We start from the raw sequence: 72,089 nt of genomic DNA, 5'->3' as shown, positions 1-72,089 counted from the left end.
AAAATGTATATGCCTAATAAGCCTGTAAAATATGGCATTAAAATAATGTACCTGACTGATGCACGAACAAATTACTTATACAATGCCTATATATATGGAGGCAAGGACACTGACGGAACTGGGTTATCTGAGGAAGAAAAGAAGATGAATAAACCAACTCAATCTGTTCTTCGGCTTGCTAAACCTATTTATGGAACTAACCGTAATATCACAGCTGATAATTGGTTTAGTTCTATAGAATTAGTAAAGCAGTTAGAAGTAAAGAAGTTAACGTATGTGGGAACCCTTAAGAAAAATAAACGGGAAATCCCTCCGGAATTCCAGCCACACCGATGTATGCAAGTAAATTCAGCTACTTACGGATTTACGGAAAGTTTATCCCTAATTTCCCATGTGTCAAAAAAATCGAGGGCTGTTTTACTTATTTCTTCGATGCACTATTCAATAGGCATGGATCAGATTACTGAAAAACCAGAAATTATAGCTCATTATAATCGTATGAAAGGAGGTGTCGATACTTTAGATGCCAAGTGTGCCAAATATTCTGTAAAACGTCGTTCTCGCCGATGGCCACTTACTATTTTTTACCGCATCATTGATATAGCTGCTGTTAATTCACATGTTGTGTACCAATCACTACAAGAAAATAATATGGAAAGGCTAAACTACACAAAGGAGTTGGCGAAACAATTAGTTTTACCTCATCTACAAAGAAGACTCGAAAATCCCAGAATCCCGAGAGAATTATTATGTGGTATTGAACGAATACTAGGACAAAAACTTACTTGTTACTTATGCCCAAGTGCATTAAAGCGAAAGACTTTTTATGTGTGCTTTTCTTGTGGAAAACCAGTGTGCTTACAGTGTACAAAGAAAAATTGCGGACCTTGCGCACAAAATGACTAGTTTTTTATTGTAATTTTTGGTTATTGTCAGAATTTTGTATTTTAGTTTCTCATCAAATTTAAATCATTAGTCTGTTTCTTTTAACAGTATTCACCATTTGTTAGTCACAAGTAATTAATTTTTCTTGTAATTTAGTTTATAAACGATTTTATAGTAACGTCCACCATTTTTTTAAATATTATGCATGCATTCATAATATTCATGAAAAAGTAAAGTTTATTTTACTTGTAGCAGTATATTATGCTACAACAATGTGAAAAATCATTCCATAGTTAATATAAAAAACAAATACGGTGATATAAGATAAATTCATATTAAAAACAAAGGAGAATAGGCAACGGTATGACATACCGCATGTCAGAGTCTACGTCCTGAAACATCCACGTCAGTAGTTAAGGGTTAAAAATGGAATTTGTTGTTACTGAGAATAACGATGAATTATCTCAATCTACTTCACAACCACCTTCATCTTATTCCGCTCCAGCACGTAAACAACAAGAATTAATCTATCTATACAAACTACAAGCAATAGTCTTCAATTCTTTCAATAATGTCAAAATAAAAGAATACTTGTTAGCGATGGGCACTCTAGTTAGTCCAAAACATATTCTTTTTATATCAAGAATCACCAACAATCGTATCTCTATTTATTTATTAAGCAAACAAATCGTAGATCAATTTTTTTCAAACAATGAAGTCAGTAGACTAACTACTTCAAGTGAAAAACTCTTAATCTCATCCAAATCTCAATCATCCAATGTATCTCCCACTTTCCTCCATAGAATAAACGAGAAAAACTTTTATCATTAGGGCTAAAACTAACTTTCTCAATGCCATTTTTGTGAATAGGAACCACCAATATGGAATACAAAGATGTACTACACAATCCCAATTCTCAACTCCATTGTTATAACATATGATGACATTAACAATCGAATTTTTTTAACGCTAGACAATATAGGTTTCCATTGCAAACTACACGGCAACATTTCCAGTAGTTGCTCAGTACACTGTAAATAACTCACATACAGTTGTCTCAACTACTACATTTTTAGACAGAAATGTATCTACTACAGTATATTTAGCAGTAACGACTACAATGACACCTTCAACAACGAGTGCCTGTTTAAATATATCAAATACCTCAACGTCATCTTCAAAAACATAATCTTCAACCCACTTAATGACGCACGATATATCGACTTTAGTTAATGCAATATCAATACTATCTAAAAGAAATATATTTGGCATCAAAAGAATTTAGCGTATCCAACGAGAAAAATTCCTATCCCTATCCCTATTGAGACATCAGCTAATGACAATGTAGTTTCAAAGTCAATCCAGAATTAAAAAAGAACAAAAACAAAAACACCAACAGTGTATTTAGAAACCCTAGAAATTAAAGAATTATTTGACTAGAAAAAACAAATATTATCCTTCGAAGAAACAGCTGATTTATTTGAAAACATTCAAGAAGCTAAAAATGATCAGTGTTACATATAAATATACCTCAGACACTCAAGAATTTATACAACTTGTATACAAAGTCCATTCATGTAAATCCAAGCGTCCACTAAAATTAAAATGTAGAAAGTTAAAAGAGAAACTGACGAAACAACACAGAAAACTCAAATACGAGGATGAAGAACTCCACACGGATACGTCGAGTGAGTTATCCCAGGAGCTTAATTTTTTTTTAAAATCAAAATAGACACTTAATTTATTACAACAAAATATATTCAGTGATCGTTTTAAAAACTTACGTAGTAAAAAAATTTACTGAAAATAGGAATGTGAGACCACCATTCTAGGAAAGAGTTAGGCAAACTCAACACAAAATGGCCTTACAAATTTCGATTACCTATTCCAACTTTATAAGAATTCTTTTTCCTTGGACAATAAGCATTCCTTAATCCCATACCATTAAATAACACGAAGTCAGCATCATAATGGGGGATTTCAATGCAAAACTTGGGACCGAACGGAAAACGTCTCTAATCGGACCTTTTGGGTTAGGACAAAGAAACGAAAGAGGTGACAGACTAGAAATATTCGCAGAAGATAACAAGCTAGTGGTTCTAAACACATTTTATAAACTACCACCGAGGAGATTGTATACATGGAAGGCACCAGCAGATAAACCCCATAACGTAATTAGAAACCAGATAGATTATATATTGGTAAATAGAAGATTCAGAAACAGTTTTAAATCTGTCAAAACATATCCAGGAGCGGACATTGAATCTGACCACATACCTTTAGTGGGAGTCATGGATGTGAGACTGAAGACAATAAAGAAAAAGTCTAGACCTAACTACGACATGACAGCCCTGCAACATCCGGAAGTTAAAAGCAAGTGGGGGAATATATTAACAACCAAGTTAAATAACTAAAAGAAGAAAATAACATCCAACGAGAAATCAATCAATTCGAAGAAATAATTAAGAAAACTAAACAAGATCTGCTAAAACCAAACAAAGAAACAAAGAAGAAATCTTGGATGACTCCAGAAATCCTTCACTTAATGGAACGCAGAAGGTTAATTAAAGGAAATAAAGATGAATATAAAAAAATGCAGGCTTACATCAGAAGAAAAATAAGAGAGGCTAAAGAAAAAGAAGCTGTAGAGAAATGTAAAGAAATAGAAAGACTACAAGCGAAGCATGACAATTTTAATGTACACAAAAAGGTAAAAGAAATAAAGGGTACTTTTAAAAAGCGAACACAAATGAAACTCATAGACACCAATGAAAAATTAATTAAATCATGAATGTGTTGCTTGTGTGAGTCCATTTCAAAAGGTAAAAGAAATAATAAATTAGACTTACTAACAATCAATTTAATTTAACTATCAGACGACCGGTTTCGCTTTCTACAATATGCAAAGTATCTTCAGGTCGCGATACAAAGTTAATTAAATGCTGAAAATAATAAACCCATATTAGGGTGTTGTCTAATAAAGGTAAAACAAAAAAAGGTAATATAAATTATATAAATTACAGTAATTATGCCAATATTACATGTCTGTGGTTTTTAAAAATGAATAAAATGTTTAAGCAGACAAGGTAAGACCCACAAATTGGTGAAATAGTCTATTAAACTGTAATGAATTAATAAATAAACAAATAAATAAAACAAAAAGAGAAATCAAACGACTTCTACTTAGCGAAACCGAATTCAAATCTTAACCACTGTGTTTCCTAAAATTTGCGAAACAAACAGCTGGATGAATTAATCGGCATACAACAAAAATCTAATACCGTCATTCTGTTTTGTTATTTACTTCGTTGGAAGTACGAGAAACTGAATTCACTACGAATTTTGACTAGGGTGAACGGCTTGTGGAATGCAATTTTAGATTCCCTTGCCGATTAATTCATCCAGCTGTTTGTTTCGCAAATTTTAGGAAACACAGTGGTTAAGATTTGAATTCGGTTTCGCTAAGTAGAAGTCGTTTGATTTCTCTTTTTGTTTTTAGATGGCGTAGTTACGTCTGTATATAGTTATTTTAATAACTATTGTCTAGGACGGGAAAGATTTTTGTTTTGGTTCAGAGCAGTGGCTATACCGTTCTGAAGAGACTTAAGGAGGTCGAAATACGTATCAACGGTTGTTGCTGCACTTTATCAAAACAAAAATCTAATACCGTCATTCTGTTTTGTTATTTACTTCGTTGGAAGTACGAGAAACTGAATTCACTACGAATTTTGACTAGGGTGAACGGCTTGTGGAATGCAATTTTAGATTCCCTTGCCGATTAATTCATCCAGCTGTTTGTTTCGCAAATTTTAGGAAACACAGTGGTTAAGATTTGAATTCGGTTTCGCTAAGTAGAAGTCGTTTGATTTCTCTTTTTGTTTTTAGATGGCGTAGTTAGGTCTGTATATAGTTATTTTAATAACTATTGTCTAGGACGGGAAAGATTTTTGTTTTGGTTCAGAGCAGTGGCTATACCGTTCTGAAGAGACTTAAGGAGGTCGAAATACGTATCAACGGTTGTTGCTGCACTTTATCAAAACAAAAATCTAATACCGTCATTCTGAAATAAATAAAACATTACTTACATGCCGGTACTCTATTAATTGATGGTTGAAAGAACATGGTTCAAACTGTTGAGCCTACTCCCTACTCCTTAATAAAAAATACATCAACAAACTTTTGAAAATTTTTTAACTTCTATCACGTATACACATCTGAATCTAAAACATCTACTGGAGTTAGGGCACCTTTCGTTACTTCAAATATTACACTTGAGTATAAATTACCATCCTTAAGCTGCATACATACCGACGAGTTATATACCATCTACCAAGCTCTCACTCATATTGGCTCCGGTAATATATTCAAAGCCCTTATAATTACCGATTCCCTCAGTTCCATTAATTCCAATAACCAGCTTTATACATCACATACATAATTACTAGACAATTAGAAACAAAACACACGCACTTGTAAGAAAAATAAAAAAATCGGTTGCCTGTAAAGTCGGTTTTACTGGCGAAGATTTTACGTGACAACGTCTTTTTCTCGTTAGAATATTTATTGATATGAATATTATTAAATTGCACAATAGGAACAAGGAATTGAATGACATTAATAATTTACTTAACACTATCAACATTTGTCAATAGTATGACATAACCTATAAACTCAGTTTCTCAACTTTTGTGTCAATCTAACAATTAATCAATCAATCATAGTTTACGATAATGAAATATTAGTGTACAATTATTTACCTTTATTGTTGTAGTTGTTGTAAATGACGAATCTAAGCACTCAGTGATGCCACTCCTCACGATTTATCGTGAGATCTCACGAATTGAAGACAAATCTCACGATCTCACGATTAAGGTCTTACATCTTACGATTTTTAAATTTTTTTCAAATTTCAAGTGTTTCTAATAAAATGCATGGGAGGAAATCAGCTTTTTTTAGATTGTCACCTTGAAATATCCATAAATTGACTGTATTTTTGTATCAAAGTGGGCTACTCCAATTAACTCAATTAATATACACAAAATAATATAAACAAAGCTTAAAAGGTTCTTTATGCTTTGAAAGTGGTTTATAAACAACTGAATGTATATTTTACCGCCTTTAATAAATATGAAGTATAGACTAAATTTTGTGTAAAGAACAAACATTCAACAGACCTAATAGTAAAAACATATTGATTTAAGTGTGAATTTGAGATAATGTGCTGACAAAATGTTAAATCCTAAGAAAACAAAATTATGTTTTTATGTATATTCATTATACTTAATACTCTTGGGTAAAATACCTCATATCATATATGTCTTTAGACACAGTTAATAATTTTCATTGAAGTTTAAACTATAAAGAATGTTTACAATCCAACTTTAGCGATTCAACGCGCCTAATTCTCTAGTGCCGCCCGCAGCGGACCGATCATGTTTGAGTGGGAGAGAGACGCAAGGCATTCGCCGGTCCGGCGGGCCTCTCTCTCGTTCGGTGACTCACTGTAACAGACGTGAGCGGGCGTTACACTTTTTCTTAAATGTCTCCGAGCCACAACCTAATTTAAGACGTTGTCACGTCAAAAATGATCACTGGCAACGCTTTTTGAAAGAAATGGAATATGATTTTTACGGTCTGCAATAGGAAATATGGCGCTTCATAAGAGGTAAAAGAACGAAGGTAAAGAAACTAATAGAACTAAAACACATACAAAAGGATACGTGGATTGACTATCCAAAAAAATCTATATACAGAGAAAGAACAAATGACGCTAGAACCGGAAACACCAAAAATTATCACAAATGAACGAACTTAATATAAATGTAAAGGAAGTTCGAAAAATACTTAAAAACCTGAACAACAGAAAAGTAGCAGGTAAATACCGCAAGAATGGAGAACGAGCGAACTAATTTTGCTATTCAAAAAAGGAGATAGAAAACAGCCAGAAAACTACAGAGTTATAAATACTACGCTAAAACTTGCAACTAAAATTTTACAAGTGCTAATAAATTAGAAGATAAGTTTAGCAGATGAACAACAAGGTTTTCGTAGAGGAAGATCGTGTACAGATGCAATATTAGTTATAAAGCAAATTACTGAGAAATCACTGGAGTATAATTACTTATACCTACTCTAGTGTAATCCATCTTCTCTATAATAGAGAAGTTCCCCTAAATATTATAAAAACTATCGATAACTTCTTCCAAAACAACAAAATGGAGTTAAAATGGGTAGACAACTTACAGAACCATGTAGCGTTTTAAATTTGTTAATATTTAATATCTATATAATAGTAAAAATTCTGTTTTAAGTTTTGTATTCAGTTGTTTCAAAATATAGATGTGTTTGTCTCTGTTACATTGTTAGGTAGAAGATTATTCCGGTTAAAACTAGAAAACGAGGACGTTTAAAATAATCAATTTAATACGTGTTATGTGTTATTTCTACAAATTTAAAATAGTTGTTTTGATTCAAGGCTAAATCCCCGGTTTGTTAAGAAATTGTGATGCGAAAACAGGTTAGATTTGAAAAGGGTGGCGTAGGTAGCCGGCCGATATACAGAAAAGATCGGCCGAGCGGGAATTGAAGGCAGGTTTGAAGAGTTGCTCGAACGGGACGGTGATGGTTATAAGTGATCCGGCATTAATTCGCCGAAAATAGTGGAATTTTCACTCTATGTAATATGTCGAATTTGGAAGAGTGGCCACTGTTTCTAATTTATGAAGATTCCCGTGTTTTTAAGAAATCACATATTTCCAAGTTTTGCGTAAAATGCCTCTTCACCTCACTTCGTTGTTCCTGAAGCAGTTTTGTATTTGATCGTGTCCAGAGAGTTCAACCTCAAGTTTTATTTGTCCCAAGAAGCCGCCCCAGAGTACTCCTCACAATTTGGAGATGGATTTATTCGTGTGGCAGGGAGTTTAAATTGCAGTTTTCAACCTCAGGAACTTGTTTTTGTGTTATTGTGAAATCCAGGTAACATATTTTTGTGTAAATTTAAAGTAAGACAGACATTTTTTTGCTAAAAGTAATGATTGCTTTCATTAAAATTTAAAAGGATTTTATAATAATTAATAAGTTGTAAATTTTATGGTTTAACTTAGCTGTCATTGTATTTTTTTTTTATTTAATGTTACTTTTATTATTATTTTCGATATTTATTTGTTTTGTTTGTTTAAAAAAAAGGTTAATCTTTGTGCGGTAACATTTGTAAGTTTTTGTAGTATCTCCAACCCCTAGAGATTATAAACGGGTACATGTAAGTTTTTTTATTCTGTATTTTGCAACTATTTATATAGTATATTTTTGGTGCAATCTGTATTTTTGATAACTGTTTGTTAGAGACACAAATAAATGTTTAATTTATTGCTCCAACCATTTTGTTTATTTTAGTTTACAAAAATCTCCTAACCTTTTTTTGAGTGTTTACTTTTTAGGAAGGAAGAGCCCTTTTCTTCTCTCCTCCAGCAAGTTTAGGATCCTTCAAAGCGGCGTCCTTATTGTAAATTGCTAGAAGCCCTTTCTTGTTGTTTTATTTGCCCACTTGCCCAGGAGATTTGTGTAAGTATTCTTTTATTTCATATTCTGGTAGTTATCCCAATCTGTCACCCTTTTTGTTCACTTATCCACGAGCCTAGCTCTCCAGCCAACCCCTGAGTGCCGTTCGCACATATAACGATTGTTTTGCTTGTCCTGTCTTCGCCCCATAGTTTCAGACCCCAATTTTCTACCCCCATAATCTTATCTTATGGTAGGCAAATATATATCGTTACAACCATAGAACCTATAGAAATAGACAGCGGAATAAGACAAGGAGATTCATTGAGCCCCATGCTCTTCAATTTGATCATGGATGAAATCATCAAAACCGTTAACAAAGGAAGAGGATACAGAATGGGAAACAAAGAAATCAAAATACTTTGTTACGCAGACGACGCAATATTGATAGCCCAAGATTAAGATAGTCTGCAAAAAATGGTCCACAGATTTAATATAAGAGCAAAAGAATTGAATATGACTATCTTATCTCAGAAAACTAAAATAATAGTAGTCAGCAAAGAACCAACCAGATTTAAAATAGAAATTGATGGCATCAGTATTAAACAACTAATGGAAATAAAATACCTGGGAATTACGCTATGTAGCTGGAGACCTGGACAAAGAAGTAAGAGATACATTTAAAAAAAGTAAATAGAATGGCAGGATGCCTTAATAATAAAATATGACGAAAAAGACACATTGATACTGAGATGAAGTCAATCATTTATAAAGCCAGTGTAAGACCAATAATGACATACGCCTTAGAAACAAGACCCGACAAAGCCATAACGCAAAGACTACTGGAATCGGCAGAGATGAGAGTACTGGAAAGCATTACAGGAAATACGCTGAGAGATAGAAATAGAAAAAAAGAATGGAATAACTACGTAAGCAGAATGGAGGAGACCCGTGTCATCAAAATAGCAAGATACGTCACCAATCGACAGAAGAAGTATCGGACGACCGCGCAAAAGATGGAGTGACAACTGTTCATAGAGGTATTATTCCACCAATGAATAAGCAGAATTGCTTATAAAGAGGAAGAAGAAGAAGATACAACACATCCAATTGCTCTCCTAATTAAAAAAGAACTAGCATCAATACAAAACAGAAACCATACTGTACAATTTCTATGGGTTCCTTCACACATTGGACTTAAAGGGAAGGGCATATAGTCGGCCACACTTATTCTACTTTATGTGACAATTGTGATGTTCCTCTCAGTGTTAAGCATGTTCTTGTAGAAATTCCAAGATAGAGACAGACCAACCATATTATCGGATCAACAATATTATTCCTATATTTATATTTACTATTTAAATGGGAATAAGCCACAATTAAAGTTTAAAGCACGTTTATTGACGTTTCAATTTCCACTTCGGAAATCGTTCTCAAAATACAAACATTAGTAAATTTACTAACATTAGTAAATTTACTAATGTTTGTATTTTGAGAACGATTTCCAAAGTGGAAATTGAAATGTCAATAAACGTACTTCAACCTTTAATTGTGGCTTATTCCCATTTAAATAGTAGTTACTAATTTATTTATTTTTTTTTGTATAATAAAAGCACACCCTGAGATTGTTTTTTATGTATGATTGTATGATTTGGGACACTTAGATAATTAATTGAATAGTTAATTAAAGTAATGAAATAAACAAAAAGTTAATATAAAGATAAGAAAAAGCAGATCATAGTAATATATATAAATAACATATAAATAATAAAAATTACTTTATTTTATTTTAAACATATTATTTAACTTTGAAAAATACAGAAACTACTGTACCATTTTTTTATAATAATTCTTGTTTTAAAATTACTATTTTTAAACATTTTATTTATATTTTCATAATTTTATATAAATATAATTTTATATAAATAAAATAAGTAAAACATTTTAAAACTCCCATATGTATACAGTTACAGCATGAGGGGCTGGCCGTAAGTATACAAAATGTCAAAACTGACCATAATGTGTTATTTTGATTTTTAAAATGTTTCATAATTTTTAAAAAATTTGAAAATACAGACACATAGTATAAAGCTAAATGAAGTCTTAAAAATTGGCTTTCAAAGAAAGCTGTCAGTATTTTTACTCGATGGCTCCCAACTTTTAGAGGGTAGATATTTCTAGACGGTTGTTATTCTATTACCAGCAACATAATTAAATACAACTACCGGTTTTACTGAAAGAAGATCCGAGCTGTAAATATTTTAGACATGCATATCAGCTACAATTATGTAAAAGTGCATTTTTTTTTAATTCAGATATGACTATTTTAGATAATTATACTGACACCCTGTTGAACCTTTTACCACTGCTCCGTTAGAATATCAATTCCCTTGAAATTCGTTGTAATAAACCTATGAATGTAGTAGATTGTGTTTCGTTCCTACCTAATCACGTTCATTAAATTTTATTTGCGCAAGGGAACCATTTTAAGATGCCGACACCTGCTACCCAGAGAGAATCTTTCAGACAAATGCTTATTTCACTCTGCTTGCTGCAAACGGCTCCTCAGGAGCGATTTAATCAAAAACTAGTTTTACTTTTAAAACGTTACTCGGTGGATCGCTTCGTTCACCTTTTGCATGTTCATAACAGAAAGGAAAGTAGAGTATTAAGGGATAATATGCAGTAGATATCCGTCTGCAATTTTTAGTAGGATATGTTGAAGCTACCGTGTTATCTCTTAATTTCTTTCGGTAATAATTAAACTGCAGGCATGTTTAATAAGTCTGTCTTACTAGTATTTAGAACTTCTGTACCGATGACCTCCTTATAAGCTTTAAATCACAATTATTATTTAATGATTTTATTCGTATAAGAAATCAAGAAAATCACAACAAAGAAAAGCTTCAATATTTTATCGAAAGGGCTGTCCGATGATAATGGAAATCTACAACTAGACCCCGACAAAATAGTTAGAATCTGGGAAACTTATGTGGAACAACTGTTTAATGATGACCGTCCTAGTGGGTATACACTGAGAAATGATGATACTGGCCCTTCTATTCTAAAATCAGAAGTAAAGAATGCTATAAAAGGTCTAAAAAATAACAAAAGACCAGGCAACGATAATGTATACGGGGAAGTATTGAAAATGCTGTGCGAATCAGAGTCAATTTCTAGACTCACTCGTCAGACTCTTTAACAATATTTATAACAGCGGGGAGTTTCCTGAAGACTGGCTAGAGTCAACTTTTGTTGCCATACCGAAAAAACCAAAAGCAAAGTCTTGTGATTAACATTGGATGATAAGTCTAATTAACCACATTTCGAAGGCATACACCAAGGTTATTTACAACAGAATAAGCAAAAAATGCGAGAATAACATTGGAGATTCGCAGTTTGGGTTTCGGAATTCTCTTAGGACAAGAGAAGCACTTTTTAGTCTACAGGTACTCATCCAGCGCTGCACAGATATGAACAAAGACGTGTACATATGCTTTATAGACTACGAAAAAGCATTCGATAACGTAAAGCACGAAAAGATAATTGAAGTTCTCCATAAGATCGGAATCGACTACAGAGACATTCGAACAATAGCGAGTCTCTATTGGGGTCAAACAGCTAAAGTGAAAGTAGGATCTACATTGACCAATAAAATTGAGATCAAGAAAGGGGTACGACAGGGATGTATCTTGTCTCCTATTCTCTTTAATATATACTCAGAAGAAGTATTTAAGACAGCGCTGGAAGAAAGCACAGAAGGCATAAAGATGAATGAAGAAATAATTAATAACATAAGGTATGCTGATGACACTGTGATTCTAGCAAGTAGCATGAAGGAACTGAGTTGCCTAATGAGTAAGATACAAAAAACAATTGCACAATATGGACTCAGACTAAATATCACAAAAACCAAATGGATGTTAGTAAGCAAAACCCAAAAACCACCACAGCAACTGATATTAGACAATGAAAGAATTGAACACGTAGATTCGTATATCTACTTGGGAACAACAGTTAACTCAAATTGGGATTAAGCGAAGGAAATACGTATAAGAGTAGAAAAGGCAAGAGCATCGTTCACTAGCATGAAGCAAATTTTCACCTCTAAAAGCCTCACCCTACCTCTCAAAATTCGACTTCTGAACTGTTATGTATTCCCGGTTTTGTTATATGGAATGGAGGCGTGGACAATGACCGCAACATTGATGAAAAAAGTAGAGGCATTCGAAATGTGGGCTTACCGACGTATATTACGTATATCCTGGACTGAGCACGTGACCAACAAAGAGGTACTACGCCGGATAGGTAAAGAGAGAGAGAGGTAGGAATAAGTATAAAGAAAAGAAAGTTGGAATACTTGGGTCACGTTATGAGACATAATAAATATAGAGTACTACAACTGATCGTTCAAGGGAAAATAGACAGCAGAAGGGGTCCAGGGAGAAGAAGACACTCGTGGCTCCAAAACTTGCTGCAATGGTTCGGATTGTCATCTGCTGAACTATTCAGATCTGCCGTAAACAAAGTCAGAATAGCCATGTTGATTGCCAACGTTCGGAACGGACAAGGCACATGAAGAAGAAGAAGAAATCAAGAGTGGAGATATTATAACGGGCTAATTGACAAAAATTTAAAATCGATTTTTTCTCTAGTTTTGTGGGATATGTAGCTAGGCCGTTAGCCTGTACAATAAGCCTAGTAATAAGTGTCTTGAATATCTGCTTAAAGTATTACTAAAGAATGCGCGTGCGCTAAGTGAAGCGGTGTTGTTCCGATATAGTGGGCTATGTGTGTGCACTCACTAAGTCGAGGTTTGTGCGTCTGGAATAAATCAGTGTTGTTTTGGCAGTTAAAATCACGTGTGGATTGTATTGGATGCTATTGTTTCCTAATTAAACAAAAGTTACCAATTTTACGTTATACAGTTGAAGATGAATACAACGAAACCAAATGAGAGACAAAAAGGTGAAGGTTCCTGCTAAGGTGAACGAAAAATGCTGTGAACTGCAGGAGAGGCCTACACAACAAAACGAAACAAACTTGTAGAGGCTAAAAAGCCTCCACCTGATAATGTAAGCTATATTACAGATTTCTATTTTATTAGAGCATGTATCTTTTACTTAGTTTTCTCAATAACATAACGTAAGACTTAAGGCTCTTTTAATTTTGATGTAGATTCTAGACCACGTTAAAAAAATATTGTTATAGGATTTTTTTACATTGTTATACCTACCTATTATGTTAAAAATTAGGCAGCTAATTACAAACATTTTTCAGGTTCTTTGCAAATTTAATTATAACTGCAAAAAGTTAGAGCATGAACAGAAGTTAAAACTTTTTGGTGACTTTTACAAAATAGCTGATTTAAAAATTCAAAATACTTACCTGATGGGACTCATCACTCTTCATCCAATAAACCGTCACCATAAAAATGTGGATGCAAACGCAAGTCATAAGCAAACGTCTATAGCATTCAGTGTTCCAAATGGACAAGGAAGTGTTTTAAGAGTATGTAAAAAGACTTTTCAAGGCCTGTTTGGTATTACCAAACGACGCATTGACACACTTGTTAAATATCTGAAGACGGGAGAACTGAGCTACACTGAAATAAGAGGCAATAAAGGTAAAGTAAAAAAATACACCGATGAAGATGATCAACGGATTGTCGACCTTGTGAATTGCTTGTCAAGAGACGAAAGTCACTATTCAAGGGCTAAGACTAATAAAGAATATTTAACTAGTGATTTAAACACTAGCAGATTGCACCGGTCTTTAAAAAAAAACATCCAGACAATAACGTAGGCCGAAAATATTTTGATAAGATACTTAAACTCAAATTTCCTAAACTCTCTTTTCGCAAGCCTCGCAGTTACACATGCGATATTTGTGATCTGCTTTATAATTCGATGAAGATCAATCCAACAAACCTAAATGAAAAACATCGCATATAGTTACACCATCGTAAAGCTGAGAAGGCAAGAACAGAAATGGATATTGATCGCAAGAAGTCGCAAATGCCCAATAGTGATGTTTGTACGTTTAGTATGGACCTTCAACAAGTTTTTAGTCTTCCTGCTCTAACACACAGTAAAATGTACTACTCAAGGCAACTGAGTGTTTACAACTTTTGTATCCACATCGGAGACAACAAGGGCGTTTCTACTTTTTTGTAGCATAAAGGACAAACAGGTAGGGGTGGAAATGAAATTGCAACTGCAATATTGAAAGCAGTGCGTTGCTGCAAAATAACACCAAAACGTAAATTGATAGTCTGGAGTGATAATTGTGGCGCACAAAATAAAAACCGGATGTTGCTTTACTTATGGTTTTATCTGATCGCAGAAGGGTTTATTGACAAAATAGAACAAAAATACGTTGTTTCAGGCCACTTGTTTTTAAGTTCCGATCGCGATTTCACACAAATAGAGCAAAAGAAGAGAAAGTCCCGTTGCAAGGTGCCTTTAGATTTAGTCAAATTAATAGTTTCTGCACGGCTTGGTCACCCCTACGTAGCAACATTATTAGAGACTAACGATTTTTATGATTTCGATGCTGCATCTGGAAGAACTCTTAATACGCAACGTGTCAAAATCTCTCAACTTAGTTGCATTAGGATAGTGAAAAATAAACCTGGAAAAGTACTTACTCGTAAAACTTTCAGTGATTTGGAGGAATGGCAAGAAGTGAGCGTTTTTAAGAAAGGCATTACTATGGAAAATGTTGCATCGTCCTTAATTACCCTTGGAATGTAATTGTAATGAAATGTAATGTAAGGTTGATGGTGGACAAGAAGAAGGGCCTTGGCGAAATGATGGGATACTTAAGTGAAGGAAGTAAAGACTTTTTCAAGAATTATTACTTTAATACTCAAACACTTTATTTTGCTTTAATTTGTTAATCAGGTCTATTGAATAAAAATGATATTTCCTAATTGATTATGACTTCTTTACTCTAAGAATTCTTACTTCTTTACTTCTTTATTCTATTAACTTAACCTTTGGCTCAATGTTTACACATAATGTAATACACTAGTGAGTGTATTACACTCGTATAACGAGTGTAAACATGTAATATGTTATATTTTTTTAAACTAAAGAAATTATTTTTATCAGTGTGTACGTAACTAAACAATTCAAAAAACCATAGACTTGTGTAAAAATGTTTGTACTTTGCAATAAAATACAAGATTATAACATTTTTCTTTTTCCACTGTGTTTACTGAAAAAAACTCATTTTTTGTAAAATAATGGTTTTGTTGCTTAGCCCGTTACGTATTTCCACTCTTCAAATACAGTTGAGTCCATCGTTCTTTACCCGTGCTTCATTAATAACTGGTGAGATAAAACACATACTTTTTATCTAGCTTCATTATCTTCCACGCATGAAACTAAAGACAAAGTAGCTACTGCCTGTTATTATGTAAAGGCATATGTTATTTTTATAAACGCTCTAGACTCACTACACCGAAAAGAGATAGGTACAAAAAAGACGCAATTTGTAACGTTTCTGGCTTTTTTAGTTGTGGCTGTCAGTTTGTTAGATTTTTGCTGTTTTTTTTTTGTTCTGTTTTGTTCTGCTTAGTAAGTAAATCAACTTTCTCTTGAAAATTACGAGCAGGACTTTACATGTAAATATTCCTATGTCAATTCCATCAGCTTAAACTGCCTACTGCTTTAACTAGCAGTACCCTATTAGTAGACTTGCTATAGCTTTGACTGTTTTACTGTCTTTGCTTATTAGGAATGCTGTAAATTTTGGCAAATGTTCTGCTGTGAGTTATTTCACCAGTCTTTGTTCTGGCGAATTAATTTAGCATTCCAAAGACTTATTTACCCTTTTTGCTTTGGATTTACCCTGGATCGGAAATTTGGTATTTCTTTCCTTGTATCGGAAAGTTAGCTCTCCCAATACGAAGTAGAGTGACATTTGCAGTTTCTTAAGCTCTACTCGAGATTTACAATTCATTTATGAGGTTCACAAAACCCTATTTTTATCCTAAGCTCATGGCTACTTATCATTAGTCTATTAAAGATCCTTTTGGACTCAAGACGTTTCTCATTTTTATTTCATACCAAGACAGTGCATGAATGCGACTTGGGTGTATCTTCCCCTCCAAAGTCTTAGGAAATGCACGCTCCCTAGACCTTAGGGTTAGAATTACCTTTTTCAGCCACCTAATACTTATGCCATCCACACAGTTAAATTCTAGGAAAGCCGACCTCTGGGTACTGGGACTGCCTTAAGCTTATCCCTATATATCTTGACTTCTAGGAATCCTGTTATTACTGCCGCATTCTTAAAAGATGCGGCACATTAGTTGCATCCTTGGTTCTTAGCCTTTTCACTTTGCGTTGGTTTTCGGGTGGTTTGCTATTGTCCTTTTTAAATCTAAGGTCGTAGCTGAGTTCGTTTTTGTTTTGTGTTGTAGATTGGTCTAGATTATAGCTGTTTTTTCTTGTATATAGTTTTGGTCTTGTTTTCCCATCTTACTGATTTTGGCTTTAGAGATGCCAGATACATTTGCAGTAATAATCTTTTCATCCGTCATGAGATCAGCGTCTTCGACCGCCGTTACTTTGACGAACTTTGCAATTCCTTGCTATTCAGATAAGGATCTTTTTTTAGAACTTCCTGACCTTTCGATATTCGGAGTTTGCTGCCCTTTCGGCCTCGGGAACGCTTTGGCCGTGAGTTATTTCTTCTTCTTTAGTTTTTTCACTATGTTGGTCAAACAGTTAGCTAGCAAAACAGAATCGACCTCTCGGAGAGCCCCGCCTGCAAGGTAACGCCTAAATACGGTTGGGTACAACTTGTTACCCCAAAAAAATCGTTGGCAATACTATCATTCTAACGCCTTATAGCTGTATCCTTATCACGGTGTCTTACGCCTTGGCTTGGGGATTGTTCATAGACTAATTTCAGTTAGACTTGCTGGGTTCAGTTTTTACACTGCTACCTTGATAAGGATACAATCAAAGATTACTTTAAATTATAATATAATATTATAATTACAAGAAAACTTGTCTACTGATTAGACAAGGAACACATCCATCGGCTCCTATTTGCTGTAATCATTTCTAATGTTTTTCATTTTGTTCTTCTAACTTTTTTTACGTCATTTAAGTCAAGATCTATGTAGGTCATATATGTCTGGCGTTATCAGCGGTAACTACCGTAAATGTTTTTTATAATCTTTTAATTGCAACAAAAAAAATTGATGAAATCGTCATTAATCTTAACTGTACAAATTAAACTCAAACAATTTTTTAGAATTATTTTATTTTGTTTTTGAGTTTATTCAAATTGTCAGTTTTAGTTTCATACACACGTCCTCATCACGTTTATATCGTTAATACAAATCCGCCTTAGTGTCCAAAATAAAAAGCAAGCAGGTTACCCCAGCACTTTTAAAAATATAAAAAAAGTAAAGCCGTTTTAGCAGATGATATTCCAGAAAAAGCATCAATAGATTTAAGAAAGTCAGAAACAATTTGAATAATGTGTTTTAATAACTGCGTCTGTGGCATATAATTACTGACTCACTTAAAATAATATCTAGATTTCTAGAGATAGAAATAGATCATGACATGTCATGATTGACCAAGCTTTACAACTTCTATTGTATCGTCTTTATACCTATCGGAAGCTAAATAATGCATATTATTTAAGTACTAATAAAAAGATAAAGTAGGGTTAGAGAACTTACCAGAAAAACATTAAATTCGGTATTTTTCATATTTACCACATTTTTTAGTAAAAGTCGTTCCTTTTCTCGACAAGAATATCCTTATCGATTTTTTTTTGTACTTTGACTCACCTGCACTAAATGGTTCCTCTTCGTCCAAAAGGCTATTGGGTCCAACATTAGTGACAAACATTCCTGTTCTTTGTTATATGACAGTACATAAGACACTTTGCAATATATGACACAACATAAGGCACTTCGCAACTGCATGTAAAACACTCGCATTCAACAAAATCCGACAGGAGCAAACGTGTTTCAAATGCTGAATCCAAATGGACATAAGTGGCCAACACCGTCAATTTATAAAAATAAGCCACTTGAATCAAGTTCAATACAACAACGTTTTTATGAGAAAAGAACATTTTATTACACAAATTGTAAAATATACAGTTAAATGGGGCATTTTTGATACATATTTATGAATTTTACACAATGGCCCCCAAAATTGTGTCTTTTTAACATGGTGGCGCTTAACGTTTTAAAATGTAGTACTTTATGATTTTAAATTAAAAAACATAATTTACTTAACATTTTATCACCTGAAATTTATTTTGTATAATGTTTTTAAACCCGTATATTTTAAAAAAATATTCTGCGCAAATTTTGTGCTTGAACTTACAATGAAAATATTTGTACAGTGATTAAAATTGACTTTCTTGTTTCTAAACATATTTTAATGATACGTACACATCATCAGTATTCTTTTTTAAATGATCTCTTATTTTTTTTTGACGTAGATTGCCTTCGGATAATTAATGCAGCTCGAAGAATAAATTAATTTAAAAAGCAGTTAATTAAACGGCACTATTAAAACAAAAAAAGGCCTCGCCCATTCTTTTCAGTTTCTGGAATATACTTAATAAAGTTCCGCATTGTTAATTGCTCAAAAAGGTGGGCAGTGTGGCAGAAAAATTCCGCAGTCTTTTAGACAAATTACTGTTTATATTGTAAGACGGATGTGCTTAGTCCTCAAGGCCTTTTATCTCGAGGAAACGTTTGACTTTTATGTTCTTTTCCGGTTTTATTTACTAACAAACTTAACTTTAGCTTTTTTAATTCCTTATTCTTATATGTTTCGCATTAAGGATAAGAACGCACTACATGTGCAATCTTATTACTTTCTACTCTACTTTCCTATATTATTATAAAATTTTCATTATATGATTCTAACGGTATAAACGTCGGATGTTTATTATAACTGTACAGTAAAAAACACAAAAATATAGCTCCAAAATAACTAAATGAATATAGCTAACTATAAAGAATGTAGTACTGCAAAAGCGTTACAAACACAGATAAATTAAAATACAAATAACAGTACTTTCGAGAACAGACTAAATATGAAAAATATGGACAATATTTACCGAACTTTAAGAAGTGCTGAAGTATTTTACGCACAAGTACCACAACCTGAAGCAAAAAATAATACAGATACAGTATAGTATGATACAGTATAGTATGATACAGTAAGTCAATATTAATGAGACCATAATACATCCGGTTTTAGGACACTCCAATAGAATACAAATAGACTTTTACAACATCAGCAAGTAACCTTCAAACACAGAAAATAAATATTATTAGGCTGCAAGGTTATCAAATCTATCATACCATTTATCCACAAAATTTAGACAGAGGTGGAGCTGCTGTCGCTATTTAAAATAATATTTTCCACTGGGAACGTGAAAAAACTTTAACTAAAGAAATACAATGTGCTTCTATAAGTGTTAAACCTTATAAGCAAACCTGCATAGTGTTAAAAGAGAAGAATATGCTACATTCTTATTAACCTTGAGTGAAAAATACATAGCTATCGCAGACTTTAATGCAAAAATACCTGTTGGGGCTCCAGGCTCGCAACATCTAAATGTAAAGAATTGCAGCATATTGTGACTAGACACAAATGTAGATGGCATTCTACTGGAAAACCCACTTACTGAACAAGTGATGCAAAGAGAATCCAGAAGTGTAGCAACAAATTTTGTAAAAATAAGGGATGTAGAGGAGCTTATATCTGACCACTCCCCAATTTTACTAACTATAAGTAAGAAAATTGTTATCGTTGAAGTGAAACACGCATTGACCAATAAGTTTACGGACTGGGTAAACTTCCAATCAGAAATAAATGAGGAAATTGAGTTTAATGGATTTATTTAAACGATAAAACAATTGGAACGAGAATCTGAGCTATTTATGATATCCATGAACATCCAACAGGCTGCGTGGAATAACATACTCATGATCTAAAGAAAATCAGTAGGAAACAATTACCCCAAAGAAACTAGAGAGTTGATTTAAGAAAAAAGAAAGGCTCGGAAGGTATGGCAGAGGACTCAAATAACTGAAAATTAAAATAAGCTAAGCAGGCTCACACAATAGCTGCAAAGAGAAATCGCTAAAAATAATCAAAAATAAAAACACAATAACTAGAGCAGACCAAAATGTCAAAGAAAATAACAAACTCTATCTAAACTCTCATCTAAATATAATAATTACTGTTTGCTGATAAACAAAACATCTAGTTCTACCTATTCCTTGTTGATTTTAATCAAAAATAAAAACACAGTAACTTGTAATAAAGTAGTCCAGAATGGTCAAAAAAATAAAAAACAAGTTCTCCACTTTACAGGAATTTTACTGTGAACCAGCACGTTTTATATTCACCGATAAATATAAACATTTCTCTGAATTCCTAGATCAACATACAGTGCAGCAGGTGCCTAGACAAAAATAACAAAGTCTATTTTGATGCAATAAAAACAAGAACTTGTTTATCTAAGTATAATTGTTGATAAACAAAACACCTAGTACTACTTATTTCTAGTTGATTTTAAAAACGATTCAATCAGTAAGTACCTGAGAGATCAAATTTATGATAAATGTACCAATTACTTCCTCTGGACGGCGGTCAGAAGTCAGTTTAACGTATACCTCCTTGACGAAAAGAAAACAAATCATGGGCAAAAAAATCCCAAAGATAAAGTGCAAAAAAAGTTTAAAAATTAATTAAGAACATCAAGACAAAAAATTCGCCTTGGTTTGACATGATCAATAATGATATACTAAAAAAATTACCTAAACAAGCCATAGTAAAGTTTAGTATCTCAATAAATACATCTTTTAAACGTAGACATATTCCTATCCTTTGTAAATCTGTAGAGGTCATTATATTACCCAAAGTAGGATTATTTCACTATGAATTGACATCATATAGGCCAATCTCCTTACTATCCATAATCTCAAAGGTGTTTGAAAAATTGCTACTACGAAGAATTAACCAAATAATTGAACAGAAAAATATAAATCCAACATACGAATTTGGATTTTGTGATAAACACTCCATAGTTGACCAGATCCATCGAATATTAGCTGAAATAGAGAAAGCATTGGGGACAAAATTTGTTCAACAGTATTCGTGGATACTGCAAAAGCATTTTGACAAAGTATTTTAATGAAGCTAAAAAATATTTCCTAAGCAACTTGTTGAAATATTACACTCATACCTACCCCAGCGAACATTTAAAATTAAAATGGAAAACAAGTACTCTGAATTTAATACAATAAACGCAGGGGTTCCACAATGTTGCGTTTTTGGACCAGTAAAGTCCTTTTACCACATGACGGCCGTTATGCAATAAGGATATGATCAGTGGGCCTCAAACAGTAGGGCGGTAATATTTAATTCCAATCGCTTGAAAAGTAAAAATATTTAATTTTCTGTATTTTATGTTCAGTAATAATATTGCATTTTACTGTATCGAAGGCAAATAAAATAAATATAATATGTATATACCAAGCGTGTTAAAAGAGGTGGGACGAAATATTTCGAATACTCGATTATTTTTGACTTATTTATCGACATAAAATGTTCACCAAGGTCTCTATAAGTCTCTATTTTGAGTAGAGTGAAAATTATACGAATGGTTTTGCATGCAGCAAAATTGGAAAATACTTGCCAAGTTGCTGGTATGTCCAAATTTAAATAAAATACATCCAAGACTTTACTTTCGACAGACACTGTATTAAATATAACCTTGAAACAAATTGGCACCAAATCACTTCCGAGTTTTCAGCAAAACAAAAGGTTAACGTGTAGTCCAGTAACTAATACCAAAGCTATTGAGAGTATGCAGTCCAGTAATTAGACCGAAGGCACTTTATAGTTTAACTAAAATACACCACAAAGTCCGAATTAAATTCCCGAAACACTTTTTTGTTACTTCTTTTTAGCAAACGACTATCAGAGTCGTCACTATCTGAATTGTCTATCCGAATAATTAGAGGCCGGACCTTATCTATAACTCGCTCGGTTTAAAAAGACTGAACATTTATGTCTTCCGTATAATACAATTTTTGCCATTGTTCCGCCTTTATTTGTTCTAGCAATTCTTTCCATAAACTAAGAAGGCTAGCATCATCTGTTGTTTTGGATGCATGTTTATCATCAAAATTTTTGGCTATGCCCCAAACCAAATTAATTTCATTATAGTGGCAATGGTAGGGCGGCAGTCGAAGAACTTCATGGTCATATTTAAGAGCCATTTGGTCAGTAAATCTTTAAAGACTTTGAAGTAAATCGACTTTTAAAAATATGTCACTGTGATCAATTTTCTTTTTTGTCAACCACAACTTTATTTCTTCTTTTGTCCAGCTACTTAAAGGAAATCTCTCTTCTACTCTCTTAAGTGGTAGGATACATTATCCAACACTATTATGGATGGTCGCTTCAATTTTTTATCAATTTTTCCAATTTTCTTTAAACCATTCTTCAAAAATATCTGCATTCATATTTCCATGGTAATCACCTGTATTCTTTGTAGATGAAAGAAATAAACTAGCGTCAGGAATAAAACTTAATGTATGAAATGTATGGAAAATAATCGGAAGGCTCAAGCTTATCACGATAAATGGAATAGTGAAAACCTAAATTAAACTAAAGTGTATGTTTGCGTTGATTCTGTAGAGATTTAAGCCTATATTGGAGTATTGCTTATACTTGGAGCTTTTCGTGGATCAAAAGAGGTGATCGGTATACTTTGGTGTGACGATATTGCTTACTGCCGTCCTATAATACCAGCTGCTATGTCTAGATATAGGTTCAAACAAATAACTTTATTTATACGTTTTGATAATTTTAAAACCAGACCAGAACGAAAATCAGTGGATAAACTGGCCTCAATATACATGGCCTAGATGTATGTGATATTTGTATTTCTAATTGTCAGAAATCACTTAATCTAGGCGACCATTTGTGTGTAGATGAGCAGCTCGTGCCTTTTAGAGGTAAAGCACTATTCTGAGTTTATATGAAGAGCAAACCTGACAAGTACGGATTAAAGATATGGGCCTTTGTAGACAGCACTACTTCCTTTATTGTAAACATGCAAATTTGTTTGGGTAAGTTTTTGAATTGCCAACAAGCAAATTTTTAAATCTACTAATTTTTAGAAAAAGAAGGTCTTAGGCGGAAAAGCTCAAGGCCAAAGAGTTGTCCTAGACTTGATAAACCATTTGGAAGGAGGGCTTGGAATAACAACTAACAATTTTTTTACAAGTTCAAAACTTGCGTATAAGTTATAGGAGAAGAATATAACTTTATGTGGAACTGAAACGTTTATTTCAAGGAAACTTTTATCAGCATCATATAAAACAGATTATTCAAGTATGTTTGCTTTTAGAAAACATCGAAAGTTAGTCTCTTATGTTCCAAAACCACGAACTGCATTCATCTTACTTTCAAGTGAGCATGTTGACGACAAAGTGGCTGGTGAAAAACTACTATAAACCTGAAATTATTCTACATTACAACATGACGAAAGGAGCCTTCAATATAACCGATAAGTTATCTAAAGAATATACGGTAAAAAGAAAAACAAAACCATAAAGTAATTTTCGAAACCAAATTCAGATTTTTGCTTTAATCTGTGCTTTCTAATAATTGCAAGGCAAAATAGACGTTGATATAGATGTTAGTAGAGATATGGGGAATCTAAAAATTGCATTCCATGACATGTCTCCTCAACTAAGCAAAAACCTTAGCGAATTTGGTTTCTAGTACTCGTACAGAGTATATCGGAATAAAAGGAAAATACAGTTAAGATTTGATTTCACGTACAATGCGTCTGTGTATCCGCTTATACGTATTTCACCCTAATAGGGATCATCAGACATGTCGTCGAATACAATTTTTAGATTCACCATGTCTCTAATAACATCTTTATCAACGTCTGTTTTGCCTTGCAATTCTTAGAAGGCACAGATTAAAGCAAAAATCTGAATTTGGTTTCGAAAATTAGTTTACGGATTTTAATATCAGATGTCGCTATTGTCGTCTTATACGAAGCCATGTTAGAGTTGCTTCCTAAGACAGAAAAGATTTATTTTCACTTTCAGAGCGACTGTGAATATCTGTCTCCGATGATCCCTATTAGGGTGAAATACGTATAAGCGGATACACAGACACACTGTACGTGAAATCAAATCTTAACTGTCTTTTCCTTTTAAAAATAAAACCGTTGGCCGATGGCTATATTCTCTCATATTATTGATGCCGCAGGTATCAATTCCTATAAATTGTGGCTACTAAAATATCCTGATTGGAAAAAGCACAATATGAGTAAGCGTAAAATGTATATTTTGGCACTGGGCAAGGAACTTACAAAGAAATATGTTTTCAGACGTTATAACAATAAACACATCGAAATCTAAATATTACTGAGCCCAGAGTAGAACAAACTACTGTGTTGTAGCGACAAAGACTGAAAAACTAGTAAAATATGTGTAAAATGTAAAAATTTTGTATGTCTAGAACACTCAAAATCAGAGATAGTTTGTGTACATTGTACAAATAGTATGTAGTTGTTATTTAGTCTGTTAGCATCAGCAGTAGAATGTATTTTGTAGTATTGTGTATGCTTTAATCTAATAAATATTTCTATCTATCTAATTAGCCTTCTTCGGTCCATCTTTGGACATAGGCCTGAACAATCCTTTTCCATTCTACTCTGTCTGTCGCTGTAGTCATCCACCTAGTGCCCACGTGCTTCTTGATATCATCTGTCCATCTCATTTCCTCTGCTTCGTCGTTTATATTCCCACGGTCTCCAACTTATAAGAATTTTGTTCCATTGGACTTCTTTTTGTCTTATATTGTGTCCGGCAAATCTCCATTTCAAATTTGCAACTTCTTGTCTAACATCCCTCACTTTTGTTTTCTCTCTTATCCACTGGTTTCTCTTATGTATAATCCATTAGTCTTATGTGCAACATTTGTCTTTCCATTGCTCTTTGGGTTTTTATGAATTTGTTCATGTTTGCTTTTGTAAATGTCCACGTTTGGGAACCATAAGTGCGAACATGGAGTACGCATTGATTGTATAAATTGGTCTTGGGATGCTGTGGATATCTTTTGTTTTTAAGAATGTAGCCTAGTTTGCCAAATGCCGGTCTAACTCTTCTTTTTATCTCTGCTGTTTGGATTTCTTTGTTAAGTTTTATAGTTTGACCCAGATATATATATATATATATATATATATATATATATATATATATATATATGTTAAATAAATAGCGAAATATTGAGTTATTAAGAAAAACGAAAGATTTTCATTACAGACTACTTTACCCGATAATTCGAACTTATTTATAAATTATTTTTTGGTCGAAATAATCATTTCTAATATATATATATATATATATATATATATATATATATATATATATATATATATATATATATATATATATATATATTTAACGTGATTATTTCGACCAAAAAACAATTTATAAATATGTTGGAAATATCGGGTATGTGGTCTATTAAATAAAAAATCTTTGTATTTTCTAAAGCTCATTATTTCGCCATTTATTTGATGGCTTCATCGGGAGTAACTGTAAAAAACAAATGCATGCAAACAAATTTATATATATATAAACCTGAACTTGTTCTATTTCATCTTGTCCGATCCTCATTGTGATGTCTTCATCGGTATTTGTTATGATTTTGGTCTTGCTGTAATTCTTATTGAGGCCTATCTTTCCAGCTTCTACGTCCAGTTCTTTCATTTCAAATAATTCTTCTTTTTTATCGGTTATCAATGCGTTGTCATTAGCGTACTTTAGATGGTTCAAGCGTTGTCCACAAATTTTTATACGTCTTTCTTCCCATTCTAATCTTTTAAAAATATTTTCCAGAGCCTGATTGAAAAGTTTCGGCGATATTGTGTCACCCTGTCTCACGCCTCTATTTATTTGTATTGATTTTGTTTCTTCATATACTTTAATTGTTTGTTTTGGCTTCCTTATATATATATATATATATATATATATATATATATATTGGCTATTAGTTCCGTATATCTGTGGTCAATTCGGCTGTTAATCAAAAAACTTTTCACTGCCCAATGTTCGACACTGTCGAAAGCCTTTTCGAAATCTATGAACGCTATATATAGAGGAATGTGGTATTCATTTGCTCGTTCTTTAAGTATTTTCATGCTTAGTAAATGGTCACTTGTGCTGAATCCCTTTCTAAAATCAGCTGATTCTTTCGACTGGTATCCACCGAAGGACGGAATAAATATTTAATATTATAGAAATAATGTGTTACTGGTACAGTTTTTTTTTTTTTTTCGTATAAGCAGAGTTCACCCATTTAATAATGGGGTCCATTCAGGCTCCGGCTCGTTTTTTATGGAGTCCCGTCCGATGAAGGTTAAAGGAAAAAATGCTGAGATTTTTAAATAAAACTTTTGTGATTCATGCTATACAGCCAACTATAATTCTAGCATTTAAGTAATCTAGTAGAACCGTATCTTTTACTTTTCCACGGAGTATTAGGTGTTATAATAGCCTTTTATAATGATGGATACTGGCATATTTCTTTTGTGTCTGGCCGTATGACGATAAGTCTAAAAAAGAAAAAAAACGTTTTAAATATTGTACGAGCGACGCATTTATTTAGTGTTTTCGTGTGTATTATTTATATTGCTTACGTTAACAATTTATGGTAAACAACATACAACAGTTATTGGATAAAATGAATAATGTTCCTAATCTAATTAAAATTTGTGACTCGATCTTAAAAAGATTAACAATTCATTTAAATTAATAAATACTAACCAATTTTGTTAGCTGTTGCTAACAATTCTCCCAAGAGTTTATAGCTGTTATTTTCTTCCTAATACTCGTAAATTTCATAACCCTAACAGCCACAACTTCTCGTAAACACATAGGGCCTTAAACTTTCCCGAACGTATTCTCAATTTTTATTGAAAAGGATGCGAGTACCCCACATTCTAATAGTCGTTTCACACATCAGCGGTCAGAACTCAACCCTTGGAAAGTGACATTTTTCTTTTTAAGGCAAAAGTCGAGAACATTTCTGTCTTTTGTTGTGTATAATGTACATTTCCAACGAAGATATCGGTTACGGTTCGAATGGTCGAATAAGACGTAGGATCCGTTACAAAGGGAAAATAGTTTAATGGAAAAAGGATAGTCTTGTACACTAACTTGATATTTCTTAGATACCCATTTCAAGAATAGATAAATATAAAAATAACCACAGTTTCCATGCTGTGACTGTTTTTGAAAAATATTGAAAATTTAGAATAATGGTAAATTCATGATATTTGTCAAGTTGACAATTCTGTGTCTGTAAGTACATCTATTTTGTTAAAATTTTATTTTTTGAGTATATTTATTAAATATATGCGAAGATATGCTTCAATAAGTGCCTCAGTTGTATGTTTCGTAATAACATGAATCTTAAGTAGATTTAGAGATTCATCTTTGTCTACAAAATGTGTCAACGTATGTAATCTAAGATTAAGGGATTTTACTAGGTTATTTTTATACCTATCTGGTTTAGTGTGTAAAGTGGTTATTAAAGAAATGGTTACTAGCAGTTTCTTTTATGTACCCAGTCGTGCCCAGTGTGTTATCCAGTGTGCGAATATGTGATTCGCATATCCTGTATGTGATTCGCATATCTAAAAAAGGGATACTATTCTCCCTTCCTATTTCTCATGTAAATTGGAGCACTTAATCTTAAAGTATTTACGTTGATACATTTTCTTTACAAAGATAAATCTCTAAATCTACTTAAATCCATTTCTATTAATAACTCTCATCCCATCACTATCTTTAATCAATATTTATTTTCTAAAAGTTACGGGATTCTATTTCAGAAGCTCCCAGTAGCAGAAAATTAGCGTCCAATTCTAATTACATACAATTGATTAATTCCCCGTTTACTCCAGAATGATCCACAAAATATGCTTCTCTCCCTTACTTCCCACAAATTACTTATAATCTAAACAAGCTCTTTAGAAACTTACCCGTTACAATAGCCATAAAAACACCAGAACCCTGGGAAAGTTGTTTTTGAAGTTCAAAACTCTATTAACCCCTTTAGAACATACTAATGTTGTTTATCACATACCATGTACAGAGTGTAACTCTGGCTACATTAGCCAGACCAGCCGCTTTTTTCAAGGCAGTCTAACCTCCCATAAAAGCATTATGAGCATTTCCAAACTCTCTTGTGCCTTAGCATAGCACTCGGCCTCAACCAAACATAAGATTGATTTCGCAAATGTGAAAATACTGACCAAACAACAAAATTATCATAAGAGATCCCTCCTAGAAATGTGCCACGGTTTTTAGCATTCATCATCCCTTAATAAATGAACTGACATCAATAATTTGAGCTAAATTTATTACTTTCTCATCTTACACAATAAATAAGGATCACATCACAATTTGAGTTCAACACATATATTCTGCCCTTCACAACCTTCATTCGAACAAATTATTCCACGGACCCCGTATATTCTTCTACCAATTTTTTTCAACAATTTGCACCGTGAAACTAAGACCACCCAATGAGAAAGAGAATAAACATATGTGCGGATGCTCCTATTTTTTAAATAAAAGACGCAGTGTCTTTTAGTTGACACCACAAGAAAACCAAGTAAAACCTTTGGTAAAATTTAAATTCAACGGACAATTACATAAATGGACTTTAGTGCTTTGCAGTTAGTTGTGGTTTTGTCAAAATATTTGCTCTATATATTGAGAAACTTAAAAGTTTCTTGAGCATCTGAAAAAACTACAAGTTGTTTTGTAAATATAGTTATCCAACATTGTAGGTGTTTGCTTATAAACTTCTTTATTATACATGTAGTGAACTAAAGCAGCTTTTAAAAAATTAATAAAAGCGAAACCTATTCAATAAACCAATGAAATAGTTGACTTTTTTTAACATAAATGACCGAATGAACCTCTGCATTTACTATCCATTGCAAGACAATTCGGATGTAATTACCCAGATTTTTTTGTGCACGATATCGGCCCAGTATCTTAATCTGGGGAATTCCATCCGAATTATCTTGCAACGGATAATACTTACTGAATACTTGAATGTGGTGTGGAATTGAAGGAGACATTTATCGTGCAAAGAAACATTAGACCTTGGGCATATTCTCATTGTCCTCTGTCCACTAGTTGCACATCTTAGCTGTGTATCTATTAAGTTTATAAAATTATCCATACCATTATAGCGTACTCCAAATTTACGCTTTCTCTGATTAAATTTGATTTTTGAGAACCCGATCTTTTATGGTTTGATTTTACACCTGATAAATAACAAGGGGCTATTTTTCATCTTATTTCAGGCAGTTAAATATCCTTCTTATGGTGCGCTACTTAATACAGACTTCATGTATTGATGACTGCAATGTCCAAAAAGTGGGTAAACAATGGCCCCCGCCATTATTTTTTTAACGAATCTTAGTCCTGTTAACGAGATTTGCTTGTCTAAAAAGTCCACGCCGTCCCGTCTTTTCATCTATCCATATAAAAGGCTATGATGACAACTCTCACCGTTTGTCCAGTAAGGTAACGGCGCCATCCACGAATATATTAAGATAAAAGAAACAAACAAGGACACTAGCGAAAGGGCATTATCCAATGTCTTCATTAATAATGAACGTATAGTTACATACGAGCTGTCATAGGACACTATGAATAAAATTATTTTAACTAAAAGACAAATTTTAATTTATTGACTTAAAGAAGGCCTCTGGCTGAATACAGAATAAACAACTGAACTAACCGTAACATGCGACATAGCAAATGAAAGGAGAGGAAATACCGGAGATAATTAATAACAAAAAAACAAATAAAGCGACTAAAGGGTACTACATAGTATCTTCATTAATAATGAACGTATAGCGACATACGACATATCATAGGGTTCTATAAATACAAATAGATATAGTACAAAGTAATTTATAATATATTGTAGAAGTAAACTTCGTGGTCAGCAATAGTGTCCAGTTCAATTAATTTTATACATTTTTTAAAAACTCAGGAACTTGGGGGACCTTCATCTGTATTTTATGATTTACCACTATAAGAACCAAATTTATAAAAATATCCATTTGTGGCGCAAAAGCACCAAATTTTGTAACCAAAATTTTATTGGTTTTCCTTGCATAAATATCTTAGTTGGGTGTTTTCGAAACCACCATTTTATCTATAATTTACTACAAAAAACATTAAATCGCAAAGAATTCAAATGCGGTATATCGATGTTTATAAAATTTATCTCTCTAAAAGTTTACCATTATTATTTAGTTAAATATCTCGCTCTATTTCGCGAAATCTACCTCTGATCGGTATCGGTATACCGGCGGAATCATAAATAATCGGTGTACCAGCATCGAGTGCTTGTTTCCAATGCATATCTTCTTATGATAGATTATGGTAGCCACTAATTAATAATATTCCAATAAATGGAAATGTTTTCAGGTCTTCTTAACTAACAGAAAATTTACGTTGTTATTTTGTTTTTCATAAATTTTACTTTGTTCAATGATAGGTTGAAATATATAATTAATTTAAACAGTTAAATCATGCTTCTTATTATTGCAGAATAGCTTCTATTTTGTTTAAATTAATTGAACTGGACACTATTAACGACCACAAAGTTTACTTCTACAATATATTATAAATTACTTTGTAGTATATTTATTTGTATTCATAGAACCCTATGATATGTCGTATGTCGCTATACGTTCATTATTAATGAAGATAATCTGTAGTACCCTTTAGTCGCTTTATTTGTTTTTTGTTATTAATTATCTCCGGTATTTTCTCTCCTTTCATTTGCTATGTCGCATGTTAGGATTAGTTCACTTGTTTATTCTATATTCAGCCAGAGGCCTTCTTTAAGTTAATAAATCAAAATTTGTCTTTTAGTTAAAATAATTTTATCCATAGTGTCCTATGACAGCTCGTATGTAACTATACTTTCATTATTAATGAAGACACTGGATAGTGCCCTTTCGGTAATCTCCTTGTTTGTTTCTTTTATCTCAATATATTCGTGATATCCTTCCCTTATATTTAACGTATCACACGCTCCAGTCGGACCAATAACAAAGGAAACGTGGGTTAATGAAATTTCATATCTGCTTATTACTGAATTCTTAATATTTTTTTAAGTCACACATTTAAGCTTTACAGTTTGAAAAATCTTAATTTTTCCATTGAAAATTTTGTTTAATGATTTTAGTAAGTTTCAAAATCTGTTAAATATAAAATAGAATTTATTAATCATTTACATTTTTATTATTATTTTGAATTTTTGTTTAATTACTTTAATTTAATTATCAATATATTTTATTAAATGGTTTTAAAAAATCAAAAAGTGATATATTTATGTTGTAATTCTGGGAGTGAAAGCATAACTTTCTTGTCTTCTATGCATGGAGCCATGGTTTTTAATTTAATTTATTTTATTTTATTCGATTCGATTTTACCTAATTTAATTTATTTAATTTTACTTTATTTTATTTTATTATATTTTAAACAGATATTTATATAAATATTTAAAAATCAAAATTAACCAAGTCGATCCGGTATTTCTCGAGTCGTTATAAAAAAGTTTTAAAAAAATTAAAAGACGTCTTATGAAATCGATATACCTACAAATCCAGCGTGTACCTTCTTGCATATAAACTAAATAAATATAAACTAACATAAAGCTTTAAATTATTTTCAACAATAAATCTTACCATTAAATTACAACTTCTATTTGGCAAAAAAAATAAATATTTGTATTATTATCTATTTAATTTATATGTATAAATATATGTAATTAATATTGTTAGTATTTTTAAGTAAACCTATCGTTTCAAGAACAAAACATAATTGACTTATAGGTTAAAAGGTATTTCAGATTTCTTCTCTGACTTTTTTGTATTATTGTATTTGTATTGTATTTTGATTATTTTGTATTAAATTAATTTTGTAATAATATTATTTATTAATTATGTGAATGTATAATATTTTTTGTAGTATAAATTAAAACGTAACGTTTCAAGAACAAAATATAATTAAAATATGGTAGTTCAAATTTCTTTCCTAGATGGCGCCGTTACCTTACTGGACAAACGGTGAGACTTGTCATCATAGCCTTTTATATGGATCAGAACCAAGATCCGTTAAAAAAATAATGACGGGGGCCATTGTTTACCCACTTTTTGGACATTACAGTCATCAATACATGAAGACTGTATTAAGTAGCGCACCCTAAGAAGGACATTTAACTGCCTGAAATAAGATACAAAATAGCCCCTTGTTATTTATCAGGTGTAAAATCAAACCATAAAAGATCAGGTTCTCAAAAATCAAATTTAGTCAAAGAAAGGGTAAATTTGGAGTACGCTATAATCGTATGGATAGAAGTCTGTCGTTGACCACACCTCTAAGAGTATTGAAGTGCTACGTCTGGTCCACTTTGTTCTATGGATGTGAAACCTGGACAACAAAAATAAAAAATCTTAACAAATTGGAAGCGTTTGAGTTATGGTGTTACCGTCGCATGCTCAGAATCCCGTGGACAGTACCTACACATATCTAACGAACGCGTGCTAGAGACCGTACACAAAGAGCGAGAATGGATCAACATCATCAAAATGAGAAAGGTCCAATTCTCCAATACTTGGACAAAATCGAAGGAAAACGTTGGGTCGGAAGAAAACAACTGTCCTGGCTGCGTAACATTAGACAATGGACAGGTCGAACGGTCAAGGAACTGTTTCATCTAGCTGTCGACCGAGAATCATTTCATCAGCTTGTCAATATGACGATAGCTAACGCTTGAATACAAGCACGGCACACAAAGAAGAAGAATAGATACACAGCGAAGATGTGCAACTTGTGGACAGAGGACAATGAGAATATGCCCAAGATCTAATGTTTCTTTGCACTCAATCAATCAGTGTTTTTCAGATAAGATTTATTGGTTTCTGTTTTTCTGTTTTTTTTTGTTAGAGTAATGTTTACTTCTGATATTCATGCTTCTTAATTTTCATTTCCTCATTCATTTTCGTATGTATGAAGAGTAAATAACTGGAAACTTCCGGCAATGTCGCGTCACTCATTCTTCTCATTTTGCTTAAAATTGTTTTTATTTAAATACATCTTTTAAATCCGTCAATTCATTACTATCGGATGGAATAATTGCACAATTTATATCGTTATTGTCTTCGTTTTTAAATTCAGTCCAAAAATTTTCAACTTCTACAATAGAAAGTTCAGTTAAATTCAGAAATTGCTAAAAACTTCTTTAAATCCAATTTAAAATTTGAATAAGTGTTTTTAATATTTATTTTACATATTTTATGACAATGTCCCGACAATGGAACTGTGCATTTATAAGTGAAAAACACTTGCCTAAAACCTTCAATAATATTATATATTATATAGAGAAAAGGTGCCTAATATTGGATACGTTTTTTTTTAATTTTTTTGGGTCAAAATAACATTTTAGAATATTTATTTTGTACTCAAAATGTGCTCTAACATCAATAAAAATAACTTATGCATACTAAAATATTTATTTCATCATTAAACAATGTAAGTATTAGGTAAAAGTGACACTTTTTTCAAATAAAAAAAAGGTTCCTTAAATTGGATACCCTGTCCAAAATTAGGAACCTATTTTTAAATACAAAAATCATACATGTAAGTGTTCTTTTTGTCACTACCAGCACACTTTTCATGTGACCATCTGAAGCAATTTGAATACTGTACCTACTTTTCTCATGTTGGTACTTTGAATAATGTTCAGTGCAGAAAATACACTCTGCGTCACTTTCTTGATCGGTATCCATATTCTTCTTTTACTTTCTTTATCTTTTTATTTTTGACCATCATCTTCTTTTTAGTTTTCTTTAAAACCTTAAATTTTGGCAACTGCTCTTTAATTTTAAGTGATTATTTTCTTTGTTTTTCTTTACTGCTAGCTTCTAAATCTTTTTTGTAGGGCGTACGTGTAATTAAAGCCGCAGAACCAGTTCTACTTTCCCTATTTGAAGTAAGTGTCGGTGAACTGCAGGATGGTAAAGGTGAAAAGTCTTGAACGTTTACAATGCTCGATAACCGATTAATTTTTATACTGGTACCCATTTGATGCCTCGGTGGGGTTTTTCCAATAGATAGTTAAATTCAGCTACTTTTGTGATTTGGTTCCAATGGCAAAGTCTTATCAGAAGTATGTTATCGAGGCGGAGATTCTTCATTTGTTTTTCTAAAATAAAATCTGCTTCTGAAAAGATATTGATCAGTTCCTAATAGACATCATAATCTTTTATTTTGTTTATTGGGCATTCCCAAAATATGTGTTCTAATGTTTCCTGTTGTCCACATTTATTTACACAGTATATTTTCTTTTCAACTTTCAAGACTCTGTAGTCCTTTTTTTTTAGTTATCATATTGTTGTTAATTTTGTCTATAGCGCTTTTTTAGTCCGTAAATATTATAGCTTTATCAATTTTTTTTCCTCACAAATCATTGGAGACACTTTGAGGTTATGACTTTTAACCTAAACTTAGCAACGGTGGTTTTACAAATGGCGGGAATTTTAAAAATTGAAAAAAGATATGTTCACATGATTTCAACGACTATTTTTAATTACATTAAAAAATTACAGTTACCAAAATACGTAAAATTGAAAATGCGACCAAAAAATATGATATTGGAATATAATGGGTTAAATACATAAATAATTAAATTATTTAAATTAAATAAGATTTAAGCACGCTAATAAAATTAAATCACGTCAAAAATATGTCATTTCAATGAAATATGTATATACAACATAAGTAAAGTTTAAACGAAAACAATATTCCTACAGTTTTATAAGGAATATAGTAATACCCTTCTTAGTTAGTCTTAGGGTGGCCGCACACAGAAAGAGCAAAACTGTTTTAGTCAAAAACGTTTTTGTTTGAAACGAAAACGTTTTTGTTTCCACAAGAAACGTTTTGTTTTCAAGAGACATGTTTGCACAAACCATACTGCAATCAGTTTTATTAAAGATGTCTACAGATAACGACGAAATTGCACTAGTTTTCTGGCAGTGGTTCCTCCTACAGGACGAAAAAACGCAAAATAAAAGATAATTTTGTGTGCATCCTATAAATGAGAAAAGAATCTAGCCTCAATCAGTACAATTAATTTTTCTGCGTTCACTTCCATGATACACACAATATAAACAAAGCAAAATATCGCTGTTTCCACATGTGCTTCTTGTTGACTACTCGAGCGGTTTCAAGAAGGGAATTCCAAAAATACGTTGTGCCTGCGTACATTAAAATGTTTCGACACAAAACGACGATCCGGTAATCAACATCAAACAGACTGACTGAAACTAAATGAACCTAAACATGCTTTAGACACACGACTAATCAGTGTGCGTCAGCTCATTTCATTTATATGGAAACATCAGCATCAGACAGACGATGCGTGCGGCCACCCTTAGTGCCTTTTTAAAAAATGTTTATTCTGATAAACAATATTTGCACAAAACTGATTATTCTTTTTGTTTACCTATGTGCTACACAAAACAATTTTTTACATGAAAAACCACTAAATATTACTTTTTGTTACTCAATAATACTAAATATAGCCGAAAAATTGTTATCTTCAGGAACATTCATTAAACCTGACTTAAATATCTGGCCCGTGTTTGAATTTTTAAATATGCCTCCGTCGCTATTTTTCCTGTAACCTCCTACATCAATGCATATGAATTTGAAATTGGCGTCAACGTCAGTCATCAGTACTATTGAGAATTTTTTCATGTAACAAAAATGGTTTGACCCGGTTTCTTCTTGATATTTTTTTTACATTTTTTCTTGGATCTAATTTCTAATAGATTCAAATGATCGACCCTGCTGATTTGTAAGATTTGCACTGTTGAAGCCACTGCCTCTAAGAGCTATCACATACAGTTTGTAATTTTTATATTTGGCTTCCAGTTTTATATTATTGCGAAAATGGAAGTCTCCTAACTGTAGCAAGAAAGACTGTCATTGCCAACCAACTGTTTATAAATATCCAAAAGAACAAAGACAGATTTATCAGTACTATCTACACCACGTTTAGTCTTTCGTAGTACAGGACCTTATATGGTTTGTTTTCCTATAGACAAACTGGATCATTATCATGTTGACTGGACCGAACATGTATTAGGTGCTACACTTGTAACACCAACGATGCACATATCAATTTTGCTTTCCCATTTATTTTACGATTTTCTTATCTAAGCTCTACGTATTTCTTCAAGCTATCCAGCATTTTAATCCTAATGACATTCCAAATTGTGTAATCCTAAGTGAACCAATAAGTGCCTTTTAAAACCTAAAACAATCCTATCGTTAGGTAGCCATTGAGAAACTTGAACTATTAAAAGCTCAAGAAAACTCTAAACATGTGGATATCATCTCACATAAAGTTTTATGTAAGTAAAAAAAGAAATGGAAATCTTCTTAAACCTTATTCTGGTAAATTAAAAATTACGTTATTATGTGTAAAGAAAATGTGTACATTTGTGCAATCGATTTTGAAAAGGCTTTTGACAAAGGCCGACATAACAAAATGCTAGAAATATTGGAAACAGCTGGATTGGACGATAAAGATCTACGAATAATACCAAATCTATACTGGCATCAAGTGGCAAGAACAAAGGTTGAAGAACTGTCGGATGAAATAAATATAAAAAGAGGAGTGAGACAAAGTTGTATATTGTCGCCTTTACTTTTTAACTTATATTCAGAGGAAATATTTAAGGAAGCCTTAATGGAGATAACTGAAGGTATTATTGTGAATGGAGTAACCGTTAACAATATTAGATATGCCGACGATACCTTAGTGCTTGCTAATTGCGGAGAAGACCTTCAAAATCTAATGAACAAGATAAAACAGACTTGTGATCAGTATGGATTAAAACTCAACGTTAAGAAAACTAAATATATGATAGTTAGCAAACAAAATTATATACAGGATGACGGTATAAAAGTCGGAGATGCCACACTGGACAGAGTAGAGAAACTTGTGTATATCGGCAGTAATATCCATGAGAGCTGGGATCCAACCGCAGAAATTAAAAGCCGAATAGAACAAGGCCGAGCTGCCTTTGTAAAAATGAGAAACGTACTTTGCAGTCACGATCTTAGCATTAACCTTAGAGTTCGAATGACATCTTGCTACATCTTTCCTGTCCTGATGTATGGAGTGGAAGCGTGGACTTTAACTGAGGCTATCCTTAGACGCTTGACAGCCTTTGAAATGTGGGTATACAGACGACTACTGAAAATAAACTGGGTCGACAGAGTTAGAAATGGGGAGGTCCTAAGACGGCTGAACCAAACAACACAACTGGTCAATATAATAAAGAAACGCAAGCTGGAATACTTCGGTCACATTATGAGACACCCTGAAAAATATGATCTTTTACATCTGGTCATTCAGGGAAAGATCCAAGGTAAGAATACGGTAGCCAACATGATATCCAACGATCGATAACGGTCATGGAACTAGAAGAAGTGTAAACCTTCAACTCAGAACGAAAGAAAACAATTGGTGACCTTTTTTACGAATTGGACATACGAGACTTATTTACTCATATTCATCTTATAAACGTGACCCACCTATATGTGAAACATGCTCTTTGTACAAGTTACTGTTTAAAATTTTTTACATCTTTGTCCTGCTAGATCTAATCTACACTATTTACTAAATAATGTCTACTGTGTTCTAGCAAATTTTTTTTCCCGGTTTTTTTATAGCGTTCTCCGCCTTCCGGTTCCCAGTTTCCAGCTACGTCGGTCATTCCATTCGCCAGGGTGAAGGTTTCTTTCCGACATTGCCTTCTGAATGCCGCCCAGCCAGGATTGTTTTGGCTTTCCTCTCTTTTTTCTTTCTCTTGGCGTCCATTTTAAAATTTGGTTTGGCAGCCTGTCGTCGTCCATTCTTTTCACATGATCATACCAGATCAGTTGTGTCCTTTGAATTTCGTCAATGATGGTTGACTTGACTCCCATTATATTTCTGATATGGTCATTTTGTATTCTATCAAGCCTTGATTTTCTAGCTGATCTTCTCCAGAAGTCCATTTCCAATGCAAGTAGGCGTCGCTCAAGGGATTTAGTAAGTTGCCATGTTTCGCATCCATAGAGCACTATACTTTTAAAGATGGAGTTAAAGAGGAGATGCTTTCTTTGATTTGATAGTTCTTTTGACCATAGCATTAGGTTTAGGCATCCTATCACCCTTTTTCCTTTAACGATTCTTTGCTCTATGCTCTTTGATTCCTCACAGTTCTTGATTGTTTCATGTTCGTTGACCATTACATCTTCTACTTCATTCCCGATGCATAAGTATTGCGTTTTGTTTCTATTTACACAGAGGCCCCATTCTTCATATGTTTTAAACAACCGTCTCGTCATGAATTCTAAATCTTCCTTGTCTGCTACCACTACTACTTGGTCGTCCGCAAAATGTAGAGTATATAATGTTGTATCGTCGTCAAGTTGGATCCCCATTCCTGAACATGATCTTCTCCAGTGTTTTAGTGCTTCATTTAAATAGATCTTAAATAGTATTAGAGAGAGGCAGCATCCTTGTCGTAAGCCTTTTGTTACTGGAAATTCTTCTGATAAGGTGTTGTTTAGTTTGATTTTTGATGATGCTTTATTGTATAATTGTTTGACTGCGGCGATGATCGTGCTATTTAATGAAGATCGTTCAAGAGACTGCCACAGCTTTCTCACAGGAATCGTGTCATATGCTTTTGTGAGATCCACAAATAAAAGATGTATTTCCTGGTTTCTTGCAACTTTCTTTTCATTCAGTTGTGTTAGGGTAAATATGTGGTCTACGCAAGATCTTCCAGCTCTAAATCCTGCTTGCTGTTCAATTTCATGAGGTTCGTATTCTTTCTCAGTCATGTTTTTTAAGATTTTACCGAACAGCCTGCTAAAGGTACTGGTGACAGAGATACATCTGTAGTTTCCGCAAATATCTTTTGGACCTTTTTTGTAAATTGGAGTAATCCATGTTTCTTTACAACTATTCGGGATTTCTTACCCATTTAAGTATCTTGTGAATAGCACTTTAAGATAGCTTATTAGTTTTGGTGTTCCGTTTTTTAGAAGTTCTGCTGGTTTGTTCTCCAGCCCGGATGCTTTGTTATTCTTCATCGATTTAAGCGCTTGTTGTATTTGTTCTTCTTCCATGTTTACATATTCACCTTGTACTCGTATTCGTTGAGGTGAGTCAGTATTATAAATATCTCTGTCTTCATTCAGTTCCCTTGCGTAATGATCTTTCCATGTATCTATCTGGATGGGCTGTATTCGACTTTTATTTGATGTGGCGGTTTTCAGGGTTTTTATTAGTTTCCATGCCGCTTATGATCGCGCTCCTCCGATGTAACAGTCAACTTCTTTACATTTTGCATCCCATGTTTCTTTTTTGTTGTTCCTTGTCATATCTTTAAATATTCTTTGCTGTTCTTTGTATATTTCTTTATCTTCAAGATTCTTAGTGTTCAGCCATATTTTGTACGCTTCCTGTTTCTTCTAGCAAATTTTATTAAACATATAATTTTTAAAGTATCGATAGCAATTAAGCAGTCTTCTTAAAACTCTCTCTGATAACGGGTAGACCCAGAAACATGTGTTAGGGAGTGGTAAGAGACTCAAATTAAATCGAAACGCAACCGTCTTCGTATATATAATTTTTGTTTTAAACTTTTTAATTAATCCTAGAAAAAATAACATTCTTGAACAGACAACGAAGAAAACAGAATTCATTTAGGGATGAATTTTTTACAATACAAGATGTGATTTTAAAATGTAAAGTGTGTTTTTAGAATATGCAATAATATTAAAATTATCGAATTTATTTTATTTGGCTGTTTCACATTGTTATTAGTATACACACAATTTTATTGCCATTTTAATTTCGGTATTGTTTTTTTACGAATAATGTGTATCAAATTGTAATTACCTTTTCAGTTGAAACGTGGACTAAATTAAAATAACATATCGATCTGTTTCGGGAGTTTCTATTAACATCGTTATGCTAAAAACTTAAATTTGAATAAAAAATCCTCCTCGGTGTAGAGTACTGCAATGTTTTGCACCCCCTTTCATCGCGGCAATTATTATTTAGCACGCTACGCCCTGCACGAAATGCGGAATATCCTTTGTAGAATAAAGTCAAATGAATTTACTATTACAGCCAAAATTTGTAAACATTGCCCAATTTTTTGCAGTTTGTGTGAACGGTTTTGTGGATACGGTTTAGCGAATTGAAAAAGTTGGAATTTAAATCGAAAAGTGAATCAATTAGTATGTTAAAATAAACTTAATAATTGACTAAAAACGCGTAAAATGGACATGATAGGATTTTACTGGAGTTTTTTTTAAATTCATTCTACAAAATGAAGCAACTTTGTGGAATCAATTTGTTATTTTAGAAACAGACGACTTTAAAAAAATTTAAAATATTCTCAATTTTAATTTTTTATTGGCTATCAATTGATATTTAAATATTTGACATTACGTCATCATTGTTATCGAGATGATCGAGATTTTTTTAAATACAAACCGAGGTTAAGGAAAACAGATTTGAAAGATATCCACATTATCTTTGCAACGATGCAATTATTTGACTAAATATTTTTACAAGGTTAACCAAAACTGTTGGGTTATTAATACAATTAAATTATAATAAATATTAGGTAAAATACAATTAAATTCTAAGAAATGTTGAAATTGACGACCTTTATCAATGATGCAATGAAAAAGATGGGCAGTAAATTCTTTCGTAACGTTTTCGATAACTTCAGGAGTTATTTGTGCAATTTCCGTTCTAATGCGCTTCTTGATATACTTTGTTCTTCAAATATCCTCATAATAAAAGTCTAACAGATTCAAATCTGGAGGCCGTAGTGGTCATTCGTTAGATCTTCTGCTACCTATTCACCTACTTGGGTAAACCTTATTTAAGTAATTTCGTACCTCAACGTCGTAGTATAAGCGAGCCCAATTCTGTTGGAACCACAGATCATTTCTATTTGAAACTTGATGATTCAAAATGTAGCATCAGATAATCCTAAAGAAATTCCAGATAATAAGAAGCATGCTGGTCGAAATATTTACCTTCTCAGGAAATTGCGTCCTATATACTATCATTTAGTGTGGATTTTCACTTATCAAGTATCGATATATCTAGAACTTTCCATGACCGTTGAGCCGCTTTTTTTAAAAAAAAAAGTGTACATTTTCTATAAAACTTGATCTCTTTTAGATCGTTCGATAATAGTTTCGCAGAATTCGATTCTTCTATGAAAGTAATCTTCTAACAGCTCCCGGGCCAGATTTACCTTATACTGATGCCACTGTTCCTTTTTTAATACTCTAACAACAGTTAATTGGTACTAGTATTAGCACAACTAGTATGGGGGTTTTCTTAAAACGCCAGTACAACGTCCAGTTTCTTAGCTTCGGGTTTTGATTTTCTACCACTTTTGGGGAGATCTTTAACATGACGCGTTTCTCGAATTATTTTAAATTTTGCGTTTTTGTTGATTAAGAAATTGGTTCGCAATGGGAGTATTTAGCAATAAATAAATTACAAACTTCTCTTTGAGTCCTCACTCTATCTTTACAATCTCACACAATCTTGACAATATCATTTGATAGAAATTTTGTGACTTGACTTAAGTGAAACATTGTAAACTTTAAATTAGTTATTATAGTAGTGTTTTGTTGTAGCATAGCTCTAAAGATGGCTTTGTAAGGCAAAAGCACTCAGCTAGAAAATAAATGTTTACACAATTTAAAAATTCTTATTTGCCCATTCTTTGATTTAGATGTTTATTTTGATGTGGATGGTAGAGGACTTACGGCATCGAATGCAATAACGCACTCAATATTTTTATTGTTGTTTGATTTATCGTACGATTTATCTTTTTCAATTTGCGATATAGTTGATTCTTTATCAGTGTTGACTGACTATACTGCTGGATCAGGCTTGTTTTTTGTATTTGTGGGAGAAATATTAGGATCAAAAGTCCAGAGACTGTATTTTTAAAGCCACTTACTACATTTTAGACAGTAACTGCCTTTTCGTATGCTACACGGAAGACACTAACGATTTGCTTTTGAGAAGTTGACCTTTCTTCACTGCTTTTAATTATTTTCCTGTCTTCTGATTAAAATACGCTGTCAAGGGAGCAAAAAATTAAACGTCCAGTGCAGTGATGGGACGCAATGACTGCAATGGGCAGGCAAACAAAAGAACCATTCTCTTGTGTACACTGCAACACAATTTAGTTCTTATGGCTAATATGTCCATCCAGAACCAGCAAAACAGGTGATTATTTTGTTAAATGACCAAATTTTTGGAAATGCTTCAGCTATTTAAAAACGATCTTACCTATAATCCACCCCAATTCTTGAGAAAATCTCTCTAAAGAAATCCCTTTAAGGAAATCCCTCTGGGTATCCTTCTGAAGCTGTAGGCGCTCCTTCTAATAAATCTGGTTTACAATTTTTTCTGGAAAATGTAAATATTCAAGGAATGTTATTTCCAATTGAGTTTGTACAATCAACAATTGTGACATGTAATCCGCGTTTAGCTCTGTTGATAGTACCAACTTGTTTTTTACCAGTAACAGAAAATATTTTTGGTGGATTTAGCATGGTGGACACTAAAGTCTCATCCACATTGCAGCTTCGTTCGGGGGAAAATTATATTTGTCGATAACTTCTAGATATGCTTTGAAAATTTTTACGTTATTTGGTTTGTTGAATGTCATTGCTCTAGCTATCGAGGTATTTTCGGGTCTCCTTAATGAAATATCAGGATGTCTATTTCTAAAGTCTTTAAGCGTTTCTAAAAATTTCAAATGCACTAATTCCTTCTTTTGGGCGATTATAAATGTGGTATAAAATTTACCACACAAGTTTTTTCTTAATTTATATTTAAATGGGAATAAGCCACAATTAAAGATTAAAATACGTTTATTGACGTTTCAATTTCCACTTCGGAAATCGTTCTCAAAATACAAATGTTTGTATTTCAAGTCGTCACTCTTATAACCACTTAATTAAACTTTTTGTCCATATCCTAGACTGTTTATGCTTTTATCAACTAATTTGTTGCTGAAATATAATATTCGTCACCGTTTTCACCATTTTCAAAGTGATGTTCTAAATACACAGACGGAAAAGACATATATCTATGCTGAAAAAATAAACGTATAAGCAGAAATCTATATTAAATTCAATTACCAAATTAATGTACTCTTATTAAAGTACCTTTATTACTTAATCTACAGGTAAAGTTATTAAACCCTAAAGTATTAAAAACAATCACATTTCTACGAGTCCACGACCCTCATAAAGGAAGGTAGTAGCGTTTAAGCCACCGAGCTATAATAATAGAGGACAAAATTCCATGGAGTACGAAGAGATTGTGCAGCGGAGCATGTACTAACGATATAACCTGAAATAACTTGCCCCAACTTACCGGACATAACCTTATATTCTCCGCTCCTTCATTATGTGCTCTTAAAAGGAGATCTCTGCGATATTATAGGGGATACGACTTCGTTTAAATAAAAGAATGTCGGGTTTTGCTTTGATTTATTTCAAAATTGAGCGATAGTCCAGGTATCCCAAAGTATACAGAAATTCATAACAATATAAAAATTATGGAAACCTACTTGAATTATCTTCATTTTATTACCTACGTTTCTATTGTAATTTTAATCATTTTTACAGGTTAACTACAATATTTAAATATCGTCAGCTAAATTTTTCTTCTTCTACTTCTTCTTTAATCATTTAATCGGCAAGACCGTCTGCAGACGGTCTTTACTCTAACCTAAGTATTTTTTTAATTACGGGTGTGATCGAGCTGAATGACAAAACCGTTTGTAGGTACTGAAAATACGAAACAAACGGTACCAGTTTAAATGCTGTAGCTTTATTTGATTTACAGCAGCTGGCATTTGTGTTCAGACATTTGTATGATTCGGACGCCAAACTTATTTGTGTTACGGGTAACAACAAAAATTCATTTTAAAAAAGTACTTTTTAGTTGAGAAATAAACAAGATTTTTTTTGGTGGGTAGATATTATGTATATTTATTGGTTTACTACTGTGTGTGGAAACATCCCACCACTTAATTCAACTAATCAGAAGTCTATATGAAAATAATAAGTGCACAGTAAAAATAAACAACACCCATTCCGATCATTTCAGAACAGAGGCAGGTGTCATGCAGGGATGCATAATCTCGCCAACTCTGTTTAATATCTACAGCGAACACATTATGCGAAAGGTACTAGACGGATGGAAGGGCAGCTAAATAGGGGTAAGATAAAGATCATGATAGTAGACAGAGCTCGGAATAATATTCAACACATTAAAGCAATTGGGGGCTTTGAAGTAGTAAATAGTTTTATATACCTGGGGTCCCTAATAACAAATGACGGAGGGTGTGACAGAGAGATACGTAGAAGGTTGACTATTGCTAGAACAGCTATGATGAAACTAATAGCAATTTGGAAAAATTCTAGCATAACAATACGCACAAAACTAAGGCTGGTAAGGGCGCTCATTTTTCCCATAGCGACATATGCATCCAAAACGTGGACCATAAAGAAAGCGGATAAAAATAAACTGGACGCTTTTGAAATGTGGGTATACCGCCGCATGTTAAGAATATCCTGGATTGATCATCGCACTAACGTATCGATATTAGAACAACTTAAAGTAAAGGATAGATTGCTTAAACACAACAGAGGTATTTGCAGTATTTTGGACACATTACTAGAAGAACAGGCACGATGAAAAAACTGATAGTCGAGGGTAGACTTAAAGGAAAGAGACCTAGGAGAAGATCTCCAAGACGTTGGGTAGATCAAACAAAAATATTGATTAATTAAGGGTTACGTGAATAATCGTGCAAAAACTGTAAAGGCCTGATGGTATCACCACATCCCAAAAGGGATTAGGACTGAGGAGGAGGACTGTGTGTGGAGGAAATAAGCAGTGGATTTAAAATAACATGCATTTAGTAAAGGCCGTCTGCAGACGGTCTTGTCGCTTGAGTGCAAAATTTTTCTATTCTTTTTTTATTATTATGCGTATTTTTGTTCTTTATTTTACCTACTAAACGTACTGTTATTTTTTTTTGTGTAGAAAATAGAGCGTAAACGCGGTGTAGAAGGATGTAGTAGAGCATGGGCGACAGGAAAAGGATTCAATATCTCTACTCTAAGTGAAGAAAAAGTAATAGACATTATGGAATCATTTACGGATGAAGATGTTAATAACGTAGACAGCGATCTGGATTACAAGAGTGATGCAATAACGCCCGAGGATGATGAGATCATAACTGAATGCATGAAAAACATAGATTCAACCACTACATTTCTACAGGCTGCAAATTTATCACTGAATATCAGTAGTACTTCACTCAGTTCGACCGATGCTACTTAAATAACATAAACCAGAAACATCATTTTTCCTAACACCCCAGACATAGGTGTTACAGGAAACGTTGGTATCAAGTTATTGCAGAGAGTTCCAGACTTCCTGAATCATGCCATTTACTTCTACAACTTGATAACTTCTACAACTTATTACCTCTAATCTCTAAGAGTTTATTCTGTCGAATATTGCGGATCAGCTTATGGCGTCGATCTGAGCACAGTTTTGTGAAAAGACACTGAAAATGTTAGACTTCGTTGTTGGTGTAAAACCTTTCTTCAAAACCCAATCAGTTACTCTACCGGCTAAGGTGGCCCGTTATGATCAGAAAGCAAACAAATACATCGAGGTTGGATGTCCACAGATCATTCGAAAATACAACTCTCACATGGGAGGTGTAGTGTACGTATACAAATCTCATGGATTTATGTGTGGGTCGAAATGGACTTCCTATCAAAACAATAGACATAGCCACCAGAATGTTCTACCATCTACTGGATATGGTGACTACCAATCCCTTAGTTATTTATCGACGCGTAAATGTCGAGAAAAATCGAAATGTCTCCGATGAAGATGAAAGACAAATGACGATGCAACAATTTTGATTGAAAATCGGAAGACCATCGTCCGTTCCACAGACATCTAGTAGTTCTGCGGTCGGTAGACGAGCTGTTCATCAGGTGGATAAAGTAAGATACTACGAATTAAATCACTGGCCTGAATGGGGATCGAAATAGTCGTGCAAACTGTATGTTGACACTCATTCCTTTTGCACCAAGTGCAACCTTCATTTATGTAACAAGATAGGTAAAAGTTGCTTCACAAAGTATCACAGCAAAGTCTGATACGTTTTTGTTTATTTACTTGTAATTTTTTTCAATAAAAATATTATTTTTGAACAACTAATTAATTATGGTGTTTTCATAAATTTTTCTTCTGAACGACAAGACCGTCAGCAGACGGTTTACCATTTATTGAGGTGGCGACCAAACAGACACACACACAATATCACCAAACTGACTTCAGATTCGTTTTATCACACTCAAATTACCCTAAAACCAAAATTCCTGAAACTTAAAACTTGCTATTTCTATCTTGCCTATTAAAGAATTAAGCGCCGTCTCTTCTAAAAATGTTGAATATTATTTCAGATATCTTCACCTTTGATACAGCTGCTCTAAACAGCTCAACAGAGTTACAATGGTAAGATTGTCTTAAATTGTTTAACCAGAATATACGTCGTCAGCCTATGCTTCTTCTGCCCAGTATCTTTCGCTGTATAATGATCTGCAGCAACGCATATCTCTCATATCTCATGATATGACCAATATACTGTAATTTTCTTATTTTAATTGTATATAATATGTCATTTTTCTTGTACATTCTTTTTAAAAAGTCGTTGTTCATATCATTATTGATCCAGATTATTTTCAAAATTCTTCTATAAATCCACATCTCAAACGCTTCTATCCTGTTACTTATATCCTTTTTTAGCGTCCAAGCCTCCATTCCATACAATAACAAAGATAATACATAACACGTCAGTATTCGAACTTTGAGTTGCAGACTTAGATCATTGCTGCAAAGTACTTTTCTTATATTATTGAATGTTCAGTGTGCTTTTCCAGTGAGCGTAATTTGATCCCGTATATATAATTATTGTTTGCAGTTATTTTATTTCCCAGGTATGTATATCTGTCCCATTTTTTTTTTCGAGTTCGTCCCTAATAAATAACGTCTCTTTTTGTTGTGTCTTTACTATTGTCATGCATTTCATCTTTTTGATGTTTAAAGTAAATACGGTCACTTTGCTACTATCTACAATATTATTTGCCAAAACCTGCAATTTTTAACCGACTCTGCAATTATTAATGTATCATCGGCGTATCTGATGTTTTTATAGATTCTCCATTGCCTTTAATTATTTTACTTAATGTTTTCTTTAGTGCTTTCTGAACTTTCTCTTGAAGTAGCTTTAGGTAAGGATTATGTATGACTTTGTCAAATTCCTTGCTGCAATCAAGGAAATAGAAGGCAAACAAGGCCTCTATTGTACTCATTGCGTTTCTGAAGTCAAAGTGAGTGTAACTAATAACTGAACCAGTAACCAGTTTTCTAAAAATCTTTTGATGTATAATTTTTAAGAATATCTTCTAACAGTGTAGCCTATTAGGCTGATGGTTTGATGGTCATAGCATTCTTTATTCTGTCACATAGATTCTGTCCACGACTGTATTGAGCGGCATTTGAAAAACAAAGATATTTATGTACATGCTGATTATATGACTGCTTTATGGGATGTCAGATTATTACCATTTCCATATGACGTAAAATGTGTCACACATAGCTTTTTAAAGATTATACCGCTACCAAATTGTAGTATTATAATTCCATCCTCCCAAATAAAAAATTAGGTGATCCGGTCGTCACAAACATTGTGTGTCTACAATATAGCATCAATAGTATTGAATATAAATTAAACTACGAAGATATATACCAAACATTACCTGGAAGAATAGTTGAAGTGCCGATTGACGAGGAATCCCTAGCTCTACGTTAAAATCCGATTCCAATTCCATTGGCAAAATGGAAACATTTACAAGAACTAAAATGTCTAATTCCACTGAATTTTCATAGTAATTATGACCATTTACCACACCTAAACAAGAAGTGTCAGACAAAAAAGTACGAGTAAGAAAAATAAACATTTATAAGAGAATAGGAAGAAAAATCAAAATCAAACCAAGTTAAAACAAAAAAAGAAAGAATAAAAATCAATTTATTTTAAATTTATTGGGTCATCTGAATAAAACTATTTTTTACTTTTACTAGTTTTTAATGTTAATAATTTTTGTTAGGTATCTGTAACATAATATTCAGTGTTAATATCGATGTATGTCACCCATAAAACCAACGTTAAAACAACACAGAGCTTTTGGGTGATGTTCGTTGATACATTACATTTAAAATCATATTACAGCAATTCTTATATAAGTAAGCTTATCTTTAGGAATTTTATTATTACAAACAATAAAAAGCCAGTATGTTATAAATGAATATGCAATAAAACTATTTAGAATGTATGCCACCAGGGAAAAAGTCAGCTTTTTCGCTCTCCTAAAAAACGTTAGATTTATTCTTAAGTGATATTGCAATGTAGGTATATAGCATTATGTTATATTTCTAATAAAAATGTCAGGTAAGGCAGATAAAACGCGGCCTTTTACAGACCTATATAGTTAAGTTTCTATATACTAATAATACTGATCCTACTTACTTTAATTTACTCTTAAAAAAGCACTTTATAAACTTAATTCGTAAAAACCTTAATATATTTGGATAAGCTTGTTAATAGTCTGCAAGACTTTATGATTTTTCTCGTTTTTACAGCAACATCGTTTTAGGAATAATAAACTCAATATTTAAATTTTACTTCGATTCTCTTTTATGAATATCATCATAAAAATCATTTTTATTACTCTTTTGCTTTTAAACTGGCATAGAAATAAAGTTATTTTTACTACAAAATTAAGTACATTTATGTTGGTGATGTGAGTTTTGCATTAGGAAATTATATTTATAGTTCCTGAAAATTATATCATTTAAGATAAGACTAAAAATTAATTTAATATTTTTATTGGTTTATGCAATATCGTTGGATATCCGATACCAATTTGTAAAAACGTTTATTTATTCCATATTGCTATACGGAGTGGAAACATGGACTCTCGGAATTACAAGTGTGAGGCTTATAGAAGCCTTTAAGATGTGGGGTTTTCGAAGGATGCTGAAGATCCCTTGGACAGAGCACGTGACCAACAACGAGGTGCTAAGAAGAATGGGTACTGAGAGAGAACTCATCTAGGACATATTTACAAAGGAGAAAAATACTTCCTAAAGTGAAAGGAAGAAGAGGTCCAGGAAGAAGAAAATGCTCCTGGTTGAAGAATGTAAGAGACTGGACAGGCATGGACACACATTCGATACTAAGAACAGCTCAAGATAGAAAGTAATTTTCTGTAGCTATAGCCAACCTTCAGTAATAAAGAAGGCACCTTAAGAAGAAGAAGATGCAGAAAGACTCACAGGAGAGGACACTTCAAGTGTAGAAATTAATTGATCGTCATTTCTAAAAAATAAGCCTAAATTAAAGGATTATTTTTGGCTTTACACCTTGTAGGTTTAGTTATCAGTTGTAATAAATTTGGGTATATGAAAAAGTTTTTAAACAAATTTTGAGAATTGATAGTATCAATTTTTTAAAATAATGGGCCAGCTTATCTCTGGAAAATTGAAATCTCCAACAAAAAAGAGATTTTCAAGGGATGATAATTCCTCAAGTTTGTCAATAAGCATATTGTCCTGAGTAAGTACTATATCCGAAGGTCGGTATATGCAAACTATATTAAATATGAAAGAGTTATTAATAATAAGTAAGTGGATGATTTCTATACCGGGTACGTCTATTGCTGTATTACTGATAGAAAAAGTATTGGTAATTTAATTTGCTAAATAGGTGGATACTCCTCTCCTCGACGACTACCTCTATCTCTACGAAAAATAGTAAAATTATCAATATTTACAATATCATCGGGAATACAAAAATTAAGCCACGTTTCTGTTAGGAGAATAATTTAAGGAGCTAAAAATTAAACAGTACTTATAAATTCATTAAATTTGGACATAAGAGAGTTTTATATCCGTATACATAAGAAGCCAATCCGTAAATTGTGGGGCAGAAGAATTATGAACGAAATTTCATTATCTTAGGACAGCTGTTCACATATTTAATCGTAAGGTCATTTTCCTTATTATTTTTACGAGTTTCAAGCTCAGTTTATTAAGAAGAATTTTTCGAGTGTGGTGTTAGAACCATTAGTTGGTTAGTACATTAGTACTTTTACCTTTTTTTACTTTTTTCAAACAGTTAAGTACTTTATTCTTAGAAAATACATAATACCATACATGCCAACGTTCCAAAAATGGGAACAATATGGTGAAGATGAAATACAGCAGCAATATTTTTTTTACTTCAAATCTATTAACATATTTCAAAATCAAAAGACCTTTTACATAGGTAAAGATAGTTCAAACACTCCTGACCATGGAGCTGCGCGAAGGCGGAGTCAAATTTACGTAAAGGCAGAAAGGTTCTATTGTAAATGAAATTATACAGTGCATAGTACAATGCGTTTGGCATGGAAGTGGGGACTAAACCAAATTTCGTCTACTGCACCGTGGTCAGGAGTGCTTGCACTATCTCTATAACCTGAAGCGTTCATTTCCAAAACGTTGTAAATGCTATTTTGGGCAACATGCGTTTTATTGCGGATTCACGTTGTAAATGCCATGCTTTATACTGGTGAATAAGATTGTTCGACCACTCCTGCCCCAAGCGGTGAAAAAATCAATCAGAAGTTGTTGTGCAAGTCATAACGTTGTAAGCGCTAATATGCAACTACCTGCGGCCACAGCCCCATTGTGAGTCTGGTGTTCAGTTCATGCGTTTGAGGTTATAGTTTATGCTCTAGTTGTGAAAGTTTTAATCTGTAACGTATAGTTCTAATAGTACAATGAGTTCTAATCAGGTCGAAATAACACCTAAACCTCGCAAAAGAAAACGTTACCCCGAAAACTGGATGAAGAATAAATGGAAAAAGTCAAAAAATTCTGGAAATGAGTATACATCAACAAAAAGTGGGAAAACTACTCCAAAGAAAATACCACCATCTGAGGTAAGTTTTTTTTAATATTTTAAGCGCCTGTCTACTGTACATTGCGCTGTTACTTTATGAGTTCTGATATCTCTAACACATGTAATGGCTCCTAGTTGTTGTGTAACGTGCAATATTGTTTATGTATTAACTTACAATTTTGTATGTTAACTTTGTTTTTTTTTCTTTGTTTCAGGCAACATGCAAATGTGCATTTTCGTGCAAAGCAGTATGTGTGCAGTATCGGAAACAACTTTTTGAAGAGTTCTATAAACTGGGTGACTACGACAAACAGCAGCAGTTCTTACTTAGACTTATTCACACACAACTGATACAAAGAAGGAGATATGGTAAATATAACCACCCAAGTAAAAGTAGAAGACAGCACTCAGTTTCCTATTTCTTACTACTTACTGGAGGATCTGAGGTACGAGTTCGTCTAACTACTTTTTGTAAGACTTTGTAAGTAAATGTGACAAAAAGAAGAGTACAGTTAATAGGAGAAAAAATTCTCAATGGCGACATGACAGCCTCAGATAAGAGAGGAGGTTCAAGGCAACAAGTTCTGAATTTTCAATGAAATGACAAAATAATAGATCACATAAAGAGCTTTCCGACGTATGAGAGCCATTATTGTAGGAAAAAAACTCCTAACAAACTGTTTTTATCTCCAGACCTTAATGTCAGAAGAATATACAAATCATTTTTGACTAAGTATGCTACCAACCACGTAGAAAAGCTCCCTATTTTCAGACAGTGGTATCACGAAATTTTTTTATCCAAGTTTAACCTGAGCTTTCAGGCTTTCAAAGTTGACACTTGCTCAACTTGTGACTCCTTTTTGGTGCAAATTAAATCTGGAGATGTTTGAGCAAAAATTCAACGAGAACTTCATCATCGGAAAGCGGAAGCCGCTTTAACTTTAATGAGTAGCGATGAAAATATTTCTTAAAATTCACATGCTTATGTTGTAACGTTTGACCTACAGCAACCGATGTATATTCCGCAACTGACCAATTCTGACATGTATTACTTCCAACAAGTTGCCTGCTGTAACTTTGGCATTCACGACAGTGTAACTGGGGTTGGTTGTATGTGTTTGTGGACAAAAAACTAGTGGAAGGGGATCACAAGAAATTTTCTTTTGCTTATATAAATATCTCACTATGGCCAATCTACGTGGAAGAAAAAACTGGTTTACTGGTTATTTGCTGGTCAGACAATTGCAGGGGGCAAAATAAGAACCAGTTTATGTTAGCAATGTATCTTGTTCTTATAGGCAACAATTATTTTTCTGAAGTTGTCCACAACTTCCCAGTAAAAGGACACACTTTTTTAAGTTGCGATCGAGATTTCGCTCTCATCGAAAAGCTGAAGAAAGTATGCAAGGCATACACAGTTAAGGACATTGCAGCAGTTGTAACAAGTGCAGCCCACAAAAATCCCTACATGTGCATGTTTTTGGAGGAGTTCTATGACTTCAAAACAGTAGTCCAGGCTTTTCTGAACACAAAGAAGCTTGGTATATCGTCTGCTACACGGCTACGCCTAACAAAATCAAAGTTTGGCACAGTACAAGTAGCTAAAGGATATGGTGACGTAAGTGAATGGAGTGAGGGGGTTAACATTCTGAAACATGAAGTCACTATTGATGATTTCAAGGACATTGTTTTGCCTGTAAACCATACACGATTTGGTCTTCCTAAAAGAAAAAGGCAGATATCGTGAATATGATGCCTTATCTGTTGCCAGAAGCTTGTAAATACTTTCAAGAAATTCTAGCACAAACTCCAGGTAACCAAAACCAAGAAAACCCAGTAATTAACATAGGAGAATGACTTGAATTTTAATCAACTTGTCTTGCATGTTATTGTAATAACTTGTTTTTGTCTAATTTGTATGTTCAATTAAAAACATGAATATTTTGAAGTTTGACTTATTATTTGCACAGCTGCTACAACCTTTTGACTTGAACATATCATGCCATATACAACATTTTGGAAATGCACAAGATTTTAAACATGTTTTCCAAGACAGTAAATTAATAATACATTTTTGCAAACATCTGGTAACATTTTATTAACTTCATAATAGTTGAATAATATTATTTTACTGTACGCTACATGTTTCTTTTTGCATAAAATGTGTTTTTTCCGTCTCCTGTAAAATTTTGTTTTTGGCATTTACAACGTTTTGGAAATGCACGCATCATCTGTTTATCCCAAATATTTCATAAAGCCGCCATTAAAAGGTTAATCACTCTGAAATTTTAACTGGATACTCTTAAAGAGTTTTACAATCGAATAAAAAAATACAACAACCTCACTCCTTTAACGTGTACTCATATTCAAATTATAATATTTCCGTATTTGTTTATTTATTTTATGTTCAGGTAGATATGGAATTGATTTTTTTTTTTTTATTTTAATTAACGTGTCTCGACTACGAGGTCATTGACACGATGACAGTATAATACAATATAAAGTATATACAATTTTACATTTGACAATATACAGTACTTATTTTTTACAAATTTAACCGTTACACATAATTATTAAACTTTAGAGTTTACTAAGCACTTCAATGTCTTTTAAATATTTAAACAGGTTTACAAATTTCTGAGTTTCACTTAACATTTCTTAAATATTATCTCCCAACTGGTGTTGTTATCTTTTAGCAGAAAAATGCGGACATTCTATAAGAAAATGTCTGACTGTTAAGAGACTGCTGCAATGGCCGCATGAAGGTGGATCGGTAGACGCCATTAGAAAGCCATGTGTAAGACGAGTGTGTCCAAGTCTTAATCTTCTTAGAATAACCTTGTGTCTTCTGGGCATAGGTGGTAGCTCTAAGGAAGGTATAACTGGTTGTATATGGCGTAAGTGACTCTGAGTTGTGTTCCAATTAGCTTGCCATTTGTCATATATACGCTTTTTAAACATTTTCTTAATATCATTATGCAACTGGATATTTGATATAGGTATATCCAAAGTAGAAGCTCCTTTTGCGGCTACATCTGCAGCCTCATTTCCTGCAACTCCTACATGTGAAGGTACCCAGACAATAGTGACAATTACTCCATGATCCGTAAGTTTATTATATATGTCATGTATTAAATTTACCAGAGGATGATCTGAGAACATGTTTTTGATTACTTGTATTGATGATAAGGAGTCTGTGCAAATCGCTACATTGCGGTCAGTTGGTTCCAACATACGAAAAGCCTCGACGATACAATATAGTTCTGCAGTGTATACACTACAAACGGCAGGAAGTTTGATTAGTTTTGTAGTGCTGAAAGAGGAAACAACAGCACTGCCCACACCTACATCATTTTTAGAGGCATCTGTATAAAGAACTTTACGAAACTGATTTCGATTAAGTATGTCTAGGAACAATTGTTTAATTATAGCTTTAGGAGTATCATGTTTATTGAAAGAGCAAAGGGAAGTATTGACATTCGGAAGTTGCTTATGCCACGGAGGATGTGTAGAGATATGAAAGGGTGAAGTTGCAGAAAGATCAAAACCATCGAGAATAGAATTTAGTATGCAAGAGAGGGGTTGTGCAGCTCTAGTGGTCTGAGAATGAATAATGAGATTATTTGGTTGTATAATTATTTGATAGACTGGATTTTGTGGATTGGCTGATAAGCTAGCTGCATATGACAAAAGAAGATGTTGTCTCCTTAACCAGAGTGGTGGTTCGTTAGCTTCACAGTACATACTTTGAGCTGGCTAGATCTGAAGGCACCTAAGCAGATTCTAAGACATGTATTGTGTACGGAGTCAAGAGCTTTCAGATGTGACTTGGAGGCAGACATATAGACAAAACTACCATAGTCTATTTTTGAGCGAATAATGGATCTGTAAACTGTAAGCAATACCTCTTCGTCGGCTCCCCAATAAAAATGTGCTAAACTTTTTAGAATATTAATATTTTTTAAGCAATTGCCTTTTGTTTCCTGTATGTGTGTATTCCAAGTAAGTCTGGAGTCGAACGTCAGTCCTAAGACTTTATGATGATCAATAACATCTAGTAATACTCCGTTGTATGTCAAAATTGGATTATCTTTTGTCGTTTTTCTGCTAAATCTCATGATTTTAGTTTTTTGAGAAGAGAAGCAAAGCCCAATATGCCTCGACCACCTTTCTATATTATCAATGGCTGTTTGCATTAGTCGACAGGTTGTTGCGGTATTCTTTCCTCTGCAAAAGAGTACAAGGTCATCAGCGTATAATGCGTGTTTGACTGGAAGATGAATACTTTTGCCTACATCATTAAATGCCAAACTAAACAGAGTTGTGCTTATAACAGAACCTTGTGGTACTCCATTATGTTGGATAAGAGTAGATGACCGCTTTCCGTTTAAAATAACTTTAAAAGTTCTATCATCTAAAAAATTCTGCACAAAGTAGTATATGTTTCCACCAAGTCCACATTGTTGAAGATTTTGGAGTATTATAGATTTTTGGACAGTGTCAAAGGCTCCTTCTACATCAAAAAAGGCTGCTAATAAATCTTGTTTACAGGCCATAGAGTCGGAAATATGTGACTGTAAAATTACCAAATTATCTGATGTAGAGCGATGAGATCTAAAACCGGATTGTGCCGGTGAAATAATTCTATTTTTTTCCAAAAACCAGACCAATCTTTTGTTTACCATTTTCTCCATTAATTTGCACATGGTGCACGTCAGTGATATTGGCCTATATGAATTAGATAAGCTTTGTGTTTGGTTATGAACTTTTTTAATTGGTATAATATATGATTCTCGCCACAGCTTAGAAAAATTATGACTGTTCCAAATACCGTTGTAAAATTTTAATAAAACAATGATGCAAGGAGTCGATAATTTCTTTAAGAATATGAAAGGAATGTCATCTGGACCAGAGGCTGTGTTTTTACACAAATCGAGTGCCGTCATTAGTTCCTCTAAGGTAAATGGTGTGTTAATAGGATCGATTTCTTGTACAGTTTTTGTTGTGGAGGCCTTTTCGGTTAATGTGCCTGATGATATGTTAGGTGAGTATTGTTTTTTGGATTTTTGTTCAAACGTATCAGCTAGTAAATTGGCAATGCGTTGTGTGTCATTGATAACGATGTTTTCATAGCTTATTTTTTGAATACCAAAACTTGTCTTACGGCCCTGCATTTGTCGTATTTTCGTCCATACTTTGGCAGAAGGAGTGTTGGTTTTTAGTGATGAAGTATATTCTCTCCATGAAATTTTCTTGTTTTTTTTTATCACGTATTTTGCTCTGGCCTTTAGTTTTTTAAATTTCACAAAATCTTCGTTATTTCGAGTTCTTCGATATCTGTTTAAGAGACAGAAGTGGAAGTTTTTTTTCGAGATACGAGCAGAAGCCAATCCAATCTGCATTGGCGATTCGCCATTTGGGTACATTATAATTGCTAGATTTATTCTCGCTATTTGAAATCAGAATTGGAAAGTGATTGCTATCAAAGAGACTGTCGAGGACATGCCAGTTTAATAGAGATGATGACTTTGGGTCAGAAAAGCTCAAATCAATTGCTGAAAATGTGCCAGAAGATATATTGCAGTATGTGCTTGATCCGGTATTTAAAAGGCAAGTGCTAGAACAATTTAATACATTTTCAATGACTTTTCCCCTTCCAAATGTTTTATCAGAGCCCCACATAATATTATGTGCATTGAAATCACCCACAAGAAGATAAGGAGTGGAGAGTTGATGGATTAAATCATACAGTTCCTCTTCTGAAAGTTTGTAATTAGGTGGTATGTAAATGCTGCATACTGTAATTTTGCTGGGGCACCAGATGGAGACTGCGACTGCTTCAATGCCAGTAGTGAGTATGTGATGTGTAGAAAACAGATCTCTGGAAAAAAAAAATTGAGGTGCCGCCACTGGCTCTCAGGAAGTCCTTTTGTAGACAATGGTAACCTTCGTAATTTTTAAGTTGTCCAATTTTGGTATCTTTAAAGTTTGTCTCTTGTAAACATATAAAATCTGCTTCTGTTTCTGCGATCAATTGTTGGATTCTTTCGTATCTCGGATAGAATCCGTCACAATTCCATTGAATTAATTTGAAAAGTAAATAAGTAATTAAAAGGTAGATTTTTGGGACTTTTGTGATGTATCAGAGAGATAATCGTCGTCAGTTGATGATTGTGATACTTCAGCATTGCTATTGTCTGTGGTTAAATATTTCTTTAATTTTTTCGTTGTTCTAGTAACTCTACCCTTAACAGATCTTTCTGTTAAAGAAGGATATATCTTATACATATCGTCCAACAGGACCTGTATATCTGTAGTAATTTGCAGAGCTTCGATTACTGGGTTGCCGTTGCCAAATGAGTTCTCGAGGAATGCAATAATCTGATCAGCTGTTAACGAATAGTCATTCGGATTTGTGTTACAGAGATTTTGTATAATTGTCTTTGTGTTGTCTGATAGAATAGCTTCATTTGTGGACTGCATCCTAGGTTTCTTCTTAACTAATTTTGGTTTATCAGTGCTGGAGGGGTGCTCAGGAGGAGGCATTCCATCAACGTCGGATGTCTGGTCTTCAAGAGAATTTGTGTCATTAGTTGATGAATGCAGTCGTTTGACACCTGGTGCTGGTAATAATGTAGTTGCTTGAATATTCTCAGAATTTGTATCAACTATTGTAGTTGTTGACAATGTTGATGATAAATTATTTGATTGTGGCAATGAGGTTGTTTGTGTATTTATGTTAGGACATTTGTTTGCTGTATGTCCAGGCTGTTTACAAAGGAAACATTCCATACGATCTGTAGACAAGAATATTCTATATGCAATATTCTCATACTATATTAAAAGTGACGTTTGAAGCTCGTAGTTCTCAGTAGCTGGAATAACGTAGACTTGACGTCTGAAACTCATAATATGCGAGTACTCATCTCCTGGGATACCTGCCTTTAATAATGATATAGGCGACACCATTTGAAGTCCGAAATCTTTGAGTGCCTGTTCTATGACCTCGTTAGGTATGGATGGACAGACATTTGATATTAATATTCTCTTAGCTGGAGAAATTAGTCTTCTTATACTCAGCTCAACGGAATTTACAGTTACAGTGGAATGCTCTAATATAAGCTGGTCTACAAGTTCGGTTCTTAAAGTAGATACACACTCGGTTGTTTGATATTTTCGATGCAAAACAAACATTTTTGGGATTAACGATGTTTCCAACTGCTTTAACGTAGTGCAATAACACAAGATTGGGATGAGAATGTATGATAATAGCTTGTTCTTTTTTTGGAAAAATAGGTTTAGGTCTTGTTTTGGCTGCAGCAACGTATGAAGTTGTAGGTGTATTGTTTTCTCCGTCATTCGTTAACATTATTGATTTAGTTACGTTTGAAGTAGTTTGTTCAATTTGGTTGCCCTTGTAGTCAAAAGCAACAGGTTTAGGATTATCCATAGTGGTTGTAATTATTGGCCAGTATCTAGATAACAACAACACACCATTTCGTATTACTGGTTGCCTATAAAATTGGCTAAAAGCGAAAGGCGATTTGAAATATATTAGTGTTTCACTAATGAGCACAAAAAAGTTCAAAGATAAACAAAATAAACAGTTCAATGCAACAATTATAGTCAGATATTAAATATTACATTTACGCTTACTCGTAGGCAAGAGTTAACAGCAGTTTCCAATACACTACACTTTTATGTTTATATGTCCAAAATTTAGTAAATTTACAATCCAAATATTCACTTTAAAAACTTAAATAACGATTCTCGACATACAGAACGACCTTCACACGTTCAGTCACCGGAATCCCTCGGAATTGATTTATTATTAGGTAATCTATATATTTTACTACTCTCATTAAAAACTGGTTTATTAACCATAAGTATATATGATAGTGTTTCAACAGGCAGGCAGTATAATTTCAAATTACTTCTCTCGGTTATTAAACAAGGCGTGTTAGGGTAATAATGTCAAGTAAAGCAGAAAGTTTTAGCGAATGTTATTGAAAACCAAATCATTAAAATTATACGTCTGTCATAAATGACTTACAGCACCCTTTGGGAATTTCATGGAATAAGAAAAATGTATTTCGCAGATGTACAAAGCTCGTCGAGGCCCTTTTCATTTTATAAGATCGTTAAAAGGTTAACAGAGCTCGCGTAAAGGGCCTTTAGGGTTGTGTAAAGGACGGGTGGATGCGGGGTTCCTGTTTTGTCGCACAATCAGCAGAAGGGTGGAAAATCGTATAACAGCCTCGCTAATTGGACTCTCTAATAATGGTACAACATTTCATACCTTTATTCGATATTTTTAAACGGTCGCTCTGAATTGTGACGTATTTGTTGCTATATTATGTAATTGTCATGGAATGTGTATTGTAATCAACGACTTTTGTTCTACATCGAAGGGTTGCAGTTAATTATGAATAGGTTATTGTTGGTCCAGTTATTACAAAATCTATATGAAATTCAGTTATGGCTGAAACAAAATTTTACCCAAATGTTGATTTACCAATAGTTTAAATATTTATGGGTTGTTTGGTAAAAAAATTGGAAACTTTGATTTTGTGGACAGAATTTGATAAAGGAGGTTAACAAAAATATTATTACTCTCTACTAATGTACTTCGTTTGGCAGTAATAAATTCGGCGTTTTTAGTTTATTTGCGCCAAATACCAATCAACAGATTTTAGTTTTAAATGTTACGGTTTATTTTTAATAAAATTCACAAGGAAACTAAATTCCTGTAGTTGGTCGTATACAATGAATCACAAAAATTTTATTTAAAAACTTTCTTTATAAAAGGTATAATAATAAAAATCTTATCGGGCTACATGAGAGAACGTCTTCGAAATCACTATTCCATCATCAGTGCTATCCTAAAATAAGTATAACCACTTTAATTAAAGCAAGCGTGAAAGTTTGGTCAAAATTTTAACTTAGTTAAACTTAAGTTTTGAATAGCAGCTGCAGTTATTATTGCATGGTCGACCATTAGCTGTGGAATTCTTTACCCAAAAAGATGGACAAAAATAAGGCAAAAATCTAGAAAAAATAACCTTTTGTTGGCAACTTCGTATACTTTAAAATGTTTTCTTGCCTTTAAAAATTAAATAAATATCAAATTGGCAAGAATAACATGAAGATAAATAAATGAAGATAAATAAAACGCAATTTTTAGATTCCCTTGCCGAGTAATTTATCAAGCTGTTTGCTTTGCAAGTTTTAGAAGTCAGAGAGATAAAAATTTAAATTCGGTTTCGCCAGATAGAAATCATTTGATTTCTCTTTTTGTTTTTAGATGGGGTAGTTACGTCCGTAAATAGTTATTTTGATCACTATTGGTTTAGGACGGGATAGATTTTGTTTTGATTTAGAGCAGTAGCTATACCGCTCTGAGGAGACCTAAAGAGTTCGAAATACGTATAAGCGGCTTGCCGCTGCCCTGTATCGAAAGAAAAATCTAATACCGTCATTGTTTTAAAATGAATATAAGTATTTTTAGATGAATTAGTTAAATTATATTAAATATAATAACTGCATATGAGACGAATTATATCTTTAAAAGAAACATGTACGGAGGAGCTTATGTATGTTTAAAAAGTCAAATTATAAAAACACAGATATAAAAAAAATGATGAACTAGAAATATAAGAAAAAGATTTATTACATAAATGAGATTAAAGATGAAAAAAATATATTGCCACATATATATCATCTAAATGATTTAGAAGTGAAGACTAACATGACAGATGTCAAGGTTGCCAAATGACAGATATTATACTATCTTTTGAATATACAAGTGAGGCATACCAATTTGTATGTTCCTTGTTTGTAACATAGAACAGACTGGAGTCAAATACAGCAAATAACTAAAATAAATAAAGATTGAAAATGAAAAATAAATATTAAATAGAATATTTAGTTGATTGAAGAGTTAAATGAATAACTAAGTATATAAAATCAAGAGAAATTAAAGTAAAATAATTATTAATAAAAAATAACAAACATTTTCGTTTATAACATTACAACTTGTATAAATATATTTTTTTTCCTTCTTAATAACATATATATATATATATATATATATATATATATATATATATATATATATATATATATATATATATATATATATATATATAGGTATATTAGATACAACTCGTTGTTTTTATAATAAATTTTACGTCTATGTTTCTATAAAGTTATTTTTTTGTTATGTATGTATATCACTCGTTTTGTAAATAACATTATATCCATATTATTTATCTATGATTATATCGTTTTCGAGTTCACTTAATTTTTTTTGATCACATGTTTGCTATTTTATTTCAATACATTATGTGATTACAAATAAACTATCAAATTTCCTAAACTCATTAAAAAATATGTTCTCTCAACTCTTAAACCAAAATAGCATGTTTTTAACCAAGTTAAACTATTGCATTTCAAACCATAATATATTACTATAATGTGCAGTATGGAAATAATCCAGTCAGAGAAGCAAATCAAAAATTAAACGCTATGCAGTAAAACCTTATAATTACGATAAAAATCTAAGCAGCAGTCATTAAAATTTAAACAAATACCTCTCTCAATATAGCATCAGTTTAAAACCCACCTAGACATCCCATTTCAAGTAAAGAGTATCATGATTTCATACAACCTCTTGGATCCAAATTCGTAGTAGCAGGAGACTGAAGTGCCACACACCCCACATTGGGTTCCAGATAATTCACCCTTAAAGGCGGAGCATTATTGAATAGGATTCAACCAAAATAACTTAAAATATTTATCTACTGAAGAACCCATATACTGATCTACGGACCCCAAAAAAATACCCCCAGATTTGGTAGATTTTGCTGTAACAAAAGGGATAGCTGACATCTATAGTGCAATAGAGTCAAACTCTGATTTAACATCAGACCACAGCACAATAATAATAACTATAGACACATATACACAAAGCACATACATTATATGAAGAACACCACCACCCAATCTTATAACTAACGAAACAAACTGAAATATTATCCAAAGTTCTGTAATTACAAAGATTACACTAGATATTAGGATAAAATAAAACCAAGATGTAGAGAAAGTAGTAGACTATTTAAAAACAACAGAATGAAAAGCAATACAACATCACCAAAGAAGTGTCACATGAATACCACTCTATACGGAAAGCTTCAGAAAAATTTAAACGACCGACAATAACAAATTCAGCTTTAAGAAAAACAGATATAAAAAAAAAATTTAAATAAAATCCTTTATAAAAAGGTATATAAAAAACCCAGTTGGGCTATGTTAAATTGACAAAACGTTTTCGGAATAAGTATTCCATCATCAGTTTCCTAAAAAAGTATTTAACCACTTAATTAAAAAGAACATGAAATAATATAATAATAAGTTTTGACTAAGGTTAATGTAAAATGTGGTTAATACTTACTAGTTAATACATGGACGTAGCCACTAAATATGGGGGTAAAAACCCTTTAAGAATTACTAAATGAAATTTAGTTTACATTATGTCTAATTTACAATTAAGATGGTAAAGTTACCGTTGGATTGGTAACATGGCGACATATGACTCTACATTAATTTGCAAGTCCTGAGACGGTATGTCTCAGGACTAATAAAGTCCTCGTAGACTTTATTAAAGTAACTGATTGAAATGACAATCTTGGCAGGTTATGACGGAAGTTATGACAGCTCTGACTGTTCATACGAAGAGTCAGACAAGGTTGCATTTTGTCGCCAACATTATTCAATGTTTACTCGGACCAGTTATTTAAAAAGGCACTTGAGAGACAACCATATAGAATAAAAATCAACGGTAAACCATCAAAAGTAATTCTGTCAGATAATATTGAAGGTCTCCAAATTCTGCTTGATCGTATTCACGAGGTAGGAGAGGACATTTAAAATAAACTCAAACAAAACCAAATTTTTAGTGTTTAGTCGTGACCCACATCCCGATGTGGGTGCTTCAATTAAACGGAATCCAAGTTAAGAAAGTTCACAAAATGACGTATTTGGGAACTGTGATAACGGACCAAATAGATCCAGACATAGAAATGAAACGTAGAATAGCAATGACTAAAACTACTTTTATGAAAATGAAGTCATTTCTTTGCAATAATCATCTCAGTTTAGAACTAAGACAAAGAATAGTTAAGTGCTATGTGTGGTCCGTACTTTTGTATAGTGCAGAAGTGTGGACGCTAAAAGTATCGATCATGAACAAAATTGAATCATTACAAATGTGGGTTCATAGATGAATGCTAAAGATACCTTAGACAACAAGGAAAACTACTGAGGAAGTACCAAGAAGCGTCAACAAAGATAGAGAACTGCTCAAGACTGTTAAACATCGGAAAATGTCTTATCTGGGACATATAGTAAGGGGAAGTCGATATAAAATATTACAACTGATCCTTAAAGGCAAATAGAGGGCCGTAGAGGTGTAGGAAGAAAACAAGTTTCTTGGGTAAAAAACATTCGTGAATGGACACAGATATCAAATGTAGGACAATTATTTCATATTGCAGAAAAGCGAGAAGCCTTCGCAATGGTGATCGCCAACGTCGGATAATTCTAATGTGGCACGTGAAGAAGAAGAATCGAGTTTTGACTTTATTTTCTTCTTCTTTCTACTCTTCGTATGTTATCCTCCTTCCTCATTTCGATGTCCTTCTCTCTTATTCAGAATACAAAGGAACTAAACGCCATCATCATCATTATTTTGGCTTTACAACCATGCGTGGGTCCTAGCCTCCTTAAGAGTTTCTCTCCAGTCGTCCCTATCCATCGCCTTCCTCCGCCAAGCACGTATTCCCACAGTTCTCATGCCTTCATCGATGTTATCAAGGAACCTTGTTTTGGGTCTTCCTCTTCTTCTCTGACCAATGGGTCTGTTAATTAGTCTATCTTGTTCCATCCGCATTAAATGCCCTATCTACCTCAGACGTCATCTTAATATGTTTTACGATATCTGGTTCCTGGTATATTCTATAAAGTTCGAAGTTGTATCGTCTTCTCCATACTCCATTATCATTCACTGCTTCATAGATTCGCCTTAGTATGTTTCTTTCGAAACATCCTAACATGTTTTCATTACTTTTTATTAAAATCAAGGTCTCTGACCCATATGTTAGGACTTGGCGTATGATTGTTTTGTGCAGTTTTATTTTTGTATTTCTCGATATGATTGTAGATTTAAGGGGGCGATTCAGCTCAAAATAGCATCTGTTGGCGTCAAAATTCTGCGGTTCATCTCTGCGGTAGTATAATTTTCAGTGTTAAGGAGCGCTCCCAGGTATACAAATTTGTTCACTGTTTCGATGACGTCGTATTCTATAACAAGTAATCGTAGGATTTGTGGTTGCGTGCTTATTTTCATATACTTCGTGTTGTTGGTGTTTAATATAAAACTTGTTTTTGCAACTGACTTTTTTAATGCTAAATACACCTCTTGTACAACGCTTTCCGCTGTATCATCAGCATGATTTTCACTGATTTATTCATTTTAAGACAAGACAAAAGTAATGCATCAAGTAGGTTGTGCCGATAGTAGGTTATGGACAAAATCGCATGACAACACCATCTGTCAAATATTGTTGTTTGTAAAAAGACTTAAGATTTGTGAAATAATGTCACAAGTAGAAAAGAGAAAAGTGGTGGAATATTTTGTATAGAAAAGATGTCCGAACCGTTAAAAAATTAATGCAATTGACTAAACTCGGAAAAAGTGCTGTGTTTAAAACAATAAACATGATAAAAATGGCATAGATATGAGACATAGACCAGTTTCAGGTAGACCGCGGTAAGTTTTGCGGAAACAATGTAAATGCTTTAGTGCAAGAATTCCAAAAAAAATTCCTACAATGACACAAATAGAATTTTGCCAACGCTTTCGAGAAGATAATTTTAATAATGTCTTTATATTTATAAAAGTTTTTTCCAGCTTGGTGCAAATTATCTAAAAGTCCTATCAATAGCAAATGTTACCGTTTAAATTTCCAAATTTCCCACTAAAATAATGAATAATATAATAAAATAATGAATAATAATAATTTCCAGATCTTAGCCCCATTGAAAACATATGGCGACTGGTGAAGATTGAAGTGAAACGAGCAGCACCACGAGATAAAGAATGTTTGATTCGGTCAGTTTTACAAGCCTGGAACACCATTACCGTTTCAAGAAGTGTACTTGGACGTTTAGTTAAGTGTTTAGATTTAAATGGAGGTTGTATAAGTAAATGAGATCAATTATTTGTTGGAATTTTATATTTCAAGTGATATAAATAAATACCGTAAAATTATAGTTCTGCTTTCTTTTTGCTGGATACTTTCTAGACGGACTATATATTGAACTAATGGTTGTGATTTGTGACATACGTATTACTTTTTCCAAAACCAAATTAAACAGTATACAGGAGACATGGTCTCCCTGACGCAGTCCGTTATTTCTTTAAAAAGGTACAGACAGTTCCCCCTGAATTCGTTTTGTTAAATCTATGCCATATTTCAGTGTTTTTTCTAAAATTTGTCTTAGGTTTACAATCTTATAGTACTATGGAAAATATATACGCTGCATTTATAAGCGTAATTCATTCAATTATTGTCCAATTGTCAATTAATAAAATGAAAGTTTTTTAATTTTGTAAGATATTAATTATAAATTATTATTTTATTTAATTTCTGTTTAAATTGTTATACAGGGTGTTTCAAAAAAAGGTAACCCCGTCTCTAGGGTAGGTAAAAAAACAGAAAAATAATTGGGGTTTGCTAAGTAAAAAATTTTTGTAACGCCATCTGTTTTCAAGATACAGGGCGTTGAAGAAAAACAAATTTTACGCATTTTTTACGATTTTGTCGAAACTACTGGCAACATTGTAATGAAATTTTATAGGAATATGTTTTGGAAGCTGATACATGCCATGCATTTGTTTTTATATCTAATTCTAATAGAGGGCGCTAGTTACACGGATCGTACTAAGTATTAGTCAATATAACTTTATTAAGAGTATAATTATTAATCAAAAGTTCAAGTTAACTTAAACATCATTCAATTTTACACGAAAAAGGTACTCTTGGTAAAACTCAATACTGTGTACCGTTTTCTGAATATTTTGATTTGAAAATTATGAAGTAATAATTGATGCTGGTATAAAATAGTTAGTAATTAAACAAAACTCACAAGAAGAAAATTAAATTAATGACTAAGAACATAAAATAAAATTCAATTATAGTAAGTGTTCAAATTGCCCTTCGTTTTCGTGAATACAAAAGTCTATTCTTTTTTCTAAAAATTCCATTAACCTTCTAAACGGCAGGGGATCAGCTATGATGTCATTAAATTGACGTTGAATTCTTTCTTCCAATTCTTGGCGTGAATTTACCTCTGTAGCATAGACTTTTTCCTTAATATACGACTAAACTGCGTAGTCCAAAGGGTTAAAATCGCATGACCGAGGAGGCCAATGAATCGGAGCTTCTGCACCTCTACCAATCCATCGATTCGGAAAATGATTACTCAACCAATTACTACACCTTCTATCAAACTGTGGTGGAGCTCCATCGTGCATAAAAAATAAAGATCTTCGCTCGTTTAGCGTTAAATCTTCTAATATCTCGAATAAGGAATTGTTTAAAAAATCAAGATACATATCACCATTTAAATTTCCAGGTAGAATATGATAACCTATTAAGTTGTTACCTAAAGTTGCTGCCCAAACATTAACTTTAAATGAGTGTTGGTAATGTGATACCCTTTTGACTCGTGGATTCTCATCACACCAGTAGTGTGCATTATGGGAGTTAAACATACCTTCTCGCGTAAAGGTGGCCTCGTCCGTAAAAAGAATGCATTTTAAAAAATTTGGAGTGTGGGCTGTCCTTTGTTGCAATGTTTCACAAAAATCCACTCTAACCGGTAGATCATCTGGCAAGAGCTCTTGGACTTGTCTGTAATGATAAGGATGTAATTGCTGTTTTTTCAGTATCCGCCAAGTACTTGAAGAAGAAGTATTTGTTTGTCTTGCTATATTCCTTACGCTAACTGTTGGATCTTAATCAAGTAAATTTAAAATATTATTTTCTTTATTAATTATTCTTGTTGTTCTTGGTCTACCAGAATTTATTTTATTTGTTCTCACATTCCCAGTTTCTCGACAACGTCGTTCAACGGCTCTATTTGGTGTTTTTTTACTTGGTGAGTTTCTTCTAGGAAACTTTTCTGCATAACGTATCACAGCTGCACTAGAACATCCTAAACATTAGCCTAAGGTTAATAACATGTCAGTGTATTCAACATTTGAGTACATTTTGATTTGATTTTATAAATAAAAAGGTTTAAAAACTCTAATTATTGTTGATTTATCGTCATAACAATCAATAAATGTCAGATTTCCATGGCATACTTGGAGAAAATAGAGGTATACCTATTAGAACTTTATCATTACTACCAGCATCAATTATTACTTCATAATTTTCAAATCAAAATATTCCGAAAACGGTATACAGTATTGAGTTTTACCAAGAGTACCTTTTTCGTGTAAAATTGAATGAAGTTTAAGTTTACTTGAACTTTTAATTAATAAATATACTCTTAAAAAAGTTATATTAACTAATACTTAGTACGATCCGTGTAACTAGTGCCCCCTATGAGAATCAGATATAAAAACAAATTCATGGGATGTATCAGCTTCCAAAACATTCGTAAAAAATTTCATTACAATGTTGCCAGTAGTTTCGGCAAAATCGTAAAAAATGCGTAAATTTTTTTTTTCTTCAACGCCCTGTATCTTGAAAACGGATGGCGTTACAAAAATTTTTTACTAAGCAAACCCCAATTATTTTTCAGTTTTTTACCTACCGTAGAGACGGGTTACCTTTTTTTGAAACACCCTGTATATTATACTAATACTGGATAGTATTTCACAATATTTTAATATAGCTTATCTATTAAAATTACCAATAATATTCAATGGGATATCTTCTTCTTAAAGTGCCTATCCGTTCCGGATGTTGGCGATCATCACGGCTATCTTTACTTTATTTATTGCAGCTCGGAACAGTTCAGTGGTAGTCGTCGTTCAATGGGATATAATGTTTTCTAATTCTGAGGTTAGTAGAGGTTGAAATTATTGAAAGTCCAGAATATTTCTGCTTGCCAGAATATTTCTGTTATACTTTGACTGAATTAAACAGGCCGTGATTAACGTAACTTGACTTCCAACATCATTTACAACAAAAATGTTTTCGATATTCGATCTTGTACAAAATTCCAATTAGCCATTGCATGACTCGATATAAAAGCTTAGAATTACAAAGGATGCTTAATACACAAAAGGTTCGTTACAGAATATTCCGGTCAAAAAATGTTACTCTTATGTTTGATACGAGATTAATTATACGGGAATGCTACGCAGTTGGTCAATACGGGATCTCGATGCGGAGCTGATTGCGTTTCACCGATGATGACCTAATTGCAATTATCGCGGGGATTTATTTGCGAAAGATAATTACAGGGGTCAGGATAAGAGAACATAGAAAACGGGAGGTGTTTAATTAAATTATAGCGGAACTTTGCGGCAAAAAGCTTGTTTCTTCTGAGTACACTGGTCGATAACACTAGAATTTTAATTTTATTCGTCATGTATTAATTAAAGCTTTTACCACAGACTAAAAAAATAGCAGAAATATATCTTTTTGACTTATTTTTTTTTCTATAAACGATACACAAATTAAACATCAATTCTTGACAAAATAAGTTTTATTAAGATAAAGTTTAGTCCCTTATAATAGTTATTTTTTAAGATATGATCCAAGTATTAAACTTTTCTCTTTTAATCCTTTAACGGTTTATGGAATATGTATTTACCACCTTGCATTTAGGTTCAATATACACACGTTTTGTATGCAGAATGCGCCTACGATCAGTCATGTGACATCTACCGTTGGAAACATTTAAAAGTGGTTAATATTTATACCGGGTCTTATAGTGGTGATAGACATTCACGTGGTTTTTTGCTTTGTTTTATTTTGAAGTGGTTCTGACAAAAAATTGGGAAAACTAGGTAAGTAGTTTGTTTTTTATAGCAATCCCTGACATAATATATTAACTATTTGATTTTATATCTGATTATATACATATATATAGCCTGTCCCACCTTGACTTTACAGTACAGGTTTCTATGACCAAGGTATGAAACAGGTTTGAAGCAGATATACTTTTTTTATATGACAATTATAAATAACTTAGTATTATTGTCATTTTGTGGCTCTCAGGAGTTCTAAAACATTTTTTTTTCAAAAATACCTTTATGTCAATAAAATAAAAAAAATTTGTATCAAACATTTCTACAATAATGTATTTAAGCACAAAAATATGTTAAACCTTAATAAATACGAAGGTACCTACATAAATAATTAAAATGTACACTTGCGATCATAAAATCCGGGTCACCTTGAAAATCACCGATATTTCATTTTTAACGAGCTTTATCGTAAATAATAATAACACAAATACAAACTAATGCATGTTTCTGAGAATTGTTGCGGTTTCCTTTGTAACAAAGAATTCCAATAGTGCCGATTTCGCGGTAAAGTGCACACTTCCCAAAATGAACGCTACCTGTAACTCCGCTTGTTTTAAATGTCTCGTTTGTACTTTGACTTTCTGTTCAAATGCAACGGACAAACGTTTATTATTGCCACCATTAGTGTTTATTAGTGCCATTATTATTGTTTATTTTTTGACAAAAATGCCTTTGACTGTTGTTGAAAAGGCACAAATTGTTGCACTTGTGGAAGACGGTCACACTCAACGGCAAGTCGCAAGAACTGTTGGCGTAAGCCTTTCTACGGTTCAACGAGTGCGTCAACGCTTTCAGAAGGCAAGTTTGCTAACCAGGCGACCTGGCTCTGGACGAAGAAGAACGACCAAGGCACTAGATGACCGTTTCCTTGTGTTTCAGGCTTTACGAAACCGGACCTCAACTGCGGTTATGCATCAAAATCGTCTAGAAGAAGTACGAAATCGCAATTTTAGTGTTGCAATAGTCAGAAGAAGACTTCGTTCTTCTTGACTATCTTCTCGGGTAATGGCTAGAGGACCGCCACTTCGCCGGGTGCCTCGAGTTGCACGAATAGCTTTTGCTCGACAATACGCGCATTGGGGAATTAACGATTGTAGCAAAGTGTTATTCTCAGATGAATCCCGTTTCTGCCGAACTGGATCCAAAGGACGTGTAAGAGTTTGGAGGAGAACCGGCGAACGATTTTCACAAGCTTGCATTGCTCCAAGAATGCGATTTGGTGGAGGCTCGGTCATGGCTTGGGGAGGTATATCTTCCGACTTTCACACAGAATTACCCTTCATCGAAAATGGGTCCCTAACTGCACGAAGGTACATTACGGAGATTCCGGAAGAACATGTTATGCCCAACATGACAGGGCTTGGAGAATACGCCGTTTTTATGCAGGACAACGTGCGACAGCACGTTGCCAGGATTAGTATGTAATACTTGGACGAAGTTGGAATTACGAGGGTACCCTGGCCAGCTAGGTCTCCGGATCGGAATCCCATAGAGCATATCTGGGACGATTTGAAAAAACGTATTTAAATCCATAAACCTTCTCCTAACAACGCACAGGAGCTTAAGGATCACAGGATTCCCTTACTAACTTGTTTGTTTATATTTAATATTTATATTTTTTTCCAATTCGCTTCAATACAATATATTTTTTTTTTGTTTTTTGAGATTATGGATATTTTTGTTCAACATCCAGGATTAAGTCATGGCAGCTTAATATTTGATCAAAGTTGATTAAGAGTTAGAAAGGAAAGAGGACAAATTCCAGAATTATTAATAGGTGAATTATTATAAATAGTGAATATGCATGTAGCACAGGCACTATCTACTTACTCCAGCATTAAAGCAAGGTATTTATTGGTAATGGGCTAAACAAAAAATAGGTTATTTGATAGATATATCTTTTTAGGTAATGATCAACAAAATAGATATAATAGTGCACATGTAAGAAATGTTGCCAAAAAGCTATTTAGAACCTGGAAAATATGGTTTCCCTGTCTGCAATGAAGCCTACAAATCAAATTAAATACATATCTTGCAATAATAAGTGCTACAGCAGTACTCCGCAATATGTGTTTACAGGAAAATAATTATAAATAGTGATGATGATTTTCTAGAAAATACTGATGTGCCAGTAAATAGAAATGTTAATGATGTGGAACAAGGTTTAAATTTTAGGAGACATTTTATTCAACAATGTTATGCATGAGAATGTGAATATATTATTGAATACCTATGTTAAATGTAATGTAATTCTTTTTTATTTTATATGTCGAAATGTATTTTT

General features: G+C 33.0%; 1 protein-coding gene across 1 annotated transcript; it reads right to left on the bottom strand.

The window, feature by feature from the left end:
- Positions 1-54,381: 54,381 nt before the first annotated feature.
- Positions 54,382-55,440, bottom strand: LOC140437174 (uncharacterized). Its single transcript, XM_072526560.1, has one exon. The coding sequence runs from the start codon at positions 55,438-55,440 to the stop codon at positions 54,382-54,384; it is 1,059 nt and encodes a 352-aa protein (XP_072382661.1).
- Positions 55,441-72,089: the final 16,649 nt, after the last annotated feature.

This window comes from Diabrotica undecimpunctata, chromosome 1, assembly GCF_040954645.1.
Source record: "Diabrotica undecimpunctata isolate CICGRU chromosome 1, icDiaUnde3, whole genome shotgun sequence".
NCBI classification, from domain to species: Eukaryota; Metazoa; Arthropoda; class Insecta; order Coleoptera; family Chrysomelidae; genus Diabrotica; species Diabrotica undecimpunctata.
This window is presented reverse-complemented; position numbering and strand designations above follow the sequence as displayed.

What these genes read in the sequence shown, in the direction of transcription:
- LOC140437174 (XM_072526560.1), bottom strand. Translation starts at nt 55,440, where the DNA reads ATGTACTGTGAAGCTAACGAACCACCACTCTGGTTAAGGAGACAACAT.